The following is a 62563-nucleotide window of genomic DNA, read 5'->3' on the forward strand; positions in this document are numbered from 1 at the left end:
CAGCAATCTTGGTGAACATCTATAATTCTGTTACCATCCTTGTTAATATTTGAAATATTTTTACCTCAATGTCCGTTTATATACACAGCTATAGTGTCCTTTCTTACCAAAATGCGAGTTCAATTTTGAAATAGTTATATCACAGTGCTTGTTCACAACTAAAAAGAATATACTATAACTGAAATAATGTTACCAAAGTACCCGTTCACATGTGACATAGTGTTAAAATAGTGCCCGTTCATATCTGAAACAGTTCTAGCATAGTGCCCGTTCATATCTGACATAGTGTTTTACCAAAGTCCGAGTTTATTTGTGAAATAGTTTGATCAAAGTTCCCGTTCATTTCTGTAAAGGGTCTACCAAAGTCCCCGTTCGTATCTGAAAAAGTTTATCAAAGTCCCCGTTCATTTCTGAAATAGTTTATCAAAGTCCCCGTTCATATCTGAAATAGTTTATCAAAGTCCCCGTTCATTTCTGAAATAGTTCGAACAAATGCCCGTTCATATCTAAAAATTTTTTTTATCAAAGTCCCCGTTATTTTCTGAAATAGTTTTAACAAAGTCCCCGTTCATATCTATAATAGTTAACCAAAGTCCCCGTTCATATCTGAAATAGTTTATCAAAGTCCCCGTTCATTTCTGAAATAGTTTAACCAAAATCCCCGTTCATATCTAGAATAGTGTTTAACCACAGTGCCCTTTCATATCTTAAATAAATAGTGTTAACACAGTGCTCGTTCATATCTGAAAGAGTGTTTTTATCACAGTCCCAGTTCATATCTAAAATAGTGTTAAACCACAGTCACCGTTCATATCTAAAATAGTTTTACTAAAGTCCTCGTTCATATCTGAAATAGTGTTTAACCACAGTCCCTGTTTATATCTGAAATAGTGTTTAACCACAGTCCCTGTTTATATCTAAAATAGTTTTACTAAAGTCCTCGTTCATATCTGAAATAGTGTTTAACCACAGTCCCTGTTTATATCTGAAATAGTGTTTAACCACAGTCCCTGTTTATATCTAAAATAGTTTTACTAAAGTCCTCGTTCATATTGATCCTGAAATAGTGTTTTAAAACCACAGTCCCCCCTGTTTATATCTGAAATAGTGTTTTACCACAGTCCCTGTTTATATCTAAAATAGTTTTACTAAAGTCCTCGTTCATATCTGAAATAGTGTTTAACCACAGTCCCTGTTTATATCTGAAATAGTGTTTAACCACAGTCCCTGTTTATATCTAAAATAGTTTTACTAAAGTCCTCGTTCATATCTGAAATAGTGTTTAACCACAGTCCCTGTTTATATCTGAAATAGTGTTTAACCACAGTCCCTGTTTATATCTAAAATAGTTTTACTAAAGTCCCCGTTCATATCTGAAATAGTGTTTAACCACAGTGCCGGTTCATATCTGAAATAGTGTTTAACCATAGTCCCCGTTCATATCTGAAATAGTGTTTAACCATAGTCCCCGTTCATATCTGAAATAGTGTTTAACCACAGTGCCCGTTCATATCTGAAATAGTGTTTAACCACAGTGCCCGTTCAGATCTGACACAGTATACAACTATAAGCTCCACCTAAGTGAGGACACAAAAATACTGTTTCTTGAAAAACACTATAAAAACACACATTGTAATTAAAATAAACAAATAGAAATAGTTAATTACTATAATTATGTAACATGGCGATTGATTTATTAATAACACAATATCAACAAATATCTATCACAGTCATTTATTATCTGGTGATTTCCTAAATCATAATAAGAATAACTTTGTTGTAAGTCTATACAGGTTTTTTATATAAAACCCAAAACAATAGTTGAAACTATATAAAAACATAGTGAGATGAAATACATACTTTGTATAAATAGTTCAATAGAGGTTTGATAACATATGAAAAAAAACAGCAAATATTCAAACAATAATTCACATTACATTATTTCTAATTAATGTAATTACAGACATGTATATTAACATATAGTGAAAATGTGGTCAACCCTCTACATTTCTCTATACTATTTATGCTTCAGTAAGAATGTTACAAAATGACAGATTTAAAACAATTAAATATAACTGTTGTTACTAGAATCCACTAGACTATCTCATTTTCTGAAAGTGGTGCACCTTTACTTTATCTCATTATATGAAAGTGGTGCACCTTTACTTTATCTCATTATCTGAAAGTGGTGCACCTTTACTTTTTCTCATTATCTGAAAGTGGTGCACCTTTACTTTATCTCATAATCTGAAAGTGGTGCACCTTTACTTTATCTCATTATCTGAAAGTGGTGAACCTTTACTTTATCTCATTATCTGAAAGTGGTGCACCTTTACTTTATCTCATTATCTGAAAGCGGTGCATCTTTACTTTATCTCATAATCTGAAAGTGGTGCACGTTTACTTTATCTCATTATCTGAAAGTGATGCACCTTTACTTTATCTCATTATCTGAAAGTGGTGCACCTTTACTTTTTCTCAATTTCTGAAAGTCGCTAAACTTCATTAATGATCAACATTATTTTTTGTCCAATCACAATTTTTTTTCAAATTTCTGCTAAGTCTAACTTTGGTTAATGTGTACAGTAACTAAATAAAATTGTATTTACTTAATCAGTCGTTAAACCAGTCTAACTGTTAGCAGTTTAGAGAAATGCTCTGTTTTTTGTTGAAAAACAATATTTTAATAATACAAATTAACTAAAATAATTGGTCACACCGCGCTTGACCATTTTAATTTTGTAAATAACTTTTAACTAATAACCTATGCTTAGAAGACAGACTGTATCTCATTACACAGCATAAGATTAATTTATACATATATATATATATGTAAATACATGTGTATGTAAAAAAATACTTTTTTAAAAAAAATAATGATCTAATTAACAATAAACTTTGGGTAACAGCCATAGACATTTACAAATAAATTGACAAATATCACAGATTTCTTATTGACAAACAAGTATCAGTTAAATATATACAGTAAACCCTTTTCCACTGATACAGATTCAGACCAGCCTGCACATCTGTGCAGTTTGACCATACTCAATTATTACTCTTTGAACTCTTTAACACAGTTAAATAACCAATCCTTATTACCTGATCTATTAAGTTTACAGTTATATCAAAACCCTTTTTACCAGATCTATATATAGACACAGATTAAGACTGTACAAACACAGTTATATCAGATTAAGACTGTACAAACACAGTTATATCAAAACCCTTTTTACCAGATCTATAAATAGATACAGACTGTACAAATCCTGATTACTTGGTCTATATATAGATACAAGTTAAGACTGAACAGAAATAAACATCACAGATATCTTATAATCTAACAAACACATTCTATATTATATTTATCTTATGTAAATTACAACATGTTAAAGGCTTATTCCTAAAAGGTAAAAATATGAATTATCAAGATGCTCAGACTATCTTGAAAAATTGTTCATTCGCAACTTCGAGCCAAACCTATTGAATGTAAGTATTTCTTTTTCTTGTCAGCTATAAACTAGACTTAAATTTTAAATAATTATAATCAATGGTGTAACATTTCAATATAGCATTATGATTTTTATATGTATACTTGTTTTTTCATGAGCATTTGCCATAACTGTTTCTGTTTTTATAGGTCTGACTTCTCTTAAGCCCTGAAACTATTCGCAATCTTATCCTTATTTTAACATTTGTCCTTATAATGGTTAAGTTAAATTATTCCCACCTTAAACATGTTGTATAAAACTTATACAATTAAGTTTTTCTAAAATCAAAAAATATAACTAACATGGTCACGAAATCTCATAAATAACAATTAACAAAACCCTGAGGTTCCAACAAAAGAAGTGTATATACACAATATTTTTTGTCTTTGATATAAAATCATAATCTCATAGTTTAAACAAGACCATTATATGTTAATGTTCCAATGTCATGAAATATACATTTCACATTCATGTATTACAGTAGAAATTATTTAACAAGAGGGCCATGATGGCCCTGAGTCGCTTACCAGAAACAACTGCGTTTCATGTTGGAATGTCAATATATTCTAATATTAAATTTGAGCATAGAATATGTTTAAACAATAATTTGAAGAAATGCCATGACCTGGGGTATTTAAGCTTTAGCTTAAACGGGGCTAATCAAATTATTATGAGCAAACTTTATAAAAGACTACTTAAGAATGCTACAAAGTTTGGTGATCATCTATCAATTATTTCAGTAGGAAATGATGTTCGAAGGTTTTTTCTCTTTCTATATTTTTAGCTTTAGTGGCCCCTAAAAGGGGCTAATCAAATTAATATGAGCAAACTTGATAAAAGAGTACCCAAGAATGCTACAGACAAAGTTTGGTGATCATCCATCAATTGGTTCTGCAGTAGAAGATGTTTAAACGTATTTCTATTTTTAATTTTAGCGGCCCCTAAAAGGGGCAAATCAAATTCATATGAGCAAACTTGATAAAAGACTACCCAATAATGCTACAGACAAAGTTTTGTGATCATCCATCAATTAGTTCTGTAGCAAAAGACGTTTAAATGTATATCTTTTTTTAATTTTAGCGGCTCCTAAAAGGGGCCAATCAAAATAATATGAGCAAAATTGATAAAAGACTACCCAAGAATGCTTCAGACAAAGTTTGGTGATCATCCATCTATTAGTTCTCTAGAAATAGACATTTAATGGTATTTCTATTTTTAGCTATAGAGACCCCTAAAAGGGGCTAATCAAATAAAGATAAGCAAACTTGATAAAAGACTATACAAGAATGCTACAGACAAAGTTTGGTGATCATCCATCAATTAGTTCTCTAGAAATAGACATTTAAAGGTATCTCTATCTTTAGCTTTTGCAGCCCCTAAAAGGGGCCAATCAAATTAATATGAGCAAACTTGATAAAACACTACCCGAGAATACTACAGACAAAGTTTGGTGATCATCCATTGATTAGTTCTGTAGAAGATGTTTAAAGGTTTTTCTATTTTTAGTCATAGAGACCCCTAAAAGGGGCCAATCAAAATAATATTAGCAAACTTGATAAAAGACTGCCCAATAATGCTAAGTTTGGTGATCATCCATCAATTAGTTCTGTAGAATTAGACGTTTAAAGGTTTTTCTATTTTTAGCTTTTGTGGCCTCTAAAAAGGGCCAATCAAATTCATATGAGCGAACTTGATAAAAGACTACCCAAGAATGCTACAGACAAAATTTGGTGATTATCCATCCATTAGTAATCTGTAGAAGAAGATGTTTAAAGGTTTTTCTATTTTTAGCCCTAGAGACCCCTAAAAGGGGCCAATCAAATTAATATCAGCAAACTTGTTAAAAGACTACCCAAGAATGCTACAGACAAAGTTTGGTGATCATCCATCCATTAGTTCTGTAGAAGAAGATGTTTAAAGGTTTTTCTATTTTTAGCTCTGCTGACCCCTAAAAGGGGCCAATTGGAATGACATGAGCAAATTTAAGTGTGACTGTCACAAGGATGCTACAGACCAAATTTGAAGTAAATCTGTCTAGTAGTTTTAGAGAAGAAGATGATTGTTGACGCATGATGACGGATGCCGGAGTATCCCCCTTTGATACTAATAGCTCACCTTGAGCCTTCGGCTCTGGTGAGCTAAAAATTTGCTCATATTTGAATATGTAGATGGTAAATAAATAAAGTCTTCTTAAAGCTTGTTGAATCAGATAGTAATTCCATATTAAGGATGTTGAAATTATAAAAAAATAGTTCAGTTTGTAACAGCCCAACACCTATACCACTCATACAGTCACTTGTATCCATGGCGATTAATCTTCACTACTTTCCATCAATGTCTTCAGAATAACAGATGCAAAATCTGAAATATCTTCAGCTGGTATTTTTGTGATCCTGCTAACACTAAACATTATCTGAAATATATAACACTAAAATTATCTGAAATATATAACACTAAAATTATCTGAAATATATAACACTAAAATTATCTGAAATATATAACACTAAAATTATCTGAAATATATAACACTAAAATTATCTAAAATATATAACTAACCATCATCTGAAATATATAACAAAGTGTTATAATCTGACAGTCTTATTCTTGTAGAAACACTGGATAGTCTTGTGTTTGAACAGATGTCAGATAATTGTTACATGTATGCTTTAAAATGACTTCATTCATTCAAAAAAAATGGAAATTGAAAATATAAGTTTCTGTATTTTTTTTTCATTTTTTTTTTGAAAAATAATATAAATGTAATAATTAAAATGCAAGAAAGAAAAATAAACACAAGCTCAGGCTCACTAATAGGTCTTAATATCCTGCTCTCTCAGCTTAAAATTTTCAGAGACACATTAACTAAGCTTCTAAAACATTTAGAATCTACCCTCTCATCAGATGATTCCAGTATGATATAGGCACTCGGTTAAAGATTGTTCAATTATGATTCTTCCCCTTATTGCAAACAAAAGATCAGGAAGTATGACAGTATGCAAGCTAAAGACCAGTTAAAGTTTGGTCAAATTGAACATTTTCCTTACCTCAAATTCTGAAGAAAAAAAAACACTGAAGAGATATGGTAGAAGAAATAAGCAGGAGAGGTTGATCTAACTTTACAAAACTGTACAAACACATCAGGGAACATATTGGTGGTATATACCTGTCAATATTGTCCCTAACCTTCAAATATGTTACACTCACAATATTATACCTTTTCATGAGAATTTCTGTCAATGATGTAGGCAGCAGCGGTAATCAAGGTGACCATCAGTAACATCTTGTCTGCCCTTACACTTGCAAAACATTCCCTGAATAACAAAATGGTTATATATACATCCCATGAACATTATCAAAAGTGATATAAACATTCCATCCTTGAATATATTGGATATATAAACTCCCTGAACAACTAACAGTGTTCAATCTAGAGCGCGCCATTGCGCCATTGACCCCCTGAAAAGGCCGCCGGCGCAAAACAAAATCAACTGTTGGCCCGACGGGCGCACTCATAGAAAATGCCCTAAATGACATTAGAATGCTTTCTTAAACCTGATTAAGTACATAAAAGAAGTTTCTTGTGAATAATATTAATAAATACTGAATTCAAAACTGAAGTTTGTATTGAAAAACAAGAGCATGTTGGTAAGATAGTTTACCGCACTCGGTAACCCATTTAAAACCTTTATCGCTACGCTCTCTCGGTCCGCGTCCGTAAATACTATACTGTAGACTTGTTCTTCGTACCGTAACCTATTACTTACTTTTGAGTCACAGTATTTACAAGTAGAGATTTTGATGCTAAAGCATCAAGTCGCCGGATAGAAAAATGATTGTATTATCATAAATATATGAAAATATAAGTTTAATGGTTCAAGTATAAAAATAAGAGGAACAATGAGTTGAGTGAGGCTTGTAAGGCAAGTGCTATGCTGGTTATTCTTCTTGTAATTTTACTTTATACATATACTGTTGTACCATACATTGAAATCCGTATAGGTTACTAGTTCTGATTCAGATAATTACCGACAAATAATTACCGATCATCGAATATTTGCAAAGTGACTATGAAAATATATATGTTTAATTATTTCATGAAACAATGCAATTTTACTGTAAAAGTGTTGTACGTCATTATTATAAGCTATAGAAAAAATATATAATTTAGTTGAAACCCATCGTTACATACGATATACAAAAATTAACGTTTAATTGCCTTTCAGTGCGACAAACTATCAACACAAAGATAGTTTATTATTTTTCTCTATGTATCTAATACGATTCCTGACCCCTAACGTCATACCGTTTTTGGAAACCTGCGTGACGGAAACCGACGGAATATACCGAAATCAACGATTACCATTATATATTTCAATAATGTGCCTCTTAAGCATAACATTATTTTGGGATGTTCAACCTAAACTAAACAATTGAACTTTCTTGTCGAATGTTTGACAGAAAGGGCCAAGTTAAACCCTTTACCAAGAAGAAAGGAAAAGGTTTTGAAAATGTATTTTTAATGTAAACAGGTTTCTCTAATGATATAAAGTATGAACCTGATTAATGAAAAATAACTTATGTAATTATCTGTACAAAATTACAATGATATGCATCTTATCAGTTACCACCAGTCTTATCAGCAATCTGTAACTATTAATAGATTTTATAACGATATACAACATATATAAACATGTAGTCACGTGATTCTTACGAAAGACCAGGGAGCATTTGTTTATAATTAGATAAAATAATGTAATATAAAAGGTCTCATAAAAAATAAACAACCAAATAATTATAAAGTGTCATTTCAAATATCATTCATGATTTATATATGATAAAATAGCAATGCTTGACACAAAGAAAAAAGTAAAAGTATCTCTAATATTCAATGACTGATCCTTGGGGATACGTTATTGATTCATTTTATGAAAATTGTAATGTTGCTTTTTAAGACGTCAATATGTGCATATTTCAATCCACTGAGCAAAGTTATCATATGTTTGATTTTTTGTGATTACTGAAAAATAATTGTTGTCTTTAACTGTTCAATGTTTGATATGCTTTTATTTTCATATTTTAAGGGCTTCTCCTACCATAGGTATAATATTAAACTATTACAAATATAGTCGCCGGTTTCTACCGGCGACTAATAAGCAAAACAAATTGTCACAGATAATCCAATACGTGCGTGTAGTTATAGTTTTTTCACGGTCAAAACAAATAAATATGTAATTACTTTCCAAAGGAAAAAAAATACATATTTGTGAAAAGTGCGAGTTAATTATAGAGAAGTGTGCATAAATTATTACGAACACGCCTTCATCCAATTAAAAAAGTCTTAAAGATGGAGCAATCAAACACGATTGGCTAGGGAGTGTCTGACAATTAAGTAAATTAACTTTGATTGGTCTTTGGCTGGTCGGCGCTAAAACATTGTGCATATCATTAATCAATACAGACATCTTAAGCGTGACGTAAGAACTGCTGCCCTGACAAAAGATCAAAGGTACCGGTATGTCAATATACATTGTCTTAGCACCTGTTGACACTTTGTTTTTCGCTTGGATATATTGAGAAGGGTAAATGTTTTTAGCGACTATTGTAAGTTTATATTCTTCATAAACAAAGCTAATTTCAAAATATGATTTTCCTTTATATATCGGGCGCTGATTAAAAAACTGAACATTATTATCAAATATCCCTGGTAACATTAAAATAAGATTCATATTTTTCTTTGAACATTATGTCATCGCGTTTCTTTACCAATCAGTTCTTAAAATTGAGCCTGTATCAACGCTAATGTCATTTTTTTTAGTTGAGTTGTTTTGGAATTTTGCAACCGTTTTTGGTCTAAATATGGTACGTGAACAAGTAACTTAAAAGATACAATACCTTATTTGAATTTGATGTTCATTTTAAAGGTCCTGTATGTTTTGTGATTGATATTGTTACTGTATGTATACCACACTTGCAAAAGATTATATATGTATATAATTATGCAAATAAAACAATTTTCAAACATCGAAGAATATGTAAAATGTGTACTGCAAATATTTGTGCACATTATATGTAATCAATAAATTGCATGCATTCATTTCTGATTGGAAAATTTGACTTAGAATTTATAGAAAATAACTTTCTAATTACCTCCCTTTATTTACATGAAATGTTAAATTGGGTAATATCGTTATAAATAATGCTTATTGGAACTTACAATATTGACAAATCTTAATTTGAGGATCATATTTTTGAAATAAAACCATGAAAAAATTGTGTTACAGGATCTTTAAGTGTGGGCCCCCTTTTTTCTCAAATGACCCCCTTTTGAAAAGTTTATAGGCCCGAAGGGCCCCCTGGGAATTAGTTCTAGATTGAACACTGACTAATATGGTTATATAAACATGCCCTGCACATTATAGCAATGGTAATATAAACATGCCCTGCACATTTCAAATGATTATATCAACAGAATCTGAACATAATAAATGGTTATCTATAGATATCTTTAAGCATTCCCTGTATAAAATAGTTATTCATAGATAATATGTGTAATGAAAATTTCTAATAATGAAATGTTTGTCCTGTTTTTGAAGAATTATTTGATGATACAATGAATGTCAATTCTAAATTTCAAGATCTGCTGCTGCAAAATGAATGCTGAACAGAAATAAGTCCATTTTTGCTATTCCTTGTAGATACAATGTGTTATTTAAGAAAAATTTTGTATACAATAAGCTCTTGGTGTGCATTACAGCATGTAATTTTACCTAAATTGAGAGACTAGCTAATTTCCTTTACGATATGTATGGATCTAAATAATTGGTAGTGCACGCTTACAAATTTCCATGCTAAATTAAAATATTTGTCATTTGAAACCAAATTAATGACATTTACAAATTTTAACCTAATTAATGAAGCATTATATCAAATTGATTTAATTTAAGTCATTAGTAAAATCGATTGTAGATTTTCTAATTTTAATAGATCAGGAACATTTTGTGAATTTTTGTGAATTTGTTTCAGACAGGAGAGTGCACCTTGGTTAGTTACAGCAAGAACTTACTGAACTTCTGTAATCTGTCTGTATAGCTTTCTTATACAATGTATTCATAATCATGTCTTCCAGGACTTTAACACACATGGTACAGAGAGCATTATATTAGTGATTAGTGATTTGAAATCAGTAATGGCAACAGTATGCCCATAGTGTCACCATTTATCAGTACCTTAAGTTATTTACAAATAAATTCAGGACAATGAAGGTGATGTCAATATAATAACATACATGTCTTTCTGTGTGACTGGGGAGCCACCTGCAGCTACTTCATGTAGTCTCGAGTAAATCTCACTATACTGTAAATACACCATATCTAACAGGTTTAATGTCACCCCGTGTAACACTTTCACCTCAAACTCACACTCTGTTTTACCTGTGACAAGAAAAAAACATTTTAATGTTTAGCTACAAAATATTGAAGTGACTATATAATTTATTTGTACATCATTATTATTGAGGAGAAAAATAATGACAGAGAATTAAAGCAATTGGAAACAGGAATACTAATTAAAGGTATTTTAGTAATTCAATCTTTAGTACATTAACTAACACATTATACAATTCCATTTTGTAAAGCTAAGTGCCACACTAAGATTTTAGCTTCTGTTTACATTTCTAAAATGGTCTATAGTAAAACATGACTCTTGAACAAAGCTGCCACCTCAAGTATGCAAGGGAGACCACAAGAGATAATGAAAGAGAATGACAATTTATTTGGTTACCTAAAGCTTCTAGTATACACTCTAGATATACAAGTGGTGAGGGTCTGGAAACACAGAAGTCAAGTGTTTTTAGAATACGTAGCTCTGATTGTAAGATACTCTCCGTGTTGTAACGATGTCCAGCATCAAAAAGAAAACGTCTTGCCTTGTTTGGACTTAAAATCTGTGAGAATAGTGAATAAAGATATGATAATTTATCCATAATTATTAAAGGAAAAATCCTAATGTATGTATTATTTGTAAATCTGAGATGTCATCAAGAAGAAATAAGATCCATTTACAAAATGATATTCGAAGAATTATGGTGTTTTAAAATCTAAACATTACAATGCTTAATTTGTTTAACTTATGCTCTGAAGTTGTAGTGTCTGTTGTAATATTTCAATAAGCTTCAAGACTGAAAAGCTAAAAGAGAATCGTCAACTGAATAGAGTCTGATCTCATAGATGGACTCCTGGGTAAATACTGATCTCAGTTTATACTTGTGACATTACACGATTAGTCATGATATAAGCTATAGATTTAAATGATTTAACATAACTCATAATGGTTGTTCAACACTTACTCTATAGTGAGAGGTGAGTTTACTGGCAATTTGTATACAGGAAATGACACGTAAGACAACCTGGTTTGAGACTCGTTTCTGTATCTCCTGCCATTCCTTCATGCGAGTTTTCACAGGGTGAGTATTTACTACATGTTCATGTAGATCCTGTACATGCTGCAGCATAAACCTGCAAGAATACAAAACACTGTTCAAAGGTTCAAGTTGGAAACTCGCTTAAGTCAATTAACTTTACAGTTATCTCAATCAAACTGCATTTAGATTTAACTTCGAATTATGTAAATGTCATATTAACAGGCAATTTAACGTTATCAAAATATCTGATTCAAGAAAATTTGACCCATTTTAAATCAATTGGGTAATAAAGAAATTAAAAAAAAAAATCTTATGACATATTACTGGGTTAAAGAAATCATTGGTTTCTGATTGAAAACATATGACAATGTTTATCTGACTTTATGTGGCTAACCAGGTTATTTTCGTAATTACTAAATATGTTATACTGGTATATTCTGCATCATCAAACTTATGGAGCCAAGCATTTGTTCCAGGTATTAAAATTAAGGGAAGATGAAGCAAATATATTATGATCATTTAAGAAACAGTACACATCTCTGACTGCCCCCTGGCACTACAAGGACAGACCAGTTGGCCAATAATTACCTGATTGACAGAAGTCAAAGACTGACATATGTACATTGTTTTGGGCTGGTTTGGAGGTCATTATTATGCTACACAACCTGAGGTGACATGTATTACATGTATTTCTGTTTTATATTACACTGTAATACCACATTATGTAAATGCTTTAACAACGTGAAAATTACTTTTAGCACTAACTAAAACAATTCAAGTTGAAGTTCTGAAATTGAAAAGCTTTCAGCATTCTACTATTTGTTTTGACAGCCACATAAAATGTATAACCAGTCACCCACCTCTTAATCTTAAGAATTAAGTCTGATAAAAAGTCATAGCGCCTACTCAGATATTTACTTCTTTTTTGTCACAAACAATATCATTTTGAGGCCTGGTAACACTTAGTGACTAACATTATACAAGGAACTCATTTATGTAACATATAATAAAGGTATAATATATCTATATATTTACCTATCAAACAAGTCCAGGCTAAGATATTTTACTTCACTTGACATCTTCATCCGATCACAAGTTAAGAACAAAAATTGTACACTCTCTTGAATGATAGAGGAACCCTGAAAATATAGAACACATTATTAACCAAACATTATTAACCAATACAAATAAAATAATAAACAAAACAATCTATAAGAATCTGTTCTTTCATCGAACAAATTTTTTTACAGATTAAAAAAAAAAAAATCTTAAAAATTGATAGGAAAAGACTGTTATGATCAAAATGATTTTCAGTCCTAGTGGTCCAACTAAGCACTAGTCTGACAGCAAAAAACTAGTAGAAATTTTTTCCAGCTAGTAGAAATTGCCAATTTTGTGAATTCTTTTAAAGCACTCTGGAAACATTTAATAAATTACTATCTCTTGCACACAGTAAATAAATTTCTGACATGCTGGAGGTTTCAAAAAGCTTGCTGTTGTTAAAAAACTTAAAGAGTTCACTTAAAAAATAGTATGTGACTGATAAAAGAACAGCACCCCTGTAAATATCCCATGTGTTGCTATAGGTTTATCATTCAATCTGTCTGCAAAGCCTAGACTTGGTAATGAAAATTGGATACTTTTTTTAACAATAACATAGTAACAATCTAACTACCAAGGTAGCTCTTATAAGTATGGTTGGATATCATATGATCTGGTGATCTTAGTATTAACATGTCGCTGACCTAAGTCCTTATTGGAACCTACATTTAGTGATTAAGTTGGCTGCTGAAATATTGCATTTTGATGTCAATAAACAAAGACTGTTCCATAGTCAAGGCAGAACAATATCATTATACTAACTCATCAAAGAAATGTTAAGCACACCCTGACTGAATTAAAGGTAGAAATGCAGTAGAAATTAGATATCCTATCAGATTTTTATTTCATAAATATCACCTGAACTGCCTTAGCATTCTCCAATGCCTCCGAGTTTTTATCAGCAAGTAGAACCATCCAGTCTTCAAGCATTTCTGTTGTTGCACCACAAAGTTGATTGTTGAATAATGGCTCTGGTGGCGTCCCAAATAATGCTGTAGGTCTTAAAGCAGTCACCTTTTCCATTATCTTGAAATGACTGATGGCGGGTAAAGGGAAGTTACTCTGTACGATGACCTATGAAATATCATTTTATCATTAATTCAAACTCGTAACTGTTGTTGATTCTAGACAGAATTCGTAATAAATGAATATGCTTGTTTATTTCTTTTAATAAATACTGATTTATAAATGATAATTACCTGATTACGATCTGGCACTTGCGTCGTCTGAAATGCAAAACGGTGAATATGCACGTTTCTCTCAGAATATTTGATCCTAAAACTGGAGGTTGGGCACCACTAAATGCTCTCCAAAGTTATTAATAAAGTACGAATTTTTCAAAACATCAACATCCATAATATTATGTTCTTCTCGAGATTACGCTTCTTTAAATGAAATTAAACAGATACTCAGAATGAGAAATTGATATTCCAAAGTTTCAAATATGCCACAATCTAAAAATAGGAAAAAGAAGGGGTCCAACATCATTCATCAATACTGTACAGTATATCTAACTGGGAAATACAGTACAATAGTTTTAGCATCACCCAGCATCCACACACTTCAATTTTAGCAGGCATGATTAAACGCAGACAGCAATTAACTTGAGCCAAATATGGCTTTTCATTCATGAAAGTATTATTAATTTATTAGATAAATATTAGTTTTGTTTATCTGCAATTTAAATGTCTAAAATAAGGTTTACTAACAATTTGTTTCTGAATGGAATTTGTCACTAGCAACTTCACAAGACCAGCCTTCAAACATGTCTGATCAAATTGTACTATAGAGCTGGAAAATCTATCATCTTATTTTTCATTATTGATATACACATCCACAGACACTTGGGGTTTGGAGCTCAAAACGCCTTTAAAATCCAAATAAAATGCATATTTGTCAATCCAAGCACATGTACTGATCATATATATATATATAAAAAAAACTTAATATAAGCCGTTTTGAAAAAAATTCATATTTCAACATCTATAATATTATTATAGATGTTGAAACATGATTTTTTTTCAAAACGGCTTATATTAAGTTTTTTTTATATATATGATCAGTACATACAAATATGCATTTTATTTGGATTTTAAAGGCGTTTTGAGCTCCAAACCCCAAGTGTCTGTGTACACATCTATCACACAAATTCAGGAAGACGAAAGTTCAATACACAGAATAATTCATTAGTAAGACACTGGACACATCATGCACCAAATGGTAACAGAACCCTAGCATGTACCCACGAACTTCAAACTTCACGATTGCCACCATCTTACCATGTTAATAGAGCATGGCAGGAGAAAAAATGTGGAGAATAACTAATTTTAAACATTATAACGTGTCTTCACAAATACTTTTAATGAAAATTAATTGCTGTACTACAGGCTTAAATTAGAAGTTTGTCATTAAGATTAACTAAAACTATCATTATAAATGTGATTAATACCCCCGCAAGACTGCTTCGGAAATGAGGAAGTTACTATTAACAGAATACCTTGTAAAATAATTGAAATGAGAAATGGCTGTGGGCAATAAAAGATAGTTGTTGCTCTTGTATGTTGCATTTCCTTTTCACTGTGGTTGACCATTGATGACGTTTTATTGAATTACTCTGTAATAAGTCCAGAAAGAGTTACGCTTCTTGAGCAAGTGCACTTCCTCTCATTGCGCTTGACCATTGTATGAAGTTGTATTGAATTCCAACTACTAGTTTTCAAGTTATGCACTGGACAAAAAAATAACAAAGGGCACTAACTATGATGTAAATAGTCCAAATAAAGTTATGGTTCTTGTGCACTGCAATTCCTCTTATTGTGCTTGACCATTGTATGAAGTGTATTGAATTCCAACCAGTACTTTTCAAGTTATGCTCCGGACAAGGAAAAGTATGAAAGAGCAATAACTCTGTAATTTGTCAAAATGGAGTTATGGTTCTTGTGCACTGTACATCCTCTAAATGTGCATGACCATTGTATGAAGTTGTATTGAATTCCAACAAGTAGTTTTTAAGTTATGCTCCGGACAAGGAAAAGTAACAAAGGGCAATAACTCTGTAATTAGTCAAAATGGAGTTATGATTCTTGTGCACTGCACTTCCTCTCAATGTGCTTGATAATTGTATGAAGTTGTATTGAATTCTAACAATTAGTCTTCAAGTTATGCTCCGGACAAAAAAGCAATAGAAAAGTAACAAAGGGCAATAACTCTGTAATTACTTTAGTTATGGTTCTTATGCACTGCACTTCTTATTGTGCTTGACCATTGTATAAAGTTGTTTTGAATTCCAACCAGATGATTTCAAGTTATGCTCCGGACAAGGAAAAGTAACAAAGAGCAATAACTCTGTAATTAGTCAAAATGGAGTTATGGTTCTTGTGCAATGTACTTCCTCTCAATGTGCTTGATCATTGTATGAAGTTGTATTGAATTCCAACCTTTAGTCTTCAAGTTATGCTCGGACAGAAAAAAGCAATAGAAAAGAAACAAAGGGCAATAACTCTGTAATTACTTTAGATATAGTTATGGTTCTTGCACACTGCACTTCCTTTTATTGTTCTTGATCATTGTATGAAGTTGTCTTGAATTCCAACCAGAAGTCTTCAAGTTATGCTCCGGACAATGTGACTCATATACCCCCCCCCCACTTCGTTTCAGGGGGGGGGGGGTGTATAATAACTTTGAGTATTTGTGGCAAAACTTTAGATGTCATTCACAGTAGATATTTGGTGGCAGATGATCATTACTACAACAAATACTGTAGCTAAATTAAAACCACAACAAGTACAGATACAAGCTGGATATTTTCCTATATTAAAAGAAGTCTATTTAAATGGGGTTTCAACCAAATATGCTTTGGTCAAAATATTTTAGTTTCAACAAAACCTTTCATAATGTTGGATTTTTTATTTCCTTTTTAAACACTGTATACACTATTTACAAAATATACTCGTATCATGAAAACAAAGATTTATTCATTTTAACTGGAGTACAAAACCTGATTATTGTCATTACAATATGAAATAAGTTTTCTAATATATATAGATATATATATATAAATGATACCACAACTTCAAGACCTGTCACAAGTTGTTGTTCCTAATTATACTATCACGAAACAAGTCTAGATAATGAAAATAATATGGCATGTTTATAGTTACTACAAATAGTGATCAAATAATTTCTATAAATAGACACCTATCAACTTTTCTCAACTGAAATTTTTTATAAACAACACCATAACTGTTTAATATCATACGTAATACATGAATAAGAATTTAAATAAAAAATATATGCAGAGATCTTGCCGAGGACGCGATTTTGAGCCATTGGCGCTACAAAAATGAGAATGTCGCAGGAAAATCGGCAGCAAAGGGCGCATTTAGGTCAATGTTTACTTATTTTCCCAAGGCCCATACTTTGGTCAAAATGGCCCATCATTTTCAGACCAAGTAGGTCCAGGGCCAAGTACTTTCAAATTATCTGCAGATCTCTGTATATGTCACAGCAAACACACAACTATTTGCACACTTTTTGTTAAATTAGAACAAAATAAGAGAAATTCTACATACAAACATCACATCAAAAGTAAGAGTTCATTATGTCAAAGGAAAAACAAAGTATAAGAAATTGTCAAAAACCAGGAATTCCACCAAAGATTATAGGTTAATCCTCTCAGAAATATCACATGCCCTATGCATAGTAGAGTATTCATATATTACTTACATAATGGAAACAAATTACCATAGATCATAATTTTGCACAAAAAAATTAAACCACTAAGCACTGATGATGTGCTCCAGGGCACTTGGTGATATATATTGCTATGAAAAATTTGTTGAAATCAGTTGAGAGATAGTAGTTGTACATTCAAAAGCATATTTCTGTATGCTTATTACATTATCATATCATGAAAATAAAAAAACATAGGGTCATAAATTAGATCACAAGGCACTGATGATATGCACCAGGGCACTTGATGACAATAGTTCTATGAAAGTTTGGTTGAAATCAGTTTAGAAATATAGAACCTGCCCACAAAAGAAATTGTTAACTCCTGTGACATTAACAAATCTAATAACAATTTTTCTTTCCTTTATAGAAAACTTGATTAAAAATAGGAAAGTTTCACCAAAACCTTTAAAAAAATGAGATAAATAGAAAAACAGTTTGTTTAACATCAAATTATATATATTACATATGAATAACCACTGTTCATTTTGCAGTTGTAGCTTTGCCATTAATAAAAATATTACATTGGTGTTCATAAGGTGATGTACATTCTAACAATGAAATAAATTAATACCCTCTGTGTAATATATAAACTGTTATATAACATTGAAACTATAGTAGGCCGTGTGATGTGTGTCATGTGTAGTCAATTTCAGAAATACCAGAAATTTTCTATGTTATCTCAGGAAAACAATACATACTTTTATATCTCACAAGATTTATTTACTATATAGCCTTATATGCTATATCATTATGTCACATGGCAACATCACTTGTCGGTTTACTCACATTGCTAAACTGCCCTCAGGTGGATACAGGGTGAGGGTTGTAGTTATGTTTAAGATGTCTAATTTAAATAGTGATTTGTTTGTTACATTAAAATATTTGTCACAATTTACTGAGGGTGATAGAACAAAATATTCACACAAAATAATGTCCACTTCGGCTAATGCCTCTGTTCACAACATTTACTTCTGGTAAACATTTCAATATAGTACTCTCAGTAAGATGTGAGGATATTGAATTAATGAAGATTTAATACTAAAGCTATTGAATGAGTTGAACAAAATCATATTATTATCATGCAAGCCTCTGGCAAGCATGACATTGGTTTTCTCAACCAGTTCAATAAATTTATTATTGAATCTACACAAATATAATATTATATTTATCACATATCTAAAATAAGAATGGTTTATAGTGTAACACTAACATCAGTACATTTAAATGCCATCTTTGTATATAATGCAAATGACGGTGTAATATTGTTTTTTATCAAAGGATTTATTTACTTTATTACACACCCACATCATGGTCTATGTGATAATATTATATTGTTAGTTATACATAAAACTGTATCCTAGAAATTTCATACACATGTACTTGGTGATACAACATTCAAGTGAAAAAAATTCTCAAAAGTCATGGTACCAGTTAAAATCTGCAAAATAACCCACAGATACAAACAATCTTATCAAATAGTTTTAAATTATTTCTTTAATATAAGTCACCACCTGTCATTGATAATAAGGTCACAACATGGAACAGATAAAGAAATATAGGTGTAGAATATTTAAGAGAAACAGAATGAACACAGATCTAGGTGAAAATGTCATACATAAAGTCACATGTTCTCTTTATCTCTAACAATAAACCTTGACAACGAGTTCTCCTGTGAACAGGTCATTTTCTTATCCAAGTCTTTGATTTGTTTTCTCTGTACAAGTTTAGCTGGAGAGTTCATATCAATGATACGTGTTGATAATGGGGAACGAGTATTCTCTTTAGTATTTCCGGCATTTTTCACTGGGAACAACTCTTTTGGCTGAGCTGCTTTTGTTTTTTTCTTCTTCAGTCTGACCTTATCTGTCATATCTAAAAATAGATAAAAAAATCTGTCACTACATGTATATATACATACAGATAACAGGAACATAGAAAAACTAATAATTTTTTTCATATATATTACACTATATATATTGGCAGTCAGAAACTTAAACATGTAGCCAATAAGAACCACCAACTTTCCAATTAGAGTCACCAGACACAAAGCTTACTCATATAGAACTTCTTTGAATTTATGAATGGTGGAAATTCACAAAATTCTAAAATGATACTTTTAGAAACAGCCAATGCTCTTTTCCTTAAATTATTATTTTTTTATTGTTTTCTTTCCCCTTAAATAATGAAGGAGCCAGGGCCTTTTATGATTTGTAAAAGACAAAGTGCCATTTTTCTTAAAGTTGTGAAACAAGAAACGCAATAGTTGTAAATAACTTGGAATATTATAGGGTATTAAAAGGTGACACTGCTGAATAGACTTTGAAATTCTGTTTTTATTAACTGTTTTGTAACAATCCTTAAATAATTTCTTTATATGTACTTTAATCCCTGGAAGAACGCGGAGTTTAACAGCTAGCAACTGACAAATTTTTATTTTGAGTATACCACCACTGGTAAGAATTATGACATCTCAGCCTAGAGAGCACTGTTGTATTGAACTCAGCCAGACATGTTAAAACACAATTAAACTCCCAGGAAAACTCCCATTGTTTATAATATTGGATACATACACAGCACACAGTTAATGCTTCTGTTTATATTAAATAACTGAGGTCAGATGTGACTTCAAAATCAAATTTTTATTATATATTTATAAATGAAATTTTGAGAAATATTGATGAAATAAAATGCGTATTTTCATTTTCCGTATTTTCACTGTAAAAATTTATTTTTCACTGCAGTGAAACATATTTTCCGTATTTTCACTGGTGTCTTGCCGGACTACTTTCTTTTAAATTCTGCCTGTACACAAAATTTAAGGGAAAGTCTTTCAAATTTTAATGTCAAAAAAGAGAAAAATGTATATAATAAACAGAAAATTCAAGTTTTTTCTATAAATACATGATTTATTTTCATCTTGTGGCATGAAAATTACCATATTTCACTCGTGGCTACTGCCACTCATGAAATATTTATTTTCATACCACTCGATGAAAATAAATCATGTATTTATAGAAAAAACTTGAATATCCTCTATCAACTGTTTTCTCTATAGGTTTAGCCATTTCAAGGTCTAATAACTTTATATAATTTGTGAGCAGTTTCCTCCTATTCTAACAACATTGTATTAAGGATACTTTCCCCAAATTTGAGATTTATTGTTGAAAAATGGATAATGAGTTAATTTGAATTAAATTGACCCCTACCAGAAATATTTCAAAAATCAGCTGCAATTGGAAATTTACATCTCCTGATTCATCTTAAAGAAAATCTTTGCCTTTCAAAATTTAAAATGATTACTATTTAGAAGACTGATCCTGCATGTAAAACTTCAACTAAGAAATGTCACAAATAGCTATAATTCAGTCAGTCCATGCTACAGTTATGGGCCTTGACTGACCTCATATTATGATCATGAAAACATGCCTTAAGTTTAGATGAAATACCTTCAGTAGTTTTTAAGAATCATTGATCTAGCGCACACAAAACTTTAATAATCTTGTAATCAGGAATTTTAAGTTCACAGTTTCATGAAAACAGGAAGATATGAATGACTGCTGTTTTCCATAGATTTTTAAACATTCAATTAAAATTTAAAGTAGCTATTTAAACACTCCTGAAACATTTTAAAGCAATTCTTTTCATTATGGTTATGGAAAAGTAGCTGGCAATGAAGCCTGCAGTATCAAAGTTACCTGCAAATTTTCTTCTGAATTTGGAAATTATAGCAAATACAAATTAATTTAGTATTTAAAAATATATGTTTTTTACCAAGCATCATCTGTTCATCAGGTACCAATCGAGTTGACTCGCAGTTTGGAAAGTCTTCGAGTGAGATATCCTCAATACCTGTAACACCTAATGTATCAGGTAAGTGTTGTACATGAGAATCATCTTCACATTCACACAGTGGATCTTTCTCTGTTTCATCATCATGATCTACTTTATCTTCTACTGACATTTCAACATTCACCTTCTGTACTGGAACTATAATACCGAAGTAAAACCAAAGCGGGTTATAAAACTTCATCTATTATGATTTACAAAAGTAAGGGTGAATTTCCCCCCCTCCCCTCACTTTACATTAATTTTTGACTTGCAACAATAGTTTCAGCATGTAACCACTTCTCACTCTTATAAAGTTGTTATCAGTATCTACATGTATTCTAGGATGCCTGATTGTGGCATTCATGTTTTTTCAAAGATTTCCAGTTGGCCTATTTGTTTACATGAACACCAAAACCAAAGGGAGGCAACTATAACATAAATAAAATAAAATTTTTGTTGAAAAAGTTTAGGGGTACAATTTTGTCGTCATAAGTAAATATTTTTATTCAAAGAATATCACTGGTTGAATGTTTTGGACAAATCATGTCATAGAAATGAATAAACAGGCGCTGATCAAGGAACATTCTGAAGAGATGCAGAGTACATTATTGGCACACCTTGTTTTTTTTTTAAATAACTGCATTTCTTTTAAAGTGAGGGGGGAAATTCGCCCTTATTTTTTATTTTTCTACAACTGACACTGTGTGATGATCATGTAAAAATTAGCAAGTAAATCTGAATTATTAATGTTGTCCTATTTTACACCTTGTCATCTTACTGAAACTTGAAACTACAAACTATAACTTGAATAAACAAAGAAACAGAATGACAATTAAAGTGCTTGGATGATTTCTGTTTCTTGGTTTTCTTTTCAACAGGTATGTCCTCCTAGCACTCCAAGGTCATTATGATAGACATATAGTAGCTGAAGTGTACTCAGAAAGTGGATAAAAACATTAATATACGGTATTGTATATATGATTATGGAATGCCGGTAGGGACATGCCACTTTGCTTATTTGCCAACTACTTAATTGCTTATTTGCTAATTGCTGATTTGCCAATTTGCTGATTTGCCAATTTGCTTATTTGCTAATTGCTTATTTGCTTATATACATAAATTTTTATGCTATTGTCAGGCGACACGTCCGACTCGCGAAGTTCTTGTTTGATATAAAATAACAAGTCTTTGTAGACTTTATTTCAAGCTCATGAACCTATATCATGTTATTATGTTTATAAAGTTTTGTTAATTATAACTTGTGACAATTATGATCAATCCATCGATCATTACCTAGAATATAGGTAGAAAGACAGATGGATACTTTTTAATCAATTTCGAAAAAAATAAATTCAGTTTCAGAAAGTAGTTGTTTTTTTTAAATTATCTTGAGTTTCAGTTTTAGCTTGCATACAAAGTACATGTACATGAAGAAGCTGTGCCCGTTATATACTGAATGTCAAGGTCACCAATGTATTGTACAAAGTAGGCTAGTAGCCTTTGTTTTTCTGTCATATCTCTGTTACTATTGCTTATATCTAACTGTAACTTCACATAAGCATTAAATAGGCAGCATGCATACACAATATTCATAGAGGCTTTGTCCATTATACCCTAGGTCATGGTCATGGTCACCTGATAGCATGTAAAATGTACAACACGAAGAAATGGAAAAGTGTGACCAAATTTCAAAAACATTGAACCAAAGCAAAATGTTGATGCACACACAGACAAAAGTGATCTCAAAATCTTACAGAGCTAAAAACGCAGCCTATTGCTTAAGTGCAAAGACAAACACCCGTGTTAAGCATGCACCAATTAATGTATCATTTGTGATACTATGTGTTCATACCACTAAAATGAGGCCCTCTGTGACAAATCTGCTGAGAATAACAACATTTTATATGCCATAAAATAAGAAATAGTTTTGTTTTCAAATTCTTTTATTTTCAATCTTTACCCAATAATTTTCACTTATATATGACTAATCAAGTGTTTATTATGCCATCAATCTCTGACTTAAGCTGCACAAACAGATCTATAGCTGCAACACATTATAAGGCATTCTCAAGCACAGATGCTGGCGGGTCAGATCCTGATCCTTACATGATACGCGTCTGTAAACACTATATCAAAACTATTTTAAATTTTATTTAAATACGAATTGGACATTTGTTACAACAATAAAACCATTAAGTATTTTATTGAGACTTGGTAGTATATGGTATTTTTTCATACCGGTATATGTAAAAATTGCTTGAAAACCAGTTTTAACGATGTCCAATTCGTGTTTAAATATTAAAATATTTTAAAACTAGAAATGTGTCATCATGCCACGGATGCCCCCGCATGCAGCCAAAATTTCAAATGTTATAATATTTAGTTCCAAATTTGTTTGCACAAATTATTTTTTTCATTCTAAGTTCAAAGCCCTTAAAACTTTTCAATGTTAACACAAACCATTTTTATACAATGTTCAAGGCACTGAAATTATTCAGTCTTAACCATTTTTATACAATGTTCAAGGCACTGAAATTATTCAGTCTTAACCTTTTAAAAATAGCATATTGCATATTTGTAGCCAACATAATGGCTATATACATTTCCACAAAAGTATGAGTGCTGAAACTGAAAGTTCAAAATTTTTCCAACATTCAGGAAAGATTAGTTGTCTAAAATCATTGAACCACGACCAAATTCAAACTTAAACTGCTTATTCCTAAGATGTATCTATATTATTTTCAAAGTGAAAGGGACATAACTCTGCCAAAAAATCATCGAACCATGACCAAATTCCAACTTGACCTGCACATTCCTTTGACATATCCATATGTCAATTTTGAGTTGAATATGTAACACTGTTGGGTTGATAATGAACAGAAACTGTAAATTTCATATCATTTTCAAAGTGAAAGGGGCATTACTCTGCCAAAAATCATTGAACCATGACCAGATTCGAACTTGGTCTGCGCATTCCTTTGACGTATCAATATGTCAAATTTGAGTTGAATGTGTAATATTGTTGGGGAGATAATAAACGGAAACTGAAAATTTCATATTATTTTTAAAGTGAAAGGGGCATAACTCTGCCAAAAATCATCGAACCATGACCAAATTTGAAATTGACCTGCGCATTCCTTTGACGTATCAATATGTCAAATTTGAGTTGAATGTTTAATACTGTTGGGGAGATAATAAATAGAAACTGAAAATTTCATATTATTTTCAAAGTAAAAGGGGCATAACTCTGCCAAAAATCATCGAACCATGACCAAATTTGAACTTGACCTGCGCATTCCTTTGACGTATCCATATGTCAAGTTTGAGTTGAATGTGTTGTACCATTGGGGAGTTAATGAACGGAAACTGAAAATTTCATATTATTTTCAAAGTAAAAGGGGCATAACTCTGTCAAAAATTATCGAACCATGACCAAATTTAAATTTGACCTGTATTTTCTCATGACATATCAATATGTCAAGTTTGAGTTGAATGTGTTGTAACGTTGGGGAGATAATGAACGGAAACTGAAAATTTCATATTATTTTCAAAGTAAAAGGGGCATAACTCTGCCAAAAATCATCGAACCATGACCAATTTCGAACTTGACCTGTATTTTCTCATGACATATCCATATGTCAATGTTGAATTGAATGTTTTGAACCGTTTGGGAGATAATGAACGGAAACTGAAAATTTCATATTATTTTCAATGTAAAAGGGGCATAACTCTGCCAAAAATCATCGAACCATGACCAATTTCGAACTTGACCTGTATTTTCTCATGACATATCCATATGTCAAATTTGAGTTCAATATGTGCAAGGGTTATTAAGATTATGAACGGAAACTAATGATGACGGAAAGACGGAATGACGGAACAGGGTAACACTATATGCCCCTGCCATTATATGGCGGGGGCATAAAGAGTGTTTACAGGGGCACGTATCATGTTGGGGTACGGGACCTGACCCCCAAGCGTCTGTGTTCTCAAGGACATGTCAGCCATCAGTTGTAGACATACATCTGCGTAGGCATCACTGCAACTAAATTCATTGACCAACAGTATTCTTGGAAAAACACTGAATTTACAAGAATGCTGTTGGTAAAAGTTAACAGATCTGACTCAACTTGTTGTCTGTAGTCAGATTTTCCATATTTTTCCGGCACAGTGTAAAGTATTTCTATTGCAAAAAAGCAAATTAGCAATTGGCAAATAAGCAAATACGTAAACCAGCGGTTAACAAATAAGCAATTTAGCAATTCAGCAATTGGCAAATAAGCAAATTTGTCGTTAAGACTATCAGCCATTAGCAAATAAGCAAATCGGCAATTAGCAAATAAGCAATTCAGAAATTAGCAAATAAGCAAATTGGCATGTCCCTACCGGCATTCCATAATATGATAGTAGAAAAAATGTTTCTCAATTATACCATTTAACAGTTATAACGCACCTCAGGGCTTCTTTCAGTTCCAAAATTTGGAAGTCAGAGACTGCAAGGGGCATCAGAAGCAGAGTGGTTTAGGTTGTTGACTCCAAACCACTTACCCCTCACCGCTGTGGGTTAGAATCCTGACAGGGACTTTTGATTCTTACATGTGAGGAAGCTATCCAGCTAGATTACGGAACATCGGTGGTTCTACTCAGGTGCCACTTCGTGCCTGAAATTATGCACGGAAGGGCACCTGAGATCTTCCTCCACCAGTAAAGCTGGAACGTCGCCATATGACCTATACTGTCGGTGTGACATAAAATCCAATCAAACAAACAAACAGAGACTGTAAAATCTCCGACACTGTAAGTCACATGATATAGGTAAAGAAGGAAAAAGCATTACGTTTTGGAAGTACAAAACTAAAATCAAGGAGTAAATTACTCCCAAACTTCCTCTAAAAGAAGCCCTGTAAGTATGATGACCACAAAACCACACAGACTGACACAGCACTCAGTGACAGGTAAAAATCATAATGTCTCTGACAATAATCACACGCCACTTGCTTAATATATAAATATAATACTAGAAACATTAAGTTTAAAAACCTGTTTTTGCAGTTTGAAGAGGTGCTAGTGGTGTGCGATCTATACCAACAGTAGGGGATCTGGGGTCAAGAGGGTCATGCAATGCTCCCTCTGGAGTTTTGTTCACTACAATAGGTGTTCTAGAGATCTCCTCAGATGGTGACCGTGGATCTAGAGATAATATTCTACTCCTGTTATTGTCACATTTAGGTGTTGTCACACTCACTGCTTCATGTCCATTACTGTTACCCATCTTTTACGTGGTTTTGCAAGTTAAGGAAATCTGAAAGAATAGATGTTCAAAAATAAATGGTTTAGAACTTTAGACATATATATATGCAGAAAAAGAACATATAATTTTCAACAATCAATGTACGTAATGGTCCTTCTTTTAAAAGGGCAGAGCAACACGTTAATAGCCACAGTTCTGAATGGCTGGAGAGATTTCTTGGGTTAAGAAAGTGGCTTAACTGGTTGTCTTAAATGTGTCTGTGCAGTGTTTCTGTAGCCACTTTAATTGCATATAATTTTTGCTAGAGAGACAAAATGGAGCACTTTAGAATCTGTCAGCAACAAAATCCATACCATAACAGGGCATTTTTTTCCTTCTGTAACAGGGGGTGATATAAGGCCCCTTCACAATTCAAAATTGCACTTTTTTTTCACAAAGAAGCTCAAAAAAGTTCACAATTTCAAAAGAGATTTCACAAAATATTGGGACTTTGTTTCGAAATACATTGTTTACCTTGCGGTGGAACTTGATTTATGCCAATTGCAATAACAGAATGAACAGGCTGTTACTCTAAGCATTTTCACAGTGCTACATGTAGTTTAATACTCTCTATCTTTTAATAATTCAAGCTTTTTATGTTGTAGATAGAATGATCTGGAAACACAATTTGTAAACCCTTCTTGCTACAATTAAACAGGTCTTAGTGTAACTCTGTATAGTTTGCATATACACAAATTATGTACTTAATATTCAAGAAAAATATGAAAATAAAATACAAGAGCAAAAATAAATTATTTTTACAATATGATGTTCTCTAAAAAAATTTTAACCTGTAAAAAAAGATAAATATTTCAGAAAAAAAATGTTTTAAATGTCATGATCTGTTGAAAAACATACATGTAGTTAGATTGCTTGTTCAGAATATTTGCTGACAATTGGTAGCATTGTGAAAATGCACAAAATTAAATATCAAATATTTGTAAATTACATCGTGAAATATTATAAAATCTTTACATGATGCCATTAAATAACATATTTTCTCTGTAAAATCAATTTCTATTTTGTCACTGAACAAAAATCTTATGAAACTTGGACCTATTTTCAAATATGAGTAGTAAATTTTTACCTAGACACCAGGAACGCTTTGTTCCTTTTTTAAGTAAAACTTGTAGGGGTGTCATCGATAAGGATTTTTGTATTGATAAATCGATAATGAATTATCGGCGATACAGCGAATATATCGATTGCCAGGCAAAATTAAGCTTTCAAGTCTTTTTTAATTTGTTTTAATATGCAGTTATATTTAAACACATGCAAAAAATATAAATAAACTATGAAAAGTGAACAATTTGTTTTTTTTATCATTATAACTTCTAATGACAACTAATGACTAGTAACTATAAAGTTTATAGCCTTTTCCATTTGACTTTTGTTGTTGTTGCTATTACGTAGTTACAGATTATGCTAAATCCCTTCCTTGCCGTTCCATAAGACTTAGTAAGCAGGGGTTTAATTGGCAAATTATTGTGTTTAGAACCTGAATAATTATTAAAGTTTAACATAAAATTACATATGTAATCATAATTTTTATAAAGAAAAATTTACAAAAATTTTCTTGGCATTTTCCGTTTTAAAAAATCTGAATTTTGGGTCTTGACCCCACTTAAGATTACAACGAAATTTGGCAGCATTCGTTAGAGACACTGGGAGGTAACTCTGGTGTTTATTTCCGTTTTAGTTTTAGAAAACAAAAAATTTGAAATATGTTAGTTCTGGCTTTCATAACTTTATAAATGTATGTCTCTTTTATTTTGATGTTTAGTCTATCAGTATTATAAAACCTGTTTGCTGAAGTCTCTTTAGTTAGAAATATGTGTGCATCCGATATTTAAAAAATGGAATCGATATCGAATCGGATAACAAAGATCGTTGATTGAATCAATTACACTCCTAAGAAATTGATAATGTAATGTAGCCAGGATTAGTTCTCAGTAATTTTTTTATCGATTTAACAAAAAAATCTTATAATTTGATTTTTGAACAGTGATGTACTTAGTCCAAAAATATGACGATGCTTTGAGATATTTTTGCTTCTGGGCAAAGCAACAGGCTTGACCGACATAAACTATAACAAGCCTCTAACATCGGATATATTGGTCTATGATGTACAATGCCTGATCACAGTCGGTTGATACCATTATCAGTAATCACATGACTCTGTGACATATTAAATCAATAATCATATGATTTATAATGGTACAGACTCTCGGACAGCGACGAATTATACTGTGCTCCTCTTAGTTCACGGTACCTAACGATTTGAAACCAGAAAGAAAGCAACAAATGAATTTTATGGTACATGAAAATATGCCATTACCGTGAAATAAGTGATGACGCGGAATTAGTGATGTTGAGTATACTCTCCAAATGCTCCAATAGCTTAGAGCCTAGAGACAATGCATGTTAATGAAATAGGCCTGTAGTTACTAGGCTGTAACATTTTTGGCCTTTCTTATAAAAAAGTTATATACAGGGACAATGATAGCTAAAGAGACTTCAGCGAACAGGTTTTATAGTACTGCTAGACCTATTCGCACGTCAAAATAAAAGCGACATATAAAGTTATGTAAGCCCAGTGATTTTCCTACTTATATAACAGACTCCGAAAAAGGGCTTCTTCCCAATTGAAATTTTCTTTAAAATCATGCAGTTTTCCCAAAAATCTGAACTTAACCCTGTTTTTTTTCTTCCCAAATAAGCAATTTTAGCCATAATTTTTCCCAAATTCAAGAGGCTAAGGCTTCTTCCCAATTAAGCAAGAAAAATCACTGAAGCCAGAACTTGGACAATGACAGCAAGCTTCCAGTCATATGGGACAGTATCCAGTCGAGAAAAATGGTTTGTTTTAGGCCTCATATTGTATTTCTGGTTTCAACGGAGTGAATCACAGATTTTTGAACTGCCTGACAGATGTGCTGTTCTCATCGCAAACAGGACGTTTACGCCCCAAACCAAATCGGTCCCAGTCGAAAAATCGGCCCCTGGACGTTTCGGCCCTTTTCCGCGAGACGTTTCGGCCCCACTACAGTGTATTGCTTGATTGATTAACAACAATTAATTTAATTACAATTAAACAATTTATATGACACTTTAATTCTTTGAATAATTATTTATTATCTTTTGATCTCTTGAACCATTTAGATATACGTTTATGTTTTTAAAGGTGTTACAAACAATAAAGGCCGGTTACTTACTTATAAAACAAACCACTAAAACTTCTTGATTAAGAAAGTTACTTACAATTTTTCCTTAGAAAACATTATCTTTTGATCTTAATTAAACTATACGTAATTTCTTCAAAGTGTAACTAATTAACTGTTTATACTTTATGCTTATTGGCAGTATTGTTTTGTGTCTTGCTTCTTAATCATTCAAATACAATATCATCTATATATGGTTTATAAATGTTTTTGTGTGTGTTAAATTTTTACAAATAAAGTTTATGTTCTGTTCTGTTTGTATTGATTACTTTCCCCCTACTACAATAATAATCTAGTTTTTATACTAAATGATTAAATATCAGGGTTCGACACTAACTGTTTTAACAAGGGATCCCAAAGGAATCCCTGAGATTTAATTCAGGGATTCCTCCTAAATGTCAGGGATTCCTCAGATCAAAATAGTAAAATATAAAGGCGAAGAATAACAAGGGAGTGCAGCAATCCGATTTCAAATTCTTTTTTTAAAGACCACATACATGAATTATATTGCCTTGTTTCAGATGCAGAAAATGTAGTTTATGAGCCCTTTGGGTTTTTTTGTTTGCTTGGATTTTTACGACATGTCAACACATAACTGGCCGTATGAGCCCTTTGGAAATATTGCTGTTTAAAGTTTTAAAAGTGTTTCAAAGTGTTTACTTTACTAGTATATAATAATTGTACTGCTAAGATAAATTAAAACATAATACATTTTTTACATGCACGTAAACAGAATAACATTATGCTCACCCACTGAACAAGAGTTCGATTTGAAAATAAAACCTGTTTTCTCCCTGGGGTTGATAATTGTGAACCTGTTTCTGTAAATGAAGGTATAATGCAAGTGCCCTGGCAATGGGACTTAGGGTTTGAACTTTTGAAGTTAAGTAGGAACTGGGGAAACATTTTTTCAGATAGCCTAGGGTTCACTGAAATAGAGCCAACATATCATCTGTAGATCTTTAAAAACTTACAGGTAATGATTAGGCTCCATACTCCTGTAAGTTCTGGTATGGATAACTTTTAGAAAATATTTACTTTCATGTCATTTAAAAAGAAATGTTTAATTATTGATCACTTTAAAAAAATAAGTGATTTTCAGCTTACTGTACACTTTTTGTGTTTAAAAGGAAATATCCCATAGATTGTTATAAATTAAATATTTTGTTGAATTTTACTAAAGCTAAAATATCAAGAAAAAAGTTTTGTTTTGCATTACAAGTAGGGTACCTTCAAATGATTTTGTTTTTAAAAGTAAAAAGTTGCTCCAAGTCCATGACAGGATGTGTAATATCCAAATTTATTGTTCTCAATTTTTACACTGAAATGTCCGATTCTTTTCCTCCCTGTGTGTATTGATTTTTTTTAAGTTTTGACATATGCCACATCAAAGGCACTCACCGCATACAGCAGTCACGTAGTTCAGAACACTGATTGGTCCAAAGAACTGTCAGATGAAATATACGTCATTTGGTGTATGTTTCACCTAAGGATTTTTCTTCTTTTTTTGTCGGTAAATTATGCGTGACCTTGATTGACCTTAGAACACTTCAGTCTTTAGTGAGACAATATTTTTTAGCATTTAAGGCTGCAGAGTTTCAAAAAGGATTTTAAACTGAAAAGTATGGATTCTTTTTATTTTATTTATTAATTATACTTTTGCTGTACTACAGGGAGAAAAAAAATACATCAGTAATCTTTTTGTTTTTTTTTCACTTTTTTTACGAAAATTTACAATGATCACAATTTAAATGCTGAATTATGGTACACAAAAAAAAACCAAACACGTACTTGTTAACTTCGTAGCTACCGCCGGCAACGCCGATCTGCACATATTTGAAGTGAAAAAAATTATACGATAATTATATTTTTTTCTTGAATTTTCACAACTTAATATTATGAAGTCAATGCATGATATAAAATTATTCAAGAATGTTTCTTGGGGCCGAAACGTCTCGAAATCTTCTCATCTTAGTTCACGATACTTAACACTTTTAAACAAGAGAGAACAAACAATGAAGCTTACGGTACAAAAATTGTCATAAGTTGTAACATATAGGGATTTCCTGCTGTATGACACAAGAAAACAATGATATATTCAGGCGAAATCAGTTTTAAAAGACCAGACATAGACCAGAAATTTTTGAAAACAGCATGTCATTATTTAAACTACGGTAAACGGTGTTAGACTATAGTTTTTTTCCTGTTTCAGTTAAAATTTAAATGTTATATTGGTCAATTTTTAACATTATTTACTTTGTAACTCAAAACTAAATTTTTTAAAGAGAGGCATCGCGAAAATATATGAAATTGTAAAATTCAGAACAAAAGTAGGGTTTAGTGAATCATGCTATGCATATCAATTGTTATTCAAATCATTGACAGAATAAACAACATATCAAAGCGTATACCTTTACGTATATGGTAAAATGAAACAATAATAATAAAAGAATTATTTACAATTTTGAACTTCCCGCTGGACCAATCAAATCAATTTATCAGGTTTTGTCTAATTTTCAGTATAGTAAATAGTAATCGCTGTCATCTTACTTTTTAGGTTGAATACCACTAACTTTTCCGAAAATAATTGTTCATTGTAACGACATTACAAATCCATCCATCCATCAAAAAAAGAGGAAAAAAAGAGCTGAGTGTGACTAGCAGGCGCGTTGTCAGTGAACTGTTAATAAAATACATTATTTATATGCAAATTTGTGATTTGATGAAAGAATAATTTTTTTTAGAAGACTATCAATTTAAAAGACATAGTGTGCAGATTAGAATTTGTAGAATGGGTCAAGCCTCTCGGTAAAGATGTTCAAACTGACGCTAGACTGAACAGTTACAGGAAGGCTATTCCAAAGACGTAACTATGCTCCTAGAAAAGAAAGAATTTGATGGTATTGTGTCCTCGAGAAGGGTATCAGGTAGTTCATATTTCTTGTTTGAGTAAGGTGTTGGTGGTCAACAAAGACAATGTTGTTTTGGATTTTATACAAGTAGGTTATAGCACATCAATGTTTCGACGCTGCTCAAGGCCAATTATAAAGAAGTATATAAAATAACTATTTTTAATATGAAGTTAAGAATATTTTATGATTTTTTTTTAACTTTGCAAGAAAACAGAATTATTTTTGTTAAGAAGTTAAGAATATCTTATGATCTTTTTTTAAAGTTTGCAAGAAAACAGAATTATTTTTGTTAAGAAGTTAAGAATATTTTATGATTTTTTTGCACGGGTTTGCCAATTACGTTCAGTTATCTTTTTTGAGACACTACTAGTATAGTCATAATCATTAAAATATATTGAGCAGCTGATCTTTGGACTTGCTGTATCTTATAAATTAAGTATTTCTGCCAAGGATGCCAAATTATGGAGCAATTAATATTTAACCTGAGGTTAAACATGTTTCCTTTATCTTTTTATTTGAGGTTTTAACATAATTATTTCTTCTAATGAATCTAAGAGAGTTATTTGCTTTAGATGTAATACTGTTTATATGTTTGGGTCATGAAAGGTCTTGACTAATAGTATTTTGCTTCTTGCGTTGAGTTATGTTGAATGTTATGGAGGGTATAAGGATAATTTACAGGGTTTCTTTTTCTTGTTATTCTGAAAGTCTAACCTTACATTTGACACTATCAGGAAGGTCATTTATGTAGGAAGACCTAATACAATACCTTGGGGACACCTGAGAGGATTGGTAGAATTCTTGACTTTTTACCTTCAAGTACTACTTGCTGGGAGCGAGACCTAAAGGATAGACCCAATTTGTAATCTCGTGACTTATGCCCAATCTTTCCAATTAACTCACAAGTTTGTGATGGTCCACCTTATCAAATACTTTACTGAAATCGATGACTATGACATCAAGTTTTTGGCCACTTTCAAGATTGTCATGAATTTCCTGGGAGAAGCTTACTAGCTGGGTCTCACAACTACGTTTTTACCTGTCATGTTGATAGGGGCTAAGAATGTTGTGCTTATCATAAAAAGGACATAATATTGGACACTAAGATGTGCTATATATATAGATGGACGCTATACATGTGGGGAGAGATGTCTATAATTGCTGGGTTTGCATTTTTGGCTTTTTTGTAAACTGGGGCAATCATAGCATGCTTCCAGTCTTCTGGGACAATACCTGTTTTTAGTGAGATCTGAGATGTGGGTCAGTATATGGGAGTAACCTCTTGATGGAGCTCTTTTAGTAGCCGAGGTAAGTCTTTGATCAGGACCAGAAGCTTTATTTGGATGTAGACCTTTTAAAAGTTTCTTTACACAATCCTCCGATATAGACACTTCTGGCATAGATACGTGGTGGTTTGGTTTCATTATCCCTCATGTACAGACTCAATCAAACCGAGTCTGCAATTCTTATGTTATTTTGTTGTGATTAATGGTTCTGAGGGATCACTTTTTTTTCCTGAATTTTGGAATAAGCATTGTGAAAATTTACCATCAGAAATGACGTGCACAGCATTTTTCATAATTGCAAATATAACTTCGGATGACATGTGCGACTTGAAATCAGCTACCAAAAATTAAAGACGTATTTAATGCCTTCCGACAAGTGAGAAGTGGCAATTAGCACTGCCACAAAATTTAACTTTTACAGCAAAATTATGATTCCGACATACTTGTATGATGATCCTGGTAAGAATTTATCTATTTCATTAACATATTTGTAATATCGTATCCCTTTCAATTGGCGAATTTAAGGAATTGTGTATTAGTATTATTTTGTCAATCAGTTAATTGTATTTCCCTTGTATTTTGGTTGTAGGTTGTACGTTTCTATAGGTCTCGCGACAATAAAAGAATGAACACCTAGAAGACTGCCTTTACATATATTTGCTTTCACACAGACGTGCCCATGATTGTAATAATGCCTTCACTTTGACTTTTCCAGGATTGTTATTACGGATTTTAATTATACATGCACACTGCATTGCCCAGGATAGTTACTATGCCTTCAAATTGACTTGCCCAGGATTTTATTTTGCCTTCACATTGACTTGCCCGCAATTTTAATTATGCATTAACACTGACTTGCCAAAGATTGTAGTTATGCCTTCACACAGTAACTTGACCGTAATTATAATTATGCCGTCACATTGACTTCTCCAGGATTGTAGTTATACTTTCACACTGACTTGCCCGGAAGTTTGATTATGTCTTCACATTGACTTCTCCAGGATTGTAGTTATGCCTTCACACTGTCTTGCCCGGAAGTTTGATTATGCCTTCACATTGACATCTCCAGGATTGTAGTTAAGCCTTCACACTGTTTTGCCCGGAAGTTTGATTATGCCGTCACATTGACTTCTCCGGGATTTCTTTATGCCTTTACACGGGCTTGCCCGGAAGTTTGATTATGCCTTCACATTGACTTGCCCGTAATTTTAATTCTGCCTTTATACTGACTTGCCCAGGACTGTAGTATTTCCTTCACACTGACTTGCCCGGTAGTTTGATTATGGCTTTACATTGACTTGCCCAGGATTTCTTTATGCCTTGACACTGACTTGCCCGTAATTTTAATTATGCCTTCACACTGACATGCCCAGGATTGTAGTTATGCTTTCATAGTGACTGTCCGCACTTTTGAATTAAGTCTTTACATTGACTTGTCCGGGATTAAATTATTCTATCATATTAATTTTCCGGAATGGTTATTGCTGTCACAGACACTTAACGGTATTGTTATTTTGCCTCCACCTTGACTTTCCCGGGGTTATAATTATGTCTTCACCTTGACATGCCCAGAATATGAGATACTTTTTATCAAGTTGTTTAATCTGTCATTGATAGTCTGTCACCTGTGACTAATGTTGTACCTTCACATTGACTTGCCTGGGATGATAACTATGCCTTCACATTGACTTGCCCGAGGTTTATGTATCCGTTCACATTGACTTGCCCGTGATTGTAATTATGCCTCCACATTGACATGCCCGAGGTTTATGTATCCGTTCACATTGACTTGCCTGGGATTGTAATTATGCCTCCACATTGACTTGGTTGGGATTGTAATTATGCCTCCACATTGACTTGCCCGAGGTTTGTGTATCCTTTTACATTGACTTGTTCGGGATTGTAATAATGCCTCTACATTGACTTGCCCGGGATAGTAACTATGCCTTCACATTGACTTGCCCGAGGTTTATGTATCCGTTCACATTGACTTGCCCGGGATTGTAATAATGCCTCTACATTGACTTGCCTAAGATAGTAACTATGCCTTCACATTGATTTGCCTAAGATTTATGTATCCGTTCACATTGACTTGTCCGGGGTGGAATTATGCCTCCACATTGACTTGCCCGGGATTGTAATTATGCCTCCACATTGACTTGCCCGGGATTGTAATTATGCCTCCACATTGATTTGCCTAGGATTGTAATTATGCCTCCACAATGAATTGCCCGGGATTGTCATTATGCATTTACATTGATTTGCTATTTCAGAATATGAATACTGCAAAATCTTATTAAGGCAGAACGCGACACTGCCAACTTTCGTGAAGTGTTTTGAAAATTGGCATGTAAAAGGTTGACCATGTTTCAGATTAGATTCTGTTGATTTTGTTTCAATAGTTTCAGCAAAATTTTGTACACATGACGTCAAAAGTGACCATTAAGTCCTGTTTTTGAACATGACGTCATTGCGTATCATTGGCAACTGTTACGGGTATCACAACGGCATAAGCGTACAAAGTATCTTAAATCCTACAGTATTCGACAGAAATCATTTTACCTTTAAGCTCATATAAAATATATCGTTTTACGCCGAAAAATGTTTGAAAAATGGAAAGAAAATTGTCGTTTTTATTTGTTTGGGTCGTCAGACCAAACAAATAATGGTAGCGAAATTTCAGACTCTTATGCTGTTAATTGCAAGTGCCGAAAGTAGTCCGCTTTTTTGAAGCGGTTACTTCCCTTTATATGTAACACTTAGGCCGAAAAATTTAGGGGAGATCACTGCGTAAATATGGTCACATGACAGGCGGATTAATTTTCAAGCAAAATAATTCCCGAATGGTCAAATATTTCTAATATTGTTTTATTCTTTATAGATATACATGCTTATAGTAAGCGCCATGATTATTTACACAAATGTTAAACAACAGTTAGCGTCGTTACAAACCATAACTAGAATAATATGGCTTTCTTCAGGCCGTTAAGATGTAAATCCACCGTGGCCGAGGGGTTTGCGCGCTCGATTAGGAAGCGAGAGGTCTGGAGTTCAAATCCTAGTTAAGGCAACTCATTTTTTTTTCAAATTGTTTAAGTCAAATAAACATTGGATCGAATATCAGTGTTGCAATAAGTCTTATAGCCAATCTACTACAATTAAAACGCTGGAAAGCATTGGTGGCACTATACAAAAACAAAATGTTTTATAATCTCACAACCTTCACCTTTCTGACATTCTGAGACCCAAACAAATTCAGCGCCTTCTGTGCTTTGATTTGTAAAATTTGGCGTTCAGTTTAGCCACATTTTTCGGCTTTAAAGTTGCTATTAAAAATCCTGAAATATTTTTTTGATTATTTTTCTTTAAATGTCTTTTAAAATGTATACTCAGTCTAAATGACGAAAGCTACTTGTGGCATCAGGTATTTCTATTCTTAATTAATATTGAAGACATTAATTTCGTTTTGTGATATTTCGTTTTTAAATAAGTAGTTTACATTAACTTTGCAAATGCTACTGTGACTTTAACAGCTAATTCGTATTTCAAAATCAATCATTATACATAACTCTAAACGTACGCATTTGAAGACACAAGTTTTATTTTCAAACACTTGCTACACTGATTTCGATATTATCCGACAATGATTTGTTGGTTGCCGTTGTGCACTGTACAATTCCGGTTACAGAAATCTCCAGTACAACACGTTTTGCAAATCGGAGTTGACCTCAGTTTACGTGCTCTTTCGTTTCCATGACAATCTTTACCATCAACACAATTCTGTCTATCCACGCCAAACTCCAATATGTCAGATTGATCCGCACCCTGACCGGTCCACAATGCACATTCCTAAAATATTCAAACATTTAATGTTTAATGATAGACAACGACTTAGCATTTCAAGAAAAATCGACCGAGTTCAATCTTTAAAAAAATGTTCCACGAGCGATGATGACATGGCATTCAATAAACCATTTCAATATTTCACAACCTGGCTTCTTCACTGAAAGATCTTGCAACAATAATTTCTATACTTACATTTTTTGGTCTGCATCCTAGATGATATATTGAGTTTGCACCCCATGGTAGTTCTTCGATATGGCAGAACTACAAATTATAAAATAACTAAATGAGCAATTATTCACATGCTTATATCCAAAGAAATTAATGTATAGACATATCTGCTGAATATTTCTCCATTTAGAGTAATATCTTTACAGTTTAAATCCTGTCACTACTGATGTTTACCTTAAATCAATCACTTTCGAAATATCTATGTAATTCAACATGTTCAATTCTATAGCAAGAGAAGTCATGTACATTGTAGTTACAAAATGATTTTTGGCTTCTAATATATTCAGCATATACCTCATCGCCCGCACATATTGTGACCTTATCGCAGGCTTGTGGATTACTTGCAAAACTACAATCAAGACAAATTGGACCGCGTGTTTCTTTTGGTGGAAAACCTGCAAGAAAACTCAAAATATCATATATATGTCCTGTCATATAGGTGTTCTGTCATAAATGTGTTCTGTCATACATGTGTTTTTTATACACAACGCTTGTTTCATAGCTTCAATTTACTTATCATTTTAGTCGCTGAAGTTTTTATGGACTTGACTAACTGTACATGTGTAATATCAAGGAATTTTACTAATAAAGAAAAGCTATTGTTATTTAAAGAGTCTAGACTCTCCACACTTTAAGAAGATTTCTGTTTAAGGTTAACATAATGTAATTATTTATACAGCACATATCAAGATTTATGCTATTTGTTTGGTCAAAATTAAGAACGTGAAAAACATCGTCAAGAAATCAAATGAACTTTTTTAAGCCTAATACATTTATTTTATTGAAGTATGCGAAATTATTCAATATTTCGTTAATCGATGTGGTAGAAAAATTATCCTTAAATCATTTCGTATAAAAATAGAAGGACGAGAAGCATGGATAATAGCACACCCGACAATAATGAAATGAAGTCCCGGGGGACTGAAGTTCAATAATGAAACCAACTCCCCGCCTCATGCTTTAGCAAAAATTATAACCTAAGCAAGGCTGGGAAAACCTTCCTGGGTTTTATAGTAAATATTTTCAAATTCATCTTAATATATGTTTAAAAGATTGACGATTATTTTAAAGAAAGAACACATTAAAAGATTGGACAATGTGGGCTCTCTGCAAACTGTTTATTTAACAACATTCGAATACTTTTGTAATGTGATGAAGTTTGGAGCGAGGCAATGTTGATCCATTTTATATATATTTATGCAATGATAGTTTAAACATATATTACTGAACATGGTAAAATGCAATTTTAGAGAATTTCAACTGATATGCCTTTTACAAGTTTAGGATCAACCTTGAATTATTAGGTATTTTTATACAAGAATATGGTTTTGAGCTTTGACAATTTTGTGATCCAAGCTTAATTTTACTGTTCATATTTATAGCGCCTGAGTTTCTATATGTTATATATTTTATGAAGCTCACCTGTATCACCACATCCACGAGAATTACAGAAACTGTCATTACAACATTGTAAACAGACGTCATTAGATGTATGGGAATGTATGTGATCATAGTTACTGCACACCTGTAATTTACACCCACACTTTGATATATCAAAAGACGTAGTGTTAGTTGAAATTCGTACTTTAGTTACACACTAACCTTGATTACTACTTCAAGGCCTTATCAGTACTGAGACCTTATCTAACAAAGCTCCAGCCAAAGATTTCTTTGGGTGCATAAACCTTTTCTATATAACAATCGCTTTTGAATTTTGATGTCTTATAATAAGTTACTGACCTTGTTAATAACACCCTATATTTTAACATTTTTTCTTTAGTTATAACAAAATTTACTTAAATTTATATAGCTTATCATCAAAAATTTGATGCTGTATGTTAAATGTTGAATATCAGATCAAATATACTCTCAGTAAATCGTACTTGTTCATCTGTACATCCGGACGTGAAGTGTACGTGTCCGTGTGTGTCAGTTGTTTTCTTCAGAAAACATTTCTGAAAAGGAACAATAAAGTTTAAATTCCATGAAATATTCATTACATTTTTTCTTAATATGCTACTCTTCTCACATTTTCGCACTTTAAACACATTATTACGTTTTATTTACATTAAGCATGCGGTTAACTAACTTTAAAAATCTTTCAACTTTTGACAAAGGCATTTAGACTAAGCAAAACACTGTTTTCAGTTAAAGGATATTTGTACGTGCCCTTAGAGAAAAACAGTTAACACGATACCTGGTTAGATGCACATGTTTGTATACTATCACAGTAAGAGGGTGATGTTGTGTAGTCACAGTCAAAACAGGTCAATTCATGATTTGTAGGAGCAACTAAAGCTGTAAAAATGAAATGTAAGACAATATTTCATGATTAATATATATCTATCTAATACCGCTTTCTACAAATGCCAAAATTAGTGTCAAATATTAATTGAGGATCAAAATATAACCCAAATTCATGGTTCTTGGGATTGAAAGGCAGACTCGGAAACCACTTCACAACCGTAACCTTATATAAATAATAAATCAATTTCAAATTAGGAGAAAAATATTCAGTTACGCCATTTTTCAAATAGTATTAGATTTGATAAAATGGAAAAAAGCACAAAATGACATATTAAAATTAAAAAAATATAAAAATGATAGAAATAATTATAAAATTTACCTGATTCACAGTATTGACCGGTCCAGCCAGAGTTACAAGAGCAGCTGAAATAATCATTGTTCGCTCTACATATTCCACCGTGTAGACATGGTCGACTTGCACAAACATCTAGGCCTAGTCGGATATAAGTGGTAAATATTTAGTTTTACATCATTTTAGTACCTATTTAACCTTTCTTAATTTTTACAAAATATCTTGAAAGTATTTCAATAGGTGTAAGATATCTTTAAAAGGGAATTTTGAACTCAAATCTTATTAAGGGTCAAGACGTGTTGATGTTAGTGGAAAATGTATGCACGATTTCGACTATCAGTTAAAACATGTAACATACATGTACATTCTTTATAACAGTCATCGTTTTTCAAGTGTTTTGAATGAAAATAGTAAGAAACTCCTGTCTCCATAAATGTTTCCTTTATTTAATATTATATGTAAGAGAGAACATGAAAAACTAACTTACTGCGTTCACAAAATTGTCCCGTGTATCCGTAAAGACATACACAGCTTCCGCCATTCAAGCATGAACCACCGTTGTAACATGTAACATCTTAACAGAAAATATGAAGCGCGTTATGTACTTAAATTGAAGCAACGGACTTACATTTGATGCTTCCAAATCAATCAATCAATCAATCAAGCAAGCAAGCAAGCAACTAATCAATCAATCAATCAACTAATCAATCAATCAAGCAACTAATTAATTAATTAATCAATCAATCAATCGATAAATCAATCAATCAATCAATCAATTTTGTTAGTAAAACATATGCATATAAATGTCGGCATAGTCGAAAACACTCCATATTCGTTAAAAATGTACTTAAAAATGTATAATGAAAATTGTCCAAAGGAGACGGTGGCATGACGATATTTACCGGCAACAGTCGATTGTCTGCAAGTTGTAACATAATTGCGTAATAAAATAATCATGGCGTCGTTAACTTCCCTTTTCGAAAAGTAATAACATAATCATATCACGTTTTAACAAACCGTAACACACACCCATACACACCCACACACCCACCAACACACGCGCGCACACGCACGCACGCGCGCGCACACACACACTCACACACACACACACACACACATATATATATATAAATTGTCAATACCAATACATGCTTTCTGTTTCTCAAATTCTGCCATAATACTTACTTTTTGGAATTGAGAATGTAAACCCCAAGTTGTGTCCAAATCCAAAATGTTGTTTCAGACCGTATAACAATGCTCCAAATTTGACGTTTGTAGATTTGTGTTTGAGAACATGGGAACCTGGTTTGATCTTTAACGTAATTATACTGTAAAACACATAACATACTTAATGTTTTCTCTCGTTTAATAAAGTCTTAATCATAATTATTATCATTTTCATCATTATTATTATTATTGTTATTATTATTATTATTATTCTATAAAACACATAACGTTATTATACTATAAAACACATAACATAATTTTACTGTAAACCACATATCGCATTTTTAATGTAAAACACAAAATTTACTGTAAAATACATAAAGTAATTTTACTGCAAAGCACATAACATAATTTCACTGTATAACACATATTGTAATTTTAAACATATAACGATATATTGTTTAAGTAGATATTTACTCAAAATTGTTGAATAGTGATCCCGGTGACCATTTTCCTTCTAATAGATAATCTGTGATGTTCCTGTTATTTAACAGAAGACCACCATAATGTCCCTGTCCTATTGTAATAGTCAATCTATAGGTGAACCCTCTATCTGCAAATGGTGTGCCAAACACATAATCATTGCTGAAATGGTTAATTGCCGGTACAGAATTCATGAATGCATCGCCAGCATCACCTCTTTCTGTGAAACCATATTGTACGACGTTAATCGGTTTGTCTGATAAGATCACAGTAGGTTCTGTTCCCATCAACAGCTCATCCATATCTTTTATATGTAATGTCCTAGAAGTATTGTTGTATAGATATTGAACGTTTGCACCCGTGTTGTTGTAAGTCTTGGAGTAAAGGCGGATAGAGTAACCCGATTTAGGTATTAGCGGAGGGACAACAAATGCCGTTCCCCAGTACTTCACAGGTATTGGTGAGTCAAACAGTATATCGCAATTATAAGTATTGTTCTTTGGAACATATGTGCACCTATTTCCGACAACAACATTTATAGGGCTACTGCTCACTACATATGCTTGTTTAGGATCCTTGATTGATCTCAAAGTGTAACTCTCAAATCTTGATATGGTTGCATTCAAACTCGATTGAGGTGAAGTATAGTTATTCACAACGATAAACGAACTGTTATAAGGGCTCGTGATCTGAACATAATTGTAGCCATATCTGAAATTAAACATTGAAATCTATATATCATTAAATGCCATTTGTTTAAACGAGTTTAGATGTGGTGAGTTTATCACATTCTAACACGACCCGTATATTTTCCTGTTGAAATGTGTGTAAACATGCACAAAATCACTGTTAGACATTAACATGTGACGGGCTGAAAAATATATCCCCAGCAGTGATTGTATCGCTTTATAAAATTCACAGTTTGTCGTTCGGATGCGCAGCATTTTATAATTCTTCGCATCCGAACTCCAGGCAGTGATTTTATTTAGCGATAAAATCACTGTTGGGAATATATTGGTTCTTAACTGTTTGCAATTGTCTGCCTAATCATCTGGATTGTTTTTCAAAATTATTACACAGCAGTTTAATTATTATTATTTTTAAACGGATTTTGATTCTAAAATATATAAGATCTTTGAAAAGCTATGCAAATCACAAATTCAAACTAAATTTAATATGTACCCCTAATCTTTACCAATTTTTTAAAGTAAAAGTTATTGCTCTACACTTTAGAAAAATTGATTTTAAAAGATATATTCTGTTCTAATATGTGTATACCCATAACCGTATGATGGTATTGAATACTCATTAGACAACACATCAACTGGAAAGGCGAGAAACGATGCTGCCACACTGGGAACATAACCAGTTATATGTACAGATATATCAACAGAAGAACGTATCTCTAAACATCTAGTTTGTTTACCGACATCATACTGACGTATTTGGCGTCCTTGCATGTAATGAAAATCCGCTTCTCCTGTTAAAACAAGAAATTAACTTTCAACATTGATTATTCATTTGCTTGTAAATGTGTAACTTATCCATCGGTTGATGGTAACTTTATTAAACAACAATGACATATTTAAGATTTCCTTATATTGGCCCCCAAAATTGTATGTATGAGAATTATTATCCGTTTTTGAGAAGGAAGAGGGTCGTAATTTTCAAAATTTACGTATACAAGTATTTTGGTTGACACTTGATGAAACGAAGTAAAACATTATGTTAAGTGTAATAACCTTTTCTAGTCGTCGTGAAAATTATAAAACATCTTTGAATATAATATTGATAACATTAAAGCCTTATAAAATTACATCCGTATTTTCTATTTTGTTATCATAATATACCGCTACTTAGAGATTACCAATTTTCTTAATTAAATGACAACCAAAACTTTCAAAAACCTGGTAACAGAGTGTAATTTCCTATCTGTAATGATTGGGATCCATTTATTAGTCTGACTACAGCATAACCATAACTTGAGCTGGAAATACTTATTGAAAGGTTAAACACTGTGACAGTCTCAAATGGCGGAACCGTCACTATGAAATGCCGACCTTTTGATGCTTAAAATAAAACAATCACAATCGTTGATAAATACAACGTATAAAGAGTATAATCTTTACATCTCTATCTTAATTCAATCTCAACTAAAAGAGTGTTCTTTGTTAAATATTTGTAACATTGACTAATAAACATAGTGCAACATTTATTCAATATATCATAAATGATAACAATATGTATCTATTTTTATCCGAAATTTAAATTTAAAATCTGATCCGTAAATAAAAAGACTCTAAGAAATATGTCTCTCTTACTAACAATGTATATTTGATTCATTTTGAAATTAATGCAATTTTTTTTAGTTTCCTCAAAACATGGGTTACTGAAATTTTGAAAATTGTAACATGGCCTTAGCTCTATATTATTCTTATCTAAGATATACATGACTGAAAATAGAAATTCGTGCTCTCTTGTATCATATGACATTTTATCATCGTTATACTTGAAGATGTTAACCTATAACTAAATCATAACTTAAGTTTTAAAACTGATAACAAATGTACTATTTAATGTATTATTTATTACCTACAGATCATTTTGTTGTGAATACATGTTACAATTATCTAATCAATACTTACATACATTTTCTTTGCAAACTTGATAGCTAAAGCCAGAACCAAATAAAGTTACCTGCAAAAAGAACACTTTTATCTGTATATCTTTTTTTCTAAGAAAATGTAATATCAATTAAGAAAAAAAAATTCCATTAAATTCTGACGTTGACTAAGATTTTATGTACCGACAGGAGAGAATTAAAACGTAATACATTTGATAAATTTTACGCAATGTAAGTAGAAAAATGTACTTAAGAGTCGACTATTGCATTGTTCGCACTAAGTAGAGCAAGAGCAAATGCTGTAGTACCTCCTATTGAAGCCTTTTCAACTGACAGAACCTTTTTATGGCAATGAAAATATGGATATCTATCTTATTAGACCATAAAGTGTTCGCCCTAAAATATATATTTATTAAACTCAGAGAATGTTTCTATTTCGGTTTAAATCAAACAAGTTTAGTGATTTTATTGTTTTTGTCATCATTATTTTTTAGTTATTTCTTGATGTCAATCTTATTAGCCAAAGAAAAGACTAAAGTTATCTGATTATTCAGGCGAAAGAAGGTTGGTATGCATTTCAGTGATATCTAAGTCATAAGCTTTAAGGTTGATAATGCCGATCGCTGATTTAGTTCATAGTGGTACAGGTGGGGTTGGTAAGCTTCCTTCTCTAATAATTTAAAAATATTTCTGTGCCCTGGGGTCGGATGTGACATATTTTTCTATTATATAATGTTCCTTTTTTACTTGTAATCATTATTAAATTCAGTTTCCAATTATTCATCTTTAAGTTGATGCCACAACACTTACGCATCAAGTTCAATTTTCAGTTTTTATACAGTTTCATGATTCATATTTACAACATCAATAATTAACCGATTATAATAACAGTTATCATAATGCACATCAGAAAACTGCGACACCTCGCCCCATTAAGAAACGTTCTCATGTTTGCTGTCTGACCAATAATTTTACCTTATGTATTATATTATAATCATTATATTGTCATCATCATTATAAATATGCGTTCAATAATTAAAAGATAGAAATACAATCTACAAACAAGAAATTATTAAATCAACCAATGATTTTCAACAGCTGAATCACGTAATTTAAAGTGTCATCATTGATAAACAGTCAAATCCAATCCAGATAATTGCGGCACTCTTACATCCGATAAATAACTTTCAAATAAATATCTTGATAAAAATGAAGATTATAATCTTCTTGGTATAGATATGACGCAAACGTCACCTGCCTTGACCAAATTATAATAAAAGTGTCGGTCAGCCGCATTTAGTCAGCCGCATGGCTAATAGATAATTTCCATATGTCTGCATTTGATTAATTTAAATAAAATAAACGTTTACATATGAAATCAAGAAAACGTAACATTTTATTAAAAGTACTTAAAAAACAACATTATAACAGCTTCATTAGTCTACATATATAAAATACAAGTTAAATTTACTTACCGCACTGACGAGAACAAATATAATTAAATACTTGTCGAACTTCACCATTGCACTCATCATGGCATCTACATGGAGGCTAGAACTACGATTGTATGAACAATCTCCATATGTCATAATGAATGTGATAAGTAGTTGAATTGGCACACTTTTGATAAGGGATAAGCAAAACATCAAAATTTAATAGCCATAAATGTAGGATTAAAACTACATTGACATTGTAACTTGAAATAGAAATGACACATTTGTGCAAGCGTAGTTCAGAGCGTCTGAATTTACAATTTTGATTTCCTTCTTGTAATTTTGAAAAATGACGTTTTCTTTACCATTTTAATCCCATCAGTCATATTTTGATGACCTATTACCTATTAATTCAAAGTGATTCAAACAATCATAATCATACAATCATAAAATGACATCCTAGCTTTGTCAATGTGTAAGTATGGAATGTCACATCGTTAAGCCAAGGAGCACAGTTCTCATTGCCTTTCGTATGCAGAATGTCTTTTAACTCTTTCTATATGGATATTGTGTAATTCAAGCTCGTCCGTGAAAATGTGTCTATTTCGGATAATTGTTTTATAACGGAATGATACACAAAAGAATAGATTATAAATAGCTTTATGCAAGTGATCCGTAATTATGTTGCTATTTTTTTTTTATTATATTTTGCGCATATGGATCTCCTCAACATATATGGAGCTCAAATGCAATTTTGACGGCGATTTCTTCGTTTGTAGCTAAATGTCAATAAATGTTTAAATTTTTTTGCATGTTAAGCATCAGTCTGTAGGGTGATTTCGTAAAATTTCTGTTTCTAAGTCCGTTTAGTGACACTTTCTTCATGTTTTGGACACACCAGAATCCAAGACGGAAAGAATATCTCGAAGAAGACTGAATAGAAATCCAAAACAAAAATGGGTAATATAGGGGGGGGGGGGGGGATTCAGGAGGGTAGAATCACATTTCGACTTTCTTAAAAAAAGGTCTGAATTTTATATAACTGTTTAAAAAATTGAAAACTTACCCTGCAATTGACATATTTTCTCTGTCACATCTGGTTTTATGCTTCACATCTGGAGCAGCGGAAAATTACATATACTTTGTACCTATGCCAATTCTTGAGATACATATGGGGTTCCACACCCGTGCCTAAACCATGCATCTGAGCATTCGATCGTTACCAGTCAATACATACATACACAGTGTGTCAACTGGAGTTCCGGTATAAGTTACCTGAACTCCAGAGCATACCATACCCATTGATTGGCTCTTTTTTTCTTGGGTTTACTTTTTGTGACGACAGAGAAAGGAATAACGCTAGAGTGTCACATTCAGATGATCGTTCATCGTACCTTTTTTCTTACTGTTTATGTATTATGGCGACGGCAATGTTCATTTTCAATCTTAATTCTTTTGATTTGACAATTATATGAAACGATTACAAACTCAAACTTTAGAAAAGTTGAAGGCCAATTTAGTGCTACGTGTTTATCTAATTATTTTGACCATTGATCTCGTTACTTTTCTCATCACTACATAAGGAGTGACTATCATAATCTGACCCTTGATTCCGGCGATAAGAAAGCATATCATAGAGTACGTATGAAATTGAAACTTAGATTAAGTAATCATCAAATATTTGGCCTTCTGATTTAAAGCTGCATGCCTCCAAATGAGTCAAAACCTTTTTTTTAAGTCAAACTTGAGAAAACTGTCCTCACATTTTAAGGAAAGTAACATATCTAAGATTAAAGAAATAATTCACTAATGGATGTGTGCGATTTATTACAGATTATGCAGTATTAATATGCGTGGTTTATACAGTTAATGCTATATTTGCATATTCGGCCTTTTTGTAAATAATGTAGATTGTGCCTTTTTTCAGTGTGTGGGTTTTTTTTCTTTGTTCACTTTACAATACTTTCCTTTTAAATACATTTTCAAAAAATTATATGAAAATTAGCATGAAACTTGTGCTGCTTTAAACTTTCACTATCAACCCCTACCAAATCATTTAAAATATGTATCAATGTTATTTTCATCAAACTTAATTCTATTAAGAATATTCTCTCATACGATTTTATTTAAAAAATATGCTTACTAAGTCTGAAAGTTATGTTGATAATCAAATATACAGAACTTAAAAAAGTATGCCTGTTTCTCACGTCAGAAAGTTTCTAACTTTAGGTGCCGCGATAGCTCAGTTTGTTAGACCACTGACTGTCACTCCTGAGGTTCCGGGTTCGATCCTGGGTAACACCCTTGGGATTTTTCAGAGACACTTTCAGTGTTTCCCACCTACCTAGAGGTTTACTGGTAAGAAATCCAGATAATTCTTGCATGTATCAGTGCTTTACACTGGGCAAAAGAACCAAGGGATCTATTCAATAAGAGCTAGGGACTGGTTCCCGGACTCCCTTGTATCTCATAGCTGTCACTAGAGTCTGTTGAAGTAAGGACCCTACCGGAAATAAGTGCTTGCACTTTCGTAGATTATCCTTGACCGCAAGGTCTAAAGAATCAATCAATCAATCAATATATATTAACTTTATCAGGTTGTAAGTACTTTGATCAAATATAACCTTCTTATCAGTTGTTTATGTGTACTTTCCAGTTAAACTGGCTGTCTCTTTTGTCCAAGCATAATCATTATTGTCTAAGGTACACACATACAATGTAGTTTCTGAACTTATGTAGGCATACCATTTATACATGTTATATCTGGGACCGGAAGCCCTTAAATAAACAAAAATAGGATTTATCATTTAACCGGTTTTGTACACGTTAGTAAATGTATCGCCTATTTTGTCATCATTTTGATGTAAGAGCCAAGATCTACCTTCTTGTCAATAATGTTATAACATATCTTTTGTGGGAAAAATGCTCAAAAATGTTTGTTGGTTGATTTTGACTTTCTCTATTATATTCATATCTCTAAATTGACAGACATTCAGTATAGTTTGCCTACAATTATGCCATAGCTTGATTTTCCAACCCTAGAGAAACGGATATGATAAGATCAAAGTCGTTTGAATATACACCAAACCTTAACTCGGCAAAATTGGGGATTAGGGCACAACTACCAAAACAGCTGCGAAAAGTCAGAAAACCACTTCATCCTGCAACGAAGGAGAAAAGTGCTTAAACACACGTTAGATTTGTTGGTGAGAAGTTGTTCATAGATGAAGAAGAATATATCCCGGAAGTGAGTTCCCCTCGGCCTTTTTAACCGGAAAGCTGGACCCTGCATTGAAAAATATTGACATTACGAATTGGAAAACTTCCCAAACCGACACTTAGTTCCAGGGCGCGCTCAGCAGCAATTTTAAGAAATAAATTCCCCCACATTTCCAGTAAAAAAAACCGCTTTTTTTTAAATATTTTTTAGAACTAGAACTAACGCATTTCTTAAATTTTTAATTTTCCTGGACACGTGTACACACACACGTTTTTTGTTGTTATAATAATGTTTGCAGATATTTTATCAAGAAACATTACTTTTTTCAGATCGAATTTAGCATTAAAAAAAGAAAAAAAGAAAACAACGTAGAATACTTTGTTTAAATCAATAATTTTTTAATACAATTTATTGTAGAAAGATTTAGCTGTTACAGGCACATGGTGATTCACAATTATTACAAAGCCGCTTAGGGTGTAAAAACAGATAATAAATCAATAGTAAAATAACATGTAGTATAAAACCGACCGGAAGTACTAGGAGGTGTTCAACCTTATAGGTTCCAATTTCATTTTCAGTTATTTTAAGAAACGAGAAAACTGCCATTAACGTATTTTCTATATAAATTACTACATAAAACACAATCATTCTTTTTCTCGCCTTGGTGTTATTCAAGTTCATGAAGCATAAAATGCTTACATAAGCAAAGAACACGTAATACAAAAAGCGTCCACAAAACCACGTCTCACTAATGGTTCCCTCAAGCGCTGGGCGTTCTTTGAATTTAATCCATAAGAACATGACGAAAAAATGTACAAATAAACATATTCCGCCGATCCATGTATAATAATTGACTAGAAATAATGCTGTACATATGAACCTCGCTGCCAATGCTGACAGAACAGAACAAAAGAAGAAGGCAAATCCTAAAAACTTGACATCTTGTTTCCCTGCTATAACTTCTCTATTGCTTCGATAATATGCTGCATACGTCCAAGCAATACTGATCCATGATGACAACAGATTTATAACTGAAAACATAAAAAATATGTATGTGCTACAAGGCGATATATGATCAAGGGATATAATAAGCATGGCAATGTAAAAAATATTATAATGATACGGTAACAAATTTTTTTTTTAAAAATAATTCTAATTAAAATAAACTGGCAAACAACCCAAAAGATTTAATTATTAAGAAATATAAATAACAATGTGTTGCATACAGATATTTTGTCACGACAATATGTTAACCTGTAAAATCGGAGTTGACTAACACTATGTCGAGGATTTATTTGACCGAACAAAAACATCACAAATCGCGATCCTTCCTTTTTTAATACAGGTAAATGTTCAAAAGGTTGTAACAAATTACTATATTTTGTAATATATCATGCGTTATGTTAAACACTAATCAACATACAGTTATTGTCTGACAATTGTTTGTATACGAACCTCTGATAAAAGTAAGTTCCAAATCATAAGCATAATATAAGTAGAGTTGTACAAACAATTGTGGCGCTGATTCCATGAAAGCGTTAATAAAGTCTAAGAAGAAACAATCCCTCTTTTCTTCCCGAGCACGCGCTTTATGCCATCTTCGTGTACTTCCGTCACGACTTATTTCTCCGTCGTTGCTCTTTGGAATAAGTTTTACTTTGTATATCTGGTGAATATAGTTGAAAGCACTGGAATAAAGGCATAATAAAGAATTACGTTACCATGGTTACGGTATAAGAATTATGTCAAACATTATCTCTTCTCCAAACCAACTAAATAATAATAATTATATCTTTATCAACACGCTGTAAAGATGCATAATCTTATTTTAAATTACTTATTCATGTAGGTGTGTTTATCTTTTAGTTACATGTTACCATATATCCTTATGCTTTCAACATTTCATATAAAAGTGGAATAAAATAATCATTGTGTATTATCATAATTATCGCGTCTTACATTAGGTGAATAATTTATAGCTGGATTTCATATGATAGTAATATAAAGAAGTGATGAGCAAACTCACCGAACCACTCGTCCTAATGTTAAACACCCCAGAATTATTCTACATGTTTGTGCCTTTCCCCTCTTTCTGTCAAGCCACACCCAGGATACATCAACGATGGCCATCAGAACATGTGGAATAACTATACAAGCCAACGTGATCCAAAACAAGTCAATGTCTCCTGTTCAAGTTTCAATAAACAAACAATGATCACAAAAAATCGAAGCAAGACACACAGGTATATTATGTTGTTTCTTTTTACACTTTTACATAATATTTATATAACTTAAGAATAAAATAAAATAAAATATACATAAACGTGTACGTTAAATCATCGTGTAATAAAAGGTTCTTTTACTTGCATTTTTGAACTATTTTGAGGTTATAGATTATAAATTTCGACATATGAACAGCCAGAAACCTGTTACTGCGCTAGTGTTTTGCAAACTTATCCCACGAACTATGGTTCATAAATGTTAACTAAGCTGGTTATCAAATGAATTGAATTTGTTCTAAAATAACACGATTTTATGCATGACTGATCTAGCTGATTTGTGTAGAGTACCAAATTATTGTGTTTTGATATTAATGCAACCAATCGACGGTAATCTTAAAAAAATAAAATGTATTTTTACCATTTTCCTTGTAGCTGACAGCAAGACGAATATCCGATCCAATGTCCCAGAAATAAACTATTAGTGACACAATAGGAAATATTAATGCCTTTGTAACATTCCAACAAGTACAGTTGCAACATGGTGCCGGCTTTGTCGCCTTTGGGGAATCACAATCGTCACGTGTTTCCGAGGCAGTTTGTTCAGTTGATAGCTTTCTAGTTTTGTCGTCAATAAGTATAGGCATCTCTATAAGCTCTTGTGAACTTTTGTTGTTACCTGTGTAACTTTCATCCTGCCCTGTATGGTTTAACTCTGAAGATCCAGCGATATCTTCTTCATTGCCTTCAACATAAAATGAAACATCGTTGCCTTGAGAAGTATTCTGTTCAGATACAGGGTCATTATTTAAATTATCACTTGAAGGTGGCTGCGTGTAGAACGTTGAAGAGCTGTGCGCAATAATTTGCGGTTCATCATCAAGCTCGTGTAAATGAGTACGAGAACCTTGTATACCATCTGATTGGTCACTTGGGTATAAACTACTGGATGAACTATCACCCTCATCTCCCTTGTTCATATCTATATTATCTTTATTGATCAATGGATCATTACAGTTTGATGCAGCTTCAATATTGTCATCGTCACTCAAATCTTCAGGTCTAATTGTACATTCCAATGTATCCTTGTCGCCATCTTTCTCCGTATATTTACTTTCTTTCGGTCGTTTTTCTCGCCCTGACGCATCTTTCTGACTGGGTATTCTTGAAAACAACGCCCCGTCCACATTGTCTTTCTTATTAGATTTTGATGTAGGTAGGTCAATATCACACTGTTTACTTGGGATACGTGAAAATAAAGCACCGTCTACGTAGTCTTGCTCAGTAGGTTTTACTGACGGATGGTCAAGGTCACACTGTTTACTGGGGATACGTGAGAATAAAGCCCCGTCTACGTCATCAGTCATTTTTTGATATTTTTATTGACTAAAATTGATCATGCCTATCGTTGACTATCAAAATGCTTTACATAATGATTACCATGTGACCTATAAAATATACAAAATAACAAAAGGTAAGTTTGATACGGTGAGTCAAACACCCGTCACATGTTTTCGGATAGCATTGAATCGAAAAAATAATTGCAATTTTTATTTAATAATTTAACGTGAAGGTTAAAATTCTTAGAAAGTTACATTGAAAGAAGACAAATTAATAAAACCATGAACGTTTTACTTTTACTTGAAAGCAGTTAAACTTAAATAATATAATATAATATAAATTGATATAAAAGGTATTTAATTGTACTAAGTGAATAATTTAACCCGAAAGTTGCAATGCTAAAATAATTCATACTGCAATTTGAAATACTTGAATAATTTAACCGTCAAATTGCAATACTTGAATTATTTAACCGACATATTGCAATACTTGAGTTATCTAACCCAAACATGCAATACTTGAATTATTTACCCGGCAAGTTTGCACAATACTTGAATTATTTACCCGGCAAGTTACAATAATTTAACCGGCAAATTGCAAGTTTTGAATTATTTAACCGGCAAGTTGCAAATCCTGAATTATTTCACCGGCAAGTTGCAATACCTGAATTATTTAAGAAACCAATTGCAATACTTGAATTATTTAACAGACAAATTGCAATACTTGAATTATTTACCCGGCAAGTTTGCTCAATACTTGAATTATTGAATGGGCAAATTGAAATTTTTGAATTATTTAACCGACAACTTGCAATACTTGAGTTATATAACATACCAATTGCAATACTTGAATTATGTTACCGACATATTGCAATACTTAAATTATTAAACCGGCAAGTTTGCTCAATACTTGAATTATTGAACCGGCACGTTGCAATACCTTAATTAGTTTACCAGCAAGTTGCAATACCTGAATTATTTAACAAACCAATTGCAATACTTGAATTATCTAACAGACAAATGGCAATACTTGAATTATTTACCCGGCAAGTTTGCTCAATACTTGAGTTATCTACCCGACATGTTGCAATGATTGTATTATTGGACCGTCAAATTGCAAAACTTGAATAATCTAACCGTAAAATTGCAATACTTGAATTATTTAACCGGCAAGTTACAATACTTGATTTATCTAACCGAAAATTGCAATACTTGAATTATTTGACCGACAATTTGCAATACTTGAATTATTCAACCGGCAAATTACAATACTGCAAGCTGTAACATATAATAATTTAATCTGCAAGTTGAAATACATATTATTCTTCTTGAATTTTTTTTTAATTAAATGATGTAATTTGTTGTAATACAAAATAATTCATCACTTAAATTTTTAAGCTTGTAATCTGTAATATTAAGGCTCATCATGACCCGTAAATGATTTAATCCTAAATTTTCACAAGCATTAAATGTTTGTTGCCCTGTTATAATTTCTAAAAAAAAAATGGTCAATTACCTAAACCATCTTACCGCCTATGTGGCTTTTTGGCAATTAGTACAATTATAGTGGAAAAGTATTTTGTATGGATATCAAAATACTATTTTGTTTTCAATTTGTTACCTTTATGATCAACATTTTTCACAATCTGTTTTATTTTCTTCTAGTTATAAATATTAAGCATGCTCTAAAAGCATTATTCAAAAGTTAAAAACTCATTTTTGATCTGTCTTAAGAAGGAAAAATGAATTCCTTTCTGAGTCATAATGCGCTTTTAAACAATTCAGTCTGAAATTATAAATATTTCAATATTATACCCTGTGCGTTAAAATTATGAAACATTTTTGCCTATTAGTTGAAATACTTATATAACATGATCTTTAAGATGTTATAATCAAAGTTTTAACTTGCATGTCGTTAATTAAATACATGTACGTACAGAATGAAGTTAAACCCTTGATTTGTTATGCTAAAATAATTACATCTGCAAGTACCATTACGTGATATCGTTAATATGCAAAATATGTACAGTAAATCAATACTTTACATTAATTCAAATAATGAACTTTGAAACACTCAGATCTTTATTTTAATTTGTCAATACGTTGTTTAATCATATTAGCCTACTTATTTCCGATTTTTGGTTCAATTATCTGATTGTTAATATGCAATCAATTGTGATGATTAATGTAAAATACTGATTGATTTTTACTTGCCTTAACAATAGTATATATATTATATAAAATATTTCTAAAAATAAATAGGATGAAATATACTTATCACGTTAATATTATCCAAAATTACATTGAAATGTATACACAAGACAATAATAATATCAAAATCTGCATCAAAATGTATACACGTAATGTTAACTTTAACATAATACTTAAGGAAACATTATATTTTAGGAAAAAAGGCTTTGCAAATAATATGTTTTTGGTAATATGTACTTCTGGCTAACATAAGGAAGGATAACTATGGATCTATCTTTTGACAAAAAAAATCCAGGTCTTATGAACAGTACCGTTATCATTCTGAAAACTGCTTTCTCTTAAAATTATAAATTGCTCTTTATATATTGCTGTGCTCTTGAAGTATTTGGTATATGTTCTTTTACTCTACATATACGTTGATGTGAACCAAAACTACATAGGTTTGCTTATATTTTATTGATATAGTTTTGATTAATATGTAACGCATGAAATCATTTTATACTCATATACTAGTTATGTATATGTCTAGGAAGGTAAGAAGTTAATGTAAGTGATGTACAAATAAAAAGAATATCAAGGGGATATACTCCTATTGTACTTCACAATCAAAGTCATTAAAGGTTATGCCCCTTACAATAGTAGTTCTCATCTGTGTAGCAATTCTACACACGAAACAGACAGAAGGTTTTACATTTTTTTTATCCATTTGCCAATAAGACATTTACGACACACATTGTTGTTGGGGAATAAATATGTTAATTAATTACAGGCCCATTACGCCTGAAAAATGCTATACTTTTTTTATATTCAAAGGCTTTTTATTTAGTGTTCTTTTACAACCCATCTGTCATAAAGTTAGATAAGACATATTTTGCCTCTGTAACATTTTGGTAAATAAGTAAAGTATTGTATAGTTAAAGTATTGTATAGAATAGTATGACTGGCCTATAGTTAAATGTACTTTGTTTACATTTTGTTACCTTAATAACAAATCATTACACGTCCAGCGCTACTCTATTCATGTTATTAGCATCTTACATTCTCTAAATTCGTTACCAAACTTTGAAACACACGTCTACCCCTTTATAATATATGTAAATGTTAATTTCTGAGGCATAATGAGTCATTAGTTTATACCTAGAATATTATATCAGAATGTCAAGTTTTTTGTCGGCATTGTCAACAGGAATTATCACAGTATAGATATGTGCTAATTTACACTACGATTCAAAACATTCATATCAACAGGCGTTTAATAAAACAAGGGATATAATGAAATGATTTTTTTTGGAAAAAAGTTTAATAACAAGAAATTCATTTATCATGTTTCTCTCTCTTTTCTTTTTTTAATTTTGGGTACCATCAACGGAAAAAATGTGACGTTCTTTCGTTTTTTTTCATTGTTTTTTGTTTTGTTTTTTGTTGTTGTTGTTCGCCACGAAAATGCAAAAAATGAGAAAAATATTAAGTAATGCAAACAACGACGTATTTTATGTGTCGTGTCTTTGCCTGATGTTGTTTTTTCCTAACACTTCTCGACTGGAGAATGCCAAAACACGAAGTTTTGCATAGTGGCGAAAATACCTCTAACTGATAATAGTTTATTTTACAGCTGCGAGCTTTCAACACTGAACTTTATCCCTCATTTTTTTTCTTCTTTTTTCATTCATTCAATTTGGTTTGTTACTGCCTTATTATTATTAGATTATTCCTATATAGGGAAGAAACCGTTTTGCTGATGTTGTAAGAACTCGTGGTTCAACCTTTTGCTACTTTTTATTTATATTATGATAATACACTGTTATAAATGAGTACAAAAAGAGAATTAAATATGTTAAAATATAAAATCAAGACTATTAGTATTCAGTTATGTTATTATATTGTGTATTTATGTGTATTTTACACATATTGAAACAATGCGAAGCCATTAATCATATTATGTTGTTTATTCTGTCCTAGATAATAAATGATTATTTTATGTTTAGAAAATCGAATTAGACAATAAATTGTGTTTATTATCTCACTACCTGGTGACCTCATTTCTGCTCTACTTTCGCTTTATTTACTTTATATTGTAGAGCATAAAGTAAACAGTCATTTTTATGACAAAAACACAGCCAAATTTGTGTCAACTATGCAAACAGTTTAAACATTCTTAACCGACATATTTACATTACTATCAGCATAATTGTTGGTGTAAACAACATATAGACAATAAGACATGGAAAGTTGACTGTATGTTAACATTATCGTCTGCTTCAGGTGAACGAGTCATACAACATGAATATTAACTTAATTATTTTATACTAAACAACATGTTTGTAATCTTTAGATTAAAAATAAAACGAATACTTCGACATTTAACAACATAAAAATGCCCCACTTTATCCTAAAGTTTAAACACGACATTTTAAAAACGACTATCTCGTGTGATACTAACACACAACTGTTTCCTGTATCATTTTAAAATTTAATGTAGCCAGGTACCAGTTCCGTTGTAAATATTTTAGACCGTGAAACACAACAATTTCTAATTTTAACCACCTGGTATTTTTCTATATCTAAACAGTCTAAAATAAAAACATTATTTAAAATATCAATGTTAACCGTGTTATTTGGTCGGTGTTTATTATAATCAAATTTGTACATGTATATGAATATGTAAAACAGTATTTACAAAGCGTGAGGACTAATATTAAAGCATGCAACTATCGTTGGTATGCATATATCACGGCGACACTGTATGATGACTTGCGGGTCTAACAAATAAATGAGAAAATTAATCATACAGATTAAAAGGGGAATTGTGTTTAAAATAAAACATTACTTAAATAGAGGATATTGAATGACGTGTTAGTTCAATACTAAATTATTGCACGAGTTGAAAAAATTATATTATGCGAGCCTCTGGGGAGCATAATATTATTTTATTCAACGAGTGCAATAAATTTAGTAATGAACTTACAATATTTTATTTATTTACATACAAAATAGAGACCGTTTAAAGTGAAATAAGAGTCTATTTTTCATTAATGCGCCTATAGTATAACGCTAACATTTAGCGCGTCTTTACACTATGTTTGTATAACGCTTATGACGTCACGTCAAAATATATGCACGGCCGTGCAATACCATATTTACGGAGTCGCAAAATCGGCACGGGGTGTGTGATAAGGTATTTTATCACATAATCGAGGCGCCAGGAGTGTAATGAAAGCCATTTAATTTATATAAAACATAACACACTAATGTAATAACACTTTGACGTGACGTCATTTGCGCTATATAGAAACATAGCGTTTAAAAAACGCGCTAATGTTTAGCGTTACACTATAGGCCCGTTCGTTGAAAAGATACTAATTTTAACAGTTTACTGTTCTTATTTTATATATGTGATAAATAGAATATTATTTTCGTGTAGATTCAATTCTTAATTTATTGAACTCGTTGAATAAAACATTATTATGCTCAACTCAGTAATGTAAATATTATTTATTATGAATTTTCAAAAAATATCACAGTACTTTCTTAGACGTTTCCCATATTTCTATCTTATTAAAACGAAAATTTATGTTTTTCTTTATTATGAACCGGGATATATATATATATATCTCAAAGTTGAGCATCGGTAAAATATATACACATGTATGTGAAATTCCGCGGATCCAGATGTGAACTGTATCACCGTATATGAAAGAGAAAATAGGTTAATCTGGTTATTTTTTTAACTATTTAAACATGTATGTAAAGTTCAAAGATTTTTTGAAGAAAGAATATTTCGACGAAGACTGCACGAAATCCGAAACAAATTGGGTAAAATATAGAGAAAAAGTCAGGAGAGTTAAATTATATTTCGATGTTTTTCTAAAAACCTTTGGAATATTAAAAAATATTTGAAAAGTTGAAAACTCTATACCCTGTGATTGACCTATTTTGTTCATTGAAATCATAATTCGTGAAGATGAATTCATGAATTCGAAATAGTGAATCATGAAGTTGAAATAGTGAATTCATGAAGTTGAAATAGTGAACTCATGGAGTTAAAATCGTGAATTCATGAAGTTGAAATCATGAATTCTTGAATTCCGCGTGTTCACAAGGTTAAAATTGTGAATTCACGAAGATGTAATCCGGAATTCATGCATGAAGTTGAAATGTCCCCACCGGGCTTTCGTAAAATAAGGTTATTCTACTGTGTTGTTAGCATTTCTATCACTCACCTTGAAAAACCACACTAGAAGAGACCGCTAGCCTGGTCTATTATTTTTGTATTAGTGAAAATAAATTCCGTATCGTTTAGAACTTAATAGTTTTAAACTAATATATAAGTATCATCTTCGTTTTTATTGGGCTTTAATACTTTTTATTTACTTATGTATGTTAATTTATCCATCATATAATGATTTTACTTACATTATTACAACATTTATAATGAGAAACACTTTAGATTAAATTTCCTTATCAAACCAGTAAGACAAATACACTAGTTGCATGAATAAGACAGGAAGTACTTAAGACAGCATCCGTTTGTCGCTTTCTTGAATGAAAACAAAAATTATATAAAAACAAGTAGGGGTAAAATTTAGATAAACAATTAAAGTAAAAGAATTTGACCCCCCCCCCCGAATAAAAAATGACTACTTCTGTAACAGTAAAATATAGTAAATTCTCAAGAATAAATTGCATAGAAATTAGGAAAAAGGAAAAAAATGTCTAATTTTATTCCTAATATAAAATGAAATGCACTTTTCTGTAATAAACAATCATTTTTTCTATTAAAATTTTACATTCCTAGTCACTGATTCATGTGACTTGACCTTTTTTGAGTTAATAATAATCAGCCCCCAAACAATTTATACTAAGCACATTGTTTTGTTTAAGTTAAGGACAAATACAAATTAGTTGCATTAGTCAATCATATACTTGCTGTAATTCAAGGATTTTTTACCACACAAGGCCTTTTCCAAATTAATTGCTAGCCCTTCTTTACATAATTGCGTTGGAGTAGGAGTTTTGTGCAATGTGTAGGCCTCATATTGTTCCAAGTTGATAAAACGTAAAGAAAATGAATTGCATTATTACGTACTCGAATGTGCGAGATATAAGGCGCTACTATTGTCTATGATGTTTTTCACATATCACCACATGGCGTTTACTGGATGTTGAAGACCCCCGGTGTTACTTGATCATGTCTGAACCTTGGGCAAAATTTCCTCAAATACCTCTCACTGTGTAAGATATGTAGGTTTTATGTAATGATTTATGTTAGAAACAGTATGCTTGTTGTGACCTCATAGTTTAATATCGGTTACTTATACAATTTCCATCCGGTAGAAACATGTACTTAGCTTGTCATTATCAGGTAAGGACAGACATTTTAGATAATTTTAAAAGCTAGTCAATAATCATTCACTCATATCAGCAGATATGAAATACATGAGTGAAACACAAACATAAATTAATATTTAATGTTTTCTTTTCTACGTTTTAATGAATAAGTTGTAATTATGGCCTTCTTCTATAAAGTAATACGAGAACTTTTATTTTATAAAATTTTTTTTACACAAACATATGCATTTCTTATATTTTAACAGCTTTTTTAAATTTATCAGGGGTTATAACCTTATTTTTGTTTTATGAAAAAATTTTATATTCTATTTATATACCCAACGGGTCTCTCGCTGGATATTTTTTGGGAAGACCCCCCCCAGTGGCCATATTTTCATGTTCTGGTCCCTGCCGTTTAATTTCAAAACACCCCGGGTTTCTCAAAAAAGCTCCCCAGCCAGGACTTGTTGTTAACGTTGAGGCTTTTCACCGTTTTAATAGGATTTTTTTAACGAAACTTTCTTTTTCTCTACGTTTTATGGTAAAAATCAAAGGGTTACCAATAATTCAAAGTTTTATCAGAGGTTTTCCCCACTTTTTAATAAAAGCCTAAAATTACTGATGGGGGGCTATGAGGTTTCAACTTATAGTGCTTTTTTTTTTTGCTTAAAATATGCTCCCAAAAAATTAAAAATATCACATGCGCTATTTATCCTTACTGTTGTGTTCAACCATTCATATATATGGTTAATTGTGGTTGACTATTCATTTGTTAATATTCCAGAACTTTCATTGAGGTCTACATTCGGGACTGTTAATCATACAAATTTTGAAAAAAAAACCTAAACTGTCAATAATAAATGACATACCAGCAAGTATGACGACTGTTCATTATCAGATAACAATAACATTTTACAACTGACGGTTCCTTATCAAAATCACAGGAACTTGAAATTCTATCAAATAACCAATATTAATTATAATATCCAAATATACCCCCTATATACTATAAAAAAACACAAACACAGGAACTTGAAATTCTATCAAATAACCATATTAATTATAATATCCAAATATACCCCCTATTATACTTATAAAAAATTTTATAGTATATAGGGGGGTATATTTGGATATTATAATTAATATTGATTATTTGATAGAATTTTCAAGTTTCCTGTGTCAAAAATATTCTAGGACTGTTCATCATAAAATACTTTATGTCATTTTAATATTATTGAATGATAATAACAACTGCAAGTGATGCAAACATTTTTATTGAACATAAAAATTATACACGTTTAGATGTACCATAATTGAGAATCAATAAGATACTGTCTTGTGATGAATATTAATATTCATGCTCTACGGACAGAAGGTTGTATTCTCCAGAAGCAAATCTCGAATAAAATCACGTTTCAGAAAATTATTCCCATTTCATTACTGACGGCGTCGGATAATATTAAAGCTAAATATTTCTGAAAAAATACATATCTGCAAAGCTTATTCAAACTGAATCAACCTAAGTGAAAATTTGATCAGGAAGTTATATCTTCTTTTTTTACCCCGCCAACACATCAACCAACT

General features: G+C 31.8%; 4 protein-coding genes across 5 annotated transcripts; all 4 read right to left on the reverse strand.

Moving 5' to 3' along the window:
• Positions 1 to 5739: 5739 nt before the first annotated feature.
• LOC132753988 (cyclin N-terminal domain-containing protein 1-like) lies at positions 5740 to 14297 on the reverse strand. Its single transcript, XM_060744569.1, has 8 exons — positions 14211 to 14297; positions 13870 to 14085; positions 12946 to 13049; positions 11836 to 12004; positions 11271 to 11433; positions 10777 to 10921; positions 6706 to 6802; positions 5740 to 5904 (listed from the first exon to the last, which is right to left on the reverse strand). Exons 2-8 carry the CDS (start codon positions 14032 to 14034, stop codon positions 5803 to 5805), a joined length of 945 nt encoding a protein of 314 aa, XP_060600552.1. The 5' UTR covers positions 14035 to 14085; positions 14211 to 14297; the 3' UTR covers positions 5740 to 5802.
• A 2605-nt stretch (positions 14298 to 16902) lies between these two features.
• Positions 16903 to 32620, reverse strand: LOC132753989 (cell division cycle-associated protein 3-like). Its single transcript, XM_060744570.1, has 4 exons — positions 32545 to 32620; positions 26614 to 26875; positions 21517 to 21732; positions 16903 to 19617 (listed from the first exon to the last, which is right to left on the reverse strand). Exons 2-4 carry the CDS (start codon positions 26843 to 26845, stop codon positions 19367 to 19369), a joined length of 699 nt encoding a protein of 232 aa, XP_060600553.1. The 5' UTR covers positions 26846 to 26875; positions 32545 to 32620; the 3' UTR covers positions 16903 to 19366.
• Positions 32621 to 37863: 5243 nt separating this feature from the next.
• Positions 37864 to 46834, reverse strand: LOC132753987 (uncharacterized). Its single transcript, XM_060744568.1, has 14 exons — positions 46704 to 46834; positions 45251 to 45302; positions 44513 to 44674; positions 43884 to 44085; positions 42600 to 43316; positions 42141 to 42283; positions 41443 to 41529; positions 40983 to 41096; positions 40554 to 40654; positions 40240 to 40311; positions 39779 to 39881; positions 38651 to 38751; positions 38321 to 38389; positions 37864 to 38131 (listed from the first exon to the last, which is right to left on the reverse strand). The coding sequence occupies exons 1-14, from the start codon at positions 46815 to 46817 to the stop codon at positions 37916 to 37918; spliced, it is 2253 nt and encodes a 750-aa protein (XP_060600551.1). The 5' UTR covers positions 46818 to 46834; the 3' UTR covers positions 37864 to 37915.
• Positions 46835 to 50261: 3427 nt separating this feature from the next.
• LOC132753990 (uncharacterized) lies at positions 50262 to 60135 on the reverse strand. Of its 2 annotated transcripts, none has more exons than XM_060744572.1 (5): positions 60065 to 60135; positions 52522 to 53548; positions 51908 to 52067; positions 51337 to 51569; positions 50262 to 50912 (listed from the first exon to the last, which is right to left on the reverse strand). In XM_060744572.1, the coding sequence occupies exons 2-5, from the start codon at positions 53465 to 53467 to the stop codon at positions 50305 to 50307; spliced, it is 1947 nt and encodes a 648-aa protein (XP_060600555.1). In that variant the 5' UTR covers positions 53468 to 53548; positions 60065 to 60135; the 3' UTR covers positions 50262 to 50304. The 2 variants fall into 2 exon arrangements, with proteins under 2 accessions (XP_060600555.1, XP_060600554.1); XM_060744571.1 differs by lacking the exon at positions 60065 to 60135 and adding an exon at positions 59872 to 60002.
• Positions 60136 to 62563: the final 2428 nt, after the last annotated feature.

Source organism: Ruditapes philippinarum, unplaced genomic scaffold (genome assembly GCF_026571515.1).
Source record: "Ruditapes philippinarum isolate M1 unplaced genomic scaffold, ASM2657151v2 ctg4269_1_1_1_1, whole genome shotgun sequence".
Classification (NCBI taxonomy): domain Eukaryota; kingdom Metazoa; phylum Mollusca; class Bivalvia; order Venerida; family Veneridae; genus Ruditapes; species Ruditapes philippinarum.

Excerpts from the sequence above, each read along its gene's own strand:
- LOC132753990 (XM_060744572.1), bottom strand. The coding sequence starts at position 53,467 with ATGACTGATGACGTAGACGGGGCTTTATTCTCACGTATCCCCAGTAAA. Across the intron at positions 52,068-52,521 it reads TGTCAGCTACAAGGAAAATG|GAGACATTGACTTGTTTTGG; the intron begins GTAAAAATACAT and ends AAACTTGAACAG. Across the intron at positions 51,570-51,907 it reads ACATTAGGACGAGTGGTTCG|TGCTTTCAACTATATTCACC; the intron begins GTGAGTTTGCTC and ends CCTTTATTCCAG.
- LOC132753989 (XM_060744570.1), bottom strand. The coding sequence starts at position 26,845 with ATGGGTAACAGTAATGGACATGAAGCAGTGAGTGTGACAACACCTAAA. Across the intron at positions 21,733-26,613 it reads TCTTCAAACTGCAAAAACAG|TTCCAGTACAGAAGGTGAAT; the intron begins GTTTTTAAACTT and ends TCGGTATTATAG. Across the intron at positions 19,618-21,516 it reads TGATGAACAGATGATGCTTG|ATATGACAGATAAGGTCAGA; the intron begins GTAAAAAACATA and ends ATCTATTTTTAG.
- LOC132753987 (XM_060744568.1), bottom strand. The coding sequence starts at position 46,817 with ATGACATATGGAGATTGTTCATACAATCGTAGTTCTAGCCTCCATGTA. Across the intron at positions 41,097-41,442 it reads GGGACAATTTTGTGAACGCA|GCCTAGATGTTTGTGCAAGT; the intron begins GTAAGTTAGTTT and ends ATATCCGACTAG. Across the intron at positions 38,752-39,778 it reads TCGTGGATGTGGTGATACAG|GTTTTCCACCAAAAGAAACA; the intron begins GTGAGCTTCATA and ends GTTTTCTTGCAG.
- LOC132753988 (XM_060744569.1), bottom strand. The coding sequence starts at position 14,034 with ATGGAAAAGGTGACTGCTTTAAGACCTACAGCATTATTTGGGACGCCA. Across the intron at positions 13,050-13,869 it reads AGAATGCTAAGGCAGTTCAG|GGTTCCTCTATCATTCAAGA; the intron begins GTGATATTTATG and ends CTATATTTTCAG. Across the intron at positions 12,005-12,945 it reads AGCCTGGACTTGTTTGATAG|GTTTATGCTGCAGCATGTAC; the intron begins GTAAATATATAG and ends GTATTCTTGCAG.